We start from the raw sequence: 61,191 nt of genomic DNA on the forward strand, positions 1-61,191 counted from the left end.
GCAATTTCTCCCATTAGGACTCTAGTTGCGCGTTTGTTTTGGTTGCATTTACCCAGAATGCCCTGCGCTATAGTCCACTTCCTGTTTTTGGAGCGGTGTCCAGTCCGCTTGGTGTTCACATATGCAGTCGAACCGCGCCAGAGTTCACTTCAACCGAACAGAGACGGAGGTTTGTAGGTGGACCTGACTTTGATTTTTTGATCACATCTCCCCAAAGCGAACCAGACCTTGTAGGTAAACAAACCAGAGTTTGATTAAAGCAAACCAATCAGGGCACTGAGCATTTAGCATTTTGAACTCGATTAGATGCATTTAATGCCATGAGACTAGCATTCTATTAGCATGAAACGATGCAGCGAATACTAGCTAACAAATATTGCAGTCCAAATCAGCCTTTTGGATTTTAATACAGCACAGAAATACAAACGTAACCATGGAGTTCCGCAGAGTTATACACTTGGCACCATTTCATTTCTGCTTTATTTGCTTTTATTACTTTTCAACCTTAAAGGTTTCAGCTCTGCAACTCTGCAAGATGTGCATCAAATCCAGTTGGTCAGATCATTTCCTCCAGATGAATGTGTCCTCTTGGTTCCTCACACTGTTGGAAATCTGGAATCACTTTCTACATTTCTTAAAGTCGCCACTGAAAAAAAAAAAAAAACTTGGGCAACTGTTTAATAGTAATACATCATTTGACCTGTTTGCCAAATGTTATGTCCATTCTTGTTTTTAATCATTAAGCAAAACCTGGAAAAATTTGTGCAATTATATCCAAAGTTGAGGCAGACATTTTGCTGATGCCGTTGCTGCTATACCTTTGATTACATCCTGTATGGCTCTACAGATCTCTCTGCAGTCCAAAACAGAACATAGTTTGTGGTCATAGAGTTGATTTCTCATTTTGGCAAATTCTACTTTGGATTTATCTCTAAAATCAATATACATTTGTCCTTAAATATAAATTAATTTAATATTCAGAGTTTCACTTGTGTTTTGTATAAGTTTTCTGGTGACTGACTGATTTGCATGCAAAAGACAAATTGAATCATCTGGTCAGACCGCAAGGAAACTCAGTAATTGGTTTCTGCCAATTACTGAATTGTCTGAGTTATGCATCAGACTGCAGTTATCTCTGTGTTGGTCTAGTTAGCTTTACTACTAATAATTTATAAGACTGGTCATTCAAAAACTGAACAACTTACAATCGTATTTACTTAGATCAAACATCGCTGTGCGGCTAGTAGTGCGCCTTTACACACGTAATAAACATTAATATTCTTTTCTCTTTTTTTTTTTACAGTCTGGCATTAAAATCAGACTAAATTATTTCTGCCTTTTTTAGTCCTTTAGGAATTCCAATATCATTTGTTAAATGTAAGAATAATAATTTTGTATTTTTATAAAACAAAGCTTACATACATTTGTTTAAAATAATTGTTATCATTGCCTTTCATTTAGGTCAAACTTCACAAGTTCCTCATAACTCGTGCCTTATTTTTGGCCCATTCCAAACACGACACTGCCACTCACACGCTTCACTGTCCTCTACACAAACTTAAGATTTAAGGACAGTGAGGAAAAAACGTTTGTCTTTTTATATTCAGCATAAAAAAAGGTTTCATTTAAATCCTTTATAAAAAAATGTGTCCAGCATTTTTCATACACACTAATATTTCAGACAGTATGATGCCACATCCTGACATCGTGAATGTTGCTCAAACTGAAGAAGAGCAGAGAAAAGAGAGACAACCAAATCTCAGCCATACGGTGGATATGTTGTCTTCAGATCTTTTGTATTTCCTGGTGTACATTTTATTCAGTGACACTTTCAACAGCAGTTTAAAGCATCACCCATCACTGCAGCGGACATGAGAAACGGATAAACGGATCTTCAATTATACGTGTTAATTATCTCTAATTGATGTTAAAAATGATGTCTGGTGAAGCTCAAAGTGCTCTTTGTGTCCATTGCATGAAAACTCAGCCGGTCTGAACATGCCGCCTTTATGCCCTCTGGTTTCAACTTGTCTACATTTCAAGTGATTCCATTACAGTTGTGCGATAAAAATGTGTTTTGCTCATTTAGATTTGGGGATTTTCATGTGTTTGTTGGTTGTTTCTTAGTTTTCACTTCTAAACAAATTGCCTCTGAATGTTTAAAAAGTCAGAAAACCTAGTTGTTTCGCCTTCTGGTTTATTCTTATTGAACCGTTTCTGCCCCACCGTGTGAACACACTCGTTAAATTGAATGGATCCCCGCGTTTATTAATCCACACGGCTTCGGCTGTGAATGGGGAGCGCCTCTCTGCGCACGCGCTGCTCGTCCGTGTGGAAATGACGCGAGACGTGTGCGCGCGCTTCTAAGTTAAGATACAATATAATAGAAATTAACACTAACTCACAAAAACAGCCGAACTGAAACGAGAGTCGTGTTTCTTGTACATGACTTTTTTCCCCCCAGTTTTATTTATACGACATAAAACATATTAAATAGTACAGTAATAGTAATAGTGAAGACTTTAAATAAAAATACGTGTATTTATGTTAAAAGAATCCGAACTAGGGTCAACATAATGCCGGCATTGTGCTCTAATCAGTCGTGAAACTCAACTTACCAGTCGGCTCTCTACTGATAGAGGTGTTTTTAAAGCGCCTTCAACCCCTCAAGCCAGAAGCCGAGCCGGAGCGCATCGCCGGTGTCTCACATCCACCGTCAGTCGGTCTGACCGGACTCACCGCCGGCGAGGTGGCGACAACAAGCCGAAACACACGCCAACATCACGGGAACGTCAGCGGAAAGGGGAGCCATCGGTACATCCGCCAGGTCCCGTCCGCTGTCTGAGGGAGACAGAGTACGGAGCAGCGCTGCCTCCGGTATGACGGGTGATCAGTGCCAACCCCCCAGGGGGCGGAGCAAAAGGAGGAGCACGCTGCCGCGATGATTCGACGCTTTTCTAATGTGCAGGAAGGAGATGAAAGTTCAGTTAAAAGGGGCATTGATTTTGACAACACATGTTAACTCATTTTTCAAATAAATGCTAGTTTAGGAAAAATCTAACAATCTTTACTTTTATTCATAAATGTTAGTACATTTTAGTGGACAAAATGTTCTACGTAGTAGAATAGGACATGTGGAGCAGCGGGTTTATTCCATGTCAGAATTTTGTTTGAAAGTGCAAAAAAATATTTGTGATATTTTATAGTTTATTGCCATTTTCCACCATTTTTCACATTTATAGGTGACAGTAGTTAATAGTTGTAAATAATGGCTGACTGAACAAATTCTACTGTCAGCCAATCAAACCCTGAAATAGTTTTCTGTTGCTTTTTTACACTTTCCACCTTGTCTTGTCTTTCAGTAAAATTAAATATCATGAGATTTCATCTGGCTTTTAACATTTGGTCTCATTTTTATCTATTGACAGAAGTATTTTCATCATAGTTATTATCATTCATCAAAGTTTCTTGTCAACAAAACTTGCTTAAAAAGGCAGAAGACGAGAAGATAAAGTAAAGGAAAGTTTGTTGATTTTTTCCTTTGCTTTTCATTACCATATTTTTCTCCTTCGTCCTCCTCTGTCTCTTTTCTTCTCCAAGTCCTGCGGCCAATCAGACTCATGAGTAGAGTTACCGCCCCAATTGACAAATACGCCAAATAAACACAGAGAGAGAGAGCCCTATTTTCTTGAGAGTGCATATTAATGGAAGGAGCACGTTTTACCGCTCACTGTGTTCATCAGCCTGTGAATAAATGGAAATACCGGCGATCAGGGCTTTGCACTCTCTCGATTAATATATTCCCTGTTGTGATTGCTTAATACGCTCCTCAGGAATTTTGACATGAATGTGAGTCACCATAGAACTGCACTGATTTGAATTAACATAAAACTGAACCTGCTTGCCTTGAAAGGCAATTCATTTATTTCTTTCAGTTTCAAAATGTAATAATTATTTTTCTTTCTCAAGCTGAAAAATTACTGATTTGCTCCAAAAGTCCTGAAGATTGAATCTTAGTTACTTAGTTACTTTGAAATGACATATGTGTGTGTATATATATACATATTATAGTGGCTTATATTGTGGCTATATTTTTAAAAGGGCAATATTATGTAAAATCAAACTTTTTAGCTGTACAACAGGTTATAATGTTATTCCCTCATCAAAAACATACCTGGAGTGTTGCCTTGATTCTTTCATGCAACGCTCCATGTTGCATGAAATCCTTTACTTTCCCGTGGTAACCATTCAACTGTGAAAAATGCCTGGGTGGACCAAGCTCCGCCTTCAAGACGAAGCCCCTCCCCTGCGACTCCCCACTTCAGAATAGCCAGCAGCAGCTAGCCAACATCTGGTGAAGCTTCTCAGTGCAGCGCTAGTAAAAATGTTGTTAAAGGGTTAAGAGAGGAGCCATGTTGTGATGACTTCCTAAAGGCAGCGTTTCAGGAAGAGCAGGAGTTTTTAAAGAGACATGTGCCCAATTTTAAGGCTTTAAATTATAAAGTAAAAGTTTTTTAAGCCACATTTGTTGATATATATACAGTATATATACTGTATATATGTAATTTTTTAAAAACAACTGAAAGTAACAAATTTACTTGATGTATCTAGAAAATACATAATACTTCTCCTTTAATAGGTTTGCTCCTAAAACACAATAGTTAATTTGGGAAGACTGATTAAAATGAGGCAGAACTTCAGATACAGTTAGTATCATATAGTCTGTAACATGTGGAATAAAATATTCATTCTATAAGAAGAAGGAATCTTTCCTCCTCCTTTGACCTTGTAGTGCACAGTTGTTCAGCAACAACATCTAATATCTTTACACAAATCTGTTTGTTTCAGTATCTCCAGAGATCCGTGAGATCAAGTTGCAGGTCCTGAACTCTGACGCCCTGTGCACTCTGCTGCAACTCAGGCAATGTGTAGATGCAGCAACTCCACACACATTACCAATTTAAATGTTGCCTTGGCGTAGCGGGCCGCAGGCGGCTAGAGAAAACAAATAAACCAACAGTTCTTTCAGGTCCGTTATTTCGAATCTCATTATTGACGCCCTGAGAGAAGCGGCCAGAACTCCGAGACCTTCAGGATCGCAGCTGCATCTGCAGGGCTCTCTGTGCGAGGCCCTTAGTGAATACATCCATGTGCAGAACCATAATTAGACATGCCTTCCAAACTCAATCCCATTTCAAAGAGCTCCTGGGGGAGATATTATGCACCCCGTAAACCTATGGCCCCCTGCCTCAGTCACCGCTAATTACATTCCCAGTTCAATCATGTGGAAACAAACAGCAGTAGTACCAACCAACGCAGTGACAAAAGAAAAACAGTTTGAGGGTGAGATTTTTAAAATGAATTAATTTATCTATTTTGCATTTTAGGGATGATCCAACCTGTCTGAGAGATTTCTGAAACTGTATCTGAGTTTAACTTTGTCACCCAGGGGCAAGATAATGGAAAACGGGGAAACTGCATTAGTATAGTAACAAGGTAAGGGGGGAAAAAAAATGTTTGGAGGTGTGGAGAAGGAGACCCAGCTCAGTGCTGAAATGTCAGATGAGTCAGAGGCATTCTGGGAAGAGCATCTGCCATGGAGGCTGAAAATTTACAATGACACCATTGCCCGTAATAACAAGCACCTGCAGCCGCTCGGTGAAGGAGCTGTCTGCTCTGTATCAGTGGGGGATGTAACACTGATTAACCCTGAGCGCCTGTAACACCAGATAACTGATGGGCTGCCATGGGGATTTAACTGTAAAATTCTGCGTAGATCCCTGGAACAGCAAAACATGGACACTTGGTAACCTGCTCAATTGTGGCGACTCATTTAACTTTCTGGAACCCCAAAACCCCTGAATTATGAGAAAGTACTGACCCTTCGGAAGTAGAAAGGTTTTCAACCAGCATCTTTACAACCAAAACTTTCAGCAGATGTTAAATGCAGAAGTGCATTTGGGGTTCTTGTATGATTATCTCCTCTGAGTCTTAGTGGTCCGGTAGTTTCTACAGGTCATTGGACTTAGATGACTCCACGCTGATTCTGGAACAGTATTTTCTCTAGTTGGTGGCAGGTTTGTTTGTTGTTGGCAGCCAGTGGGAGATAAGGTACCTGCTGTGCTGTTACCCTTTTTAGGAGAAGGGTGTCATTTTCATTTGGGCAGTTCATCAACACAGTTTTCTATTGGACTTTGGTTGTTGAATTGGTTGAACTAAGCACGTATTGGTACGCTTGATTTACTCCCCTAACATGTTGATATAGGCTTCATCTCCATTTCTTTATGACTAGACATTTTTTCATTGCTATGCCCCTCATCTTTTATACAACATAACCACATTACTTCAGAGAATGTAAGTATTTGGGGTCTTGTCCGGGATCAAACAGGTGAGCTTTGTCTTCCCAATTCATACCTGGAAGAAATTACACTTCCCATATCCTACACAGTATCAGGAAATGTAGAATGTTGTGGGTTTAACTGTGCAGCTAGTTGTTGAAAATGCAACACTAGCTCCACCAAGAACCACTGAAGGAAACAACATAACAACTAGTTTGATTAAATGTAATGCTTAAATTATTGACGGTGTGGTCTATGACTTTGTATTTTTGTATTTTTAAAGCACTTTAAACTCCCTTGTTGCTGAATGTGCTATACAAATAAACTTGATTGATTGATAAAAAACGTATGACTCATATTTACAAAATGTCAACAGAATGAGTGAGTGAATTTTAGCAATTGAAACAATTTGGGGGCTCGTCTAGGATCTAATGAAAAAGCTTAGCTTGGGTTTTGTTTGAGGTGGTTTTAGATACATTGTCACAGCTTCTTTCCTTAGCTAAAATGAGCTTTTTGACATGCTAGTATAGATGGCTATAGTCATAGAGAAGGCATAGAGAAGGCAGGATGTATCCTAATTTTTTCATTTTGACTGACCCAACCCTTTTGTTTGTTTTGTTGGGGTTTTTTTGCTTCACATAGCAACGGTAGCCTGACAAAATCGATGGCAGGTTAACAGCCATAGGTTACTTGCAGTGGTAGTGGTCATCACTGTATCAGTGTCTTCAGCTTATCAGAATAATTATCACTGAGAAAGCCAACCAAAGTGTGGATGAGATGATCCCCGCTGGCTTGTAACACTAGATATGTTTTTAAAAAAAATCTGTGCTGATGTGTGTATGTGTGAGAGAGTGATGGTAAGATGAGGGGAATGGAAAGTGTTTTTTGTGGTCAGCGGAGATTGAGATGCAGGAGTGTGTGTGTGTGTGTGTGTGTGTGTGTAGGTCTAAATAAAGTTGTTGCTGATCCCACAGGCGCCCCCCTCATTGCTCCAGCTGTGATGGTGGTGAAGCAGACATGGGGTCTAAATGCTCGCTGTGGCGACATGCAAGAGCGTCAAGGTGGCTGAGCGCAGCAGCTCGATGCCTCTCTGTCACTCTGATCAGAGCTCCGTCATCCAACACCCCCCCCCCCCCCCACACACACACATTTGCTTGCTGCACAGATGAAACAGGAACCGGCTGCTATGGAGGTCTCTCGTCTTATTTCATTAAGGCTATCTCTCCGAGTCCTGCACGGCTTGCTTCTGAATGTGAGTCGGTGAGGAGAAGAAGAAGCACACAGATGGTTTGGGAGGAGGAGGGGGGGAGGGTCTGTGGGGATGGGGGGGGTACGGCAGACTTCGCCGCTCTGGTTAGTCACGACTCCTCTCTGCCCGGCGGATGAGTGTGAGCAACAGGGTGAATGTGAGCTGACCCTCCTCCTGTTGATGGGTTTACCTCTGTGTTAATCAGCACACAGCTATAACAGCCAGAGCAGAAAGGCGATATATGTGTGTGTGTGCGTGTGCGTGTGTGTGTGTCTGTCTTTGTGAGGAGCCAATTTAGTCTTGAGTCAATGGGAGAAAAGATGCGTTTAGCTATGATCGTTCAGGTGAAAGGGGCTGGGCGGTCCTCGCAAAGACAGAGACAGAAGCATGAGGGTGTGTCGGTGTGTGTGCGTGTGGGGGGGGTACGTGTGTGTGTGTGTGTATGCCCTTTAAAGAGTCGTACAACAACACAGAGCAAAGATGTGGGAGACATCTTCCTCCTTCTTCCCTGAATAGAAGCAAAGTTAAAAATCAATAAGACACCAGCAGAGGAGAAGCTCTAAAACCAATGGATCGATGTGCCTTGTGCACTTTGTGGTTTCTTTTAGAAGAAGAAGAAAAAGAGGAAAAACATGTTTCACTGATCTAATAAGAGCAATAAACTACAGGAATAAAAAGGCGCTAATGAGATTATGCTGAATCACTATATTAATTCATGCATCCATCTATTGTCTACACCTGATTTTGCTTGCAGACCTGAAGGCGGTTGTGGCCAATCACAGCTGCATTTCCATCGACTTTATATTTGCACAATTCAACATTTCGAGAATAAATGTGCTTATTGAAAACGAGCCAATTCCGGAAAAAAACTATCTGTTTTTCTAAAATTGGTTTATTCCTCACAACTGCGACGGAAACCCTTTTTTCGCATCACACGAGTCACATGACCAACAACCGGATGTTGCCGCTGGCGCAAAACCATGAAGAAGAAGATGACAGGAAGTAGTGGATCGTGGCGTGGCATGTTTTTTAAATGACTTATGACATGAACAAACGTGTGATTTTATTTGCGTTTCTTATTTATTGAAAACTGTGCAATTATGAAATTGTGTTTTTTTCATCTGCATTAGTGCAACATAGACAAAGTTTTGTGCACATTTGTAATGGAAACGTAGCTACAGAGGCACAAGAAAAACAGTCATGCACACACTCACATCTGAGGGCAAATTGGAGCAACCAGCCTAACAATAATTAAATTATTGTTATATAGTAAATCTAACAGTAAACCTAATAATTAGGGGTGCACAATATATTGGCACATACATCAGCATCAGCCAGTATTAGTCCATTTAAAAAAATATATCGTATCAGTCCGATAAATTAAACTGGGCCGACATTAACAGCCGATATTTATTTCCATCTTGTTGCTGTTTGTGTCTTGGGGAAGGAGGACGGCCAGGCGGCGTTTGTTTGGTCATGTGACAGTAATGGTGGCGCAGCAAAGGATTGTGGGACATTTACCAGAAGCAGAGAAGCAGTAGACGTGGTTTTTTCCAGGTATCAAAAGGTTTTATATATATATCAGTTATCGGCCATAACAGCGATACTAATGTTGGATATCGATATTGGCTGAAATCGTCATATCTGTGCATCCCTAGCAATAAATAATAATAATAATAATTGTGCCTTTTCCATCTCCATTAAAAAAACAAGATGGTCAAATATAACATAGCTGATATACGTAAATATAAATCAATTGCAGATTAATAGGAGTTTGTTATACTTATACTTTTTATACTTTTACAAAGAGCATAACTGAAAAAATTTTTTATATTCTGCAGCACGTTTACTTGAAAAACGTCCAGTAAACAGGTTCTTATGCTTTAAATAATATTTTAAAAAATGTCAAATAATTTATCCATAATAACTGTAACAGTCAGATGTTTTCATATTTCCATAAGAGAACATTTTATTTTTCAGTTTTAAATAAGGGTGTCATGTATATATTTTTATTATTTATCTTTAAGCAAATAAAATGGACAAAAGTAATAAAAAAGTGACATTTATAAATATTTGACAAACAGTCCTGGCATTTCTACTGAAAAGTCAAAGTCAGCTACCTTTTCGCCAAACACATTCATTCAGAAACTTCTACTCCACTTATCTGCATCGTGCCATAACGAGGACTGAACTTGAATGTGTGCAACTGAATTTGTTCGTACGACAGGATTAGTTTAATGATATTTTACTGAAAAATAAATTGGATCTCGCTGTGCGAGATGCCTTCGGGTGACATTTGTTGTGAGCCGATGCTATGCGGTTAAACTGAACTGAACAAGCAGGCAAGATGTAAATAAAGATGCTAGGCTATCCTGAAGAGCAGTTTGAGAAGGTGACCAGAAACCAGAAAGAAGATGTAAGAAATGTGGTGTAGCGTTAAACTTGAGCACACTGATGCATAATCCTACAAATCTGAGGGGAAACAAACACGATCTGGAGCTGATCTTTCCTCTGAGTTCTTGTTTTGAGATATTATTGCTTTATTGTGTTTCTTTTGTCTTTACTTTTTTACATCAGTGCCCGTTTCTCTTCCAGTAGTTACTCCTTAGCTTCATGTTCCCACACAGCTGTTGAACGCCTCTTTATCAACTTGTTTATTTGTGCAGCACATTTCAGCAACAAGGCACTTCAAAGTGCTTCACACCAGAAAAACACAACGCAGTGACCCGTCGTGGAACGAGTAAACATTGTATTTTACCAAATGCCATCATCAAAATCATCAAGCAGATATATAATACATATGTTGATCAATGTTAAAAGTTATTATGAATCAAAGGCGGCTTTAAACAGGAGGGATTTCAGTCTTTTAGGCTCCATGTCATATTTACGCTTTGAGCTTTTCTCTACTCATGATAGAAATATGAAAATGGACAAAAAAAAAACAAACATCCAAGGTCATCTTTCATTGCTCTTAAGAATAAGAACATAATTTACACGCCATAATTCTCTGTCTTAACCGAAGAACAAGAGAAAAAAAACTTAAACACCTAATCTGACACAATAGAGTGTTTATGATGGCGATAACAGTTAGAAACTTGGTAAACGAGGCTTAGCTGAAAAAATATTCACGGACAATCCTTCTAAAAACTGACAGGCTAAAACTAAAACGTAAACAAATATTCTCCATCTTGCAAACCGAACAAGCAAAATAAACAAAATGAGCAACACTGACATGCAAAACAAAAAACAAAACTCGTGAACATAAATAAAGCATAAATCAAAGGTGTGGTTGAAACAGGCGAGGGTGTGAATATGTTTTATTTATGCTCGACGAATTTCTTTTTAGTCTATTTTCAGGCTCCTTCTGTCCTCATAATCCAGTTACAGATTTGTTCCAGTGAGTTCTTTACTTGTGCAAAAAAAAAAGAGAAAACTTTGAGCCGTGATGATGTGAAAGCTTCCTGCCACCAGAACACGAGGTTTCCATGTTGAACACTGATCCACGAGGTCAGCGGCAGTTTATCACCGAGAGTTTAGGACGAGCAACGAGCAGGAAGTAGTCTGCCCGAGAAGAAATCTCTGCGCGCGCGCGCATGTGTGCGTGGGCGGCCTGAGAAAGTCGCTGTGCGCGCGCGCCGGGCGCTGACACCGACATCTCCTCCATCTGCTGCCGCTTCAGCACCGACTCCAGTCACACTGACGGAGGAGGAGGCTGCAGGTGAGGAATCCGCTCCGGTTCAAATCGGATTCTGCTCAGGAAATAAACGCGGCGGCGCATAAAAAGCCTAATTAACTCTCCAATTGATTAGCTGTTGTTCCAGGGGGGTCTAGTTACTGAAAAATGTCTCCGTTTCTCAGACTCTCTTCCATTACATCCCTCCCTTTACGCTGAGAATATCATGAAGGTTTTTTAATGTTATATCTTTCAAAAAGTGAGGCATAATTTGTAACATTTTATTTTATTTTTAAGGTCAAAAATGTAAATTACCATCGTGTGCAACCTTATCTGGGAAAGACTCCTTTCTCAACAAAGTATTAATTTAAAGTGTAGAGGTAGCTGCTGAAAAAACAATTAAGAAAAAATTAAGAAAAAACGGAACTACATGAAGTGCATAGAGGTTGATACATCATACATATTGATTTTACTGTACTATTTCTGCAATACGGTACTTATTAGCACATCTATTCACTGCTAGTTTAATCTGCAGACAGGGCCGGCCCAAGGCAAAAGCAAACTAAGCAGCCGCTTAGGGCCCCAGGGCCACTAAGGGGCCCCCTGGGAGGAGCTGATTTATTTATTTTTTGTAATAATTTCTGTCATTATATCAAAAACGCACAATTTCAATATGAAGTGATTTGTTTTTACAATAATATCTATCTGATAATGTATGCAGAAATCATTATTTTATGGATAAAAAAAAAAAAAAAAAGTTCCCTGGGCAAAATTGCTCCCGCGGTAAGCGAAGGTACCGCACGCTTCGCCGGTAACGAGCTGCCATTCAGAGCATCCAAACGTCCGAAGCTCCGGTCAGAAGTTAAGTTAGCAAAACAATGTCTCAAAAAAGGACTTATCCTTCGGGGAGGGAGAAAAGAAAGAGGAAGAATATAAAAAAGCCAAGATAAAGGTTTGTTTTAATGAGCCTTGGTAATGTTATGTAATGTAAAAGATTTGTAAAGCTGCTAATAGAAAATTAGCTTGATAGCGACCTGGAACGGTCCAGTTCAACAGCCAAACATTTATGCTAGCATCTTTGTGTTTGTGTGAAACTGAGTTCAAACTTTAAATGAGTTGATTCTCATGGTTGGTTCTGTATATTTCTGAGGTATTTTGGCTTCAAAACGCAGCGCTTGATAAAGTTTGATAATAATTAAAACTTCTCAATGGTTGACATTGTCTAGCAAAATGTTTTTACGTCAGGCTAATTAGCTGCTACACTGACAAGCTACTCTAAGCTGTAGTTGGGAATTTGTTGTTTGCTGCTGAGCAAAATCATTTTGTGAAAAAAGAGAGCGAGAAAAAAAATTTTACTCAGGAAATGTCCAAAAGTCAAAAAATGTTTAACTTTTGAAATTCAGAAATTTCCACGCTTAATCTCAACATTTTTACGCTTTTTGGTGGAAATTTACTCATTGTTTTCCTATCTGCACTGGTCCTCATAGAGATATGATGCTGAGCCATTTCAATATATCAAATTTTAGTCTGTAATGTGAGGCTCATATCTGTAGAAAAGTCAGTCTGAGGAATTCTTAATTATTTTTCATTATTAACTTTCTCATCTCACATTTTGAAGAAGGAATTATGTGATCTTGTATATTTAAACAAGATTAATTTACAGTCTATTATCCCCTACTAATTCAGCAAAGTAAGCAAAACATAAAATAAGTGTGAAGGATCAGTTTTTAAAGAAATTAACATAAAAATCTAACTTTCTACAATTTTGAGACTTCTAGGGGAACTTTTAAATTCATTCTAAGATCCCTCTTAAATAAAAATGGGGGTTTGATACAGTGGTTTGATTTAAAATTTCAAAACCTCCTGAAAACATATGCACAGTCTTCACATAACCACAACAGAGGTAACAAAAGATGCTTTCTTTGGTCAAAATCAGGTAATCACCACAATACAGCTTTGCAAAGTCACCCAGGTCTCCACTGGCTTTTAACATTTCTGTGGTTTGTCGCTCTGGATTATCCTGAAACGGAAATTTGGAAAAAAAAAGAAATGTTCCTGTTTCTATTCTATTCCTATTAAGCTGAACCTTTGAAAAGGAAAAGAAAAAAACGACACAAAAACTCTGACGAGCAAACATCGAAATACAAACGCAACAGGAACCTGCAGCATCTGGGGACAGAGACGTCACCGGGTTTAGCTCGCCCAATCAGACGACAGATACCGCCTTAACTACTGAAGGCACACGAAAAATCTGATGACAGGATGTTTGCACATGTATGGCTTCACTTGTGATCATTGCATAAAATAACAAAAACTTTCAGTTTAACAAACTACGTTTTGAAGAGGATGTATTAACTAACCATAAGCTATTAATCTAAGAGCTTTCTCAAATGTTAAAATTATGTAAAAAAAAAAAAAAAAAAAAACTCAATTCATACTTAAAGGATAAAATGACATGAAATTGACAGGCATTTAGAGAAGACAGCCGCACAGCATGACCTTAAAAACATTCATGTTGATGATTCAGGGCTAATAGAAAGAGGACAGCATCATCACTGGGTTATGTCTTCATGCTTATTGTTGCGTTGTGATTACCGGTACATCTGTACCCAGTGTGAATAAATTAGACCTTCTTAAACAGGATTTAGTGCATTATAACAAGTGAAGAGGAGTATATTGAATGAGATAGTGACAGGTTTTTCCTCCAGAGGGGACTGCATTGATTTTGAAAGTGCTCCATATTTAACGCTGGCCAGTTGGGGAAGGAACAAAAGTTCATGTACCGGAGGAGCAAACAAAACAAACACGATTTTAAACTTGTGCAACTTCAGGCGTTAAAAACAGAGAGAGAAAACCTGATTAGTTTGCTCTGACTAGCAGGACAAAAAAGAAGCAATCTCCCTCTGCTGATGCCTGTTTATTCTGGAGAGTTAATTTAATAAGACGCACAGAGGCATAAATGCATTTCTTCTCCTTCACATCTTCTCCTGCTTCTGCATTTCACTACTCCAGGATCAGGCTGCCTCCCTCCTCGGTCGTCTTATCATCAGAGGTTGAATCCGCCATCATAATCAGATTCAGGCTCTCAGCTGTGATAAGCCAGTAGGAGGCCGGCGGTCTCCTCACTGCCTGCGTCACAGTTTGTTCCCCCCCACGTCACACGGCAGATCAAGACGTCTCTGTCAGAGACGAACATTATTCAGCTCCTTTTAGCAGGAATCGGGCAGAAGTTAACAACAGCCCAGCTCCAAATGAAGTGGCTGTTTTTTAACAGAAAATATGAAAAATGTTAGATATTAGGTTATTAAAACTAATGGAGGGACTCGATTGATTTTTTTTAATTGAGTGAATTGCAGTGCCTGTAATTAATCGCAATCAATTGAAAAATTGATTGCGATATGACAAAACTATCAATATTTTCTTAAGAGTTTTCCTGCTGCTAAGTTATTAGGGGAAAAAAAGATGAATTCAAGAACAAAAATAATTATTGCTTTTAAGCCCCTAATCATTCGTAACTTCTTGTAAGAATTGTTTGGTTTTTTTTAGGACTGCGGATGCTGGCTTTAGAGTTGGGGACGTCTTTGTTTGCTGCGCCATGGTTAGCATTAGATGCTATTTTAGCCTTGATTAGCTTCGGTGATACGCCAACTCCTTTTACCACAACAACAGGATAATCCAGCGTCCCAGCAGATGGTTTTTGACACAGAAATGGGCCAAGAGAAGCTACTTTGTCGTCCGTCGTCGTTATTTGTGGATCCTGCTTGTGCGTATTTACGGGTGTACGAGAAACGCGCAACAAAGTGTCCGAAACTTTTTTCTTTTGTAAAGAAAACACGATGAATTGCATCAAAAATCTGAGTGTTTGGGGGCGTGCTGTGGTGGCGCAGGGGGTTAGCACGACCCACGTTTGGAGGCCTTAGTCCTCAACGTGGACGTCGCGGGTTCGACTCCCGGTCCCGGCGACCTTTGCCGCATGTCCTCGCCCTCTTTCCTGTCTGCCTACTGCCGCAAAAAACGCGAGCCACTAGCGGCGCAAAAACTCTTCGGGGAAATTAATTCAAAATTGAATACTTTTCAATTTTGCAAAAGCAAAAAAAAAGTAAACTCTTTTTAAAAAATTTTCATTTAGCCCTAAAATGTCACAGTTGAAATTAGTTATTAAATATGGAGATGAAAGAATTTAAGTAGTTTTTCAATTCACATTCAAATTCAATTCAAAATTTTTTATTTTATTTTCAGTAAAGATTTATGCGGACAGAAGACAAAGTTAAAATCTCATGTTTTTTTCAAAATCTTTTCCTCAATTAAAATAAATAAGACATTTTCTTAATTGAGAAACTTTATGCTCACAAACATGGTAACCTGAGCGTTCTGGCTGCTGCCTCTTACAGAGCGATCCATGGTTCCAGGAGACACATTATTGTCCTCACCTGGTAGCCTATGTTGGTATTACAAAGCCCTGGATCCGACTCTCGTTTTTGTGGCTCAAAATTGACTATTTTTAAATGATTTGCTTTGAAAAACAATGGAAAGGACTATTTTGATTTAATCATCAAAATTATGTTTCACCAAGATCTATTCATCAGCCAATCTGACAAGAACTAAGTCATTAAAACAGGAGCCAGTCAGACACAGAATAACACAAACACGTCATTTTACTATGTGTAAAAACTGACGGCCACGACATGGCAACACTTGAAAATAAAAACACTTTTAAAAACATTGTCAGTCTGAGGAGGATTACAGTAGAATGAACCTCTGACTACGCCTTGGTGATGTATCCCTCTTTGATGAGGAAGTCGTAGATTTTGCGCGTCTTGTTGACGTCGATCTTGATCAGCGCTCGGGCCTGCGCCAGCCGCAGCCCGCCCTGCCGCCTGCACTCGTTGAGTAAAGCCTGCTTGTACTCCAGGTAGGCCCCCGGCACCAGCCGCACCACCTGGCACAGCTACGCAAAACGCACGGGAAGAAAGAAAACGTGTGTTTTTATGGCTGCCGCACGCATCAGGAAGACTTACCTTACAGGAAGTTTATTGAGATCCAGTTTTAGTTGATCAAAACTACAAAAGCAAAGAGCGAAGGGAGTCTTTCTGCCGTAAATTAGGGATTATTTTAGTAATCTATTATTCTGACGATTAATCGATTAATCAGATAAAACACTGGAACATTCTGAACATTTTCATTTAACATCTTAAGATTTATTTTATATAATATTAGTTTTAATGAGAAAACAAACATTTGACTGCCTACAATGCAATGACAGCTTTCGTTTAGTGGATTCGAAACAATGAAGCTAAAACTGTTTTGGGTAAAACATGTTTACAGAAAAGGTGTTTTTATCTTAAATGACAAATGTATTTATGTTTTGTGTATACATACGTTTATATATATATGTGTACATTTGTTGGTACAATTACTGCTCTGAGTGTGTTCTTTCAGCAAATGGCCTTTTTTAGAGTCTGTATGCTCCAGTTAACGACTAATCGATTCTTAAATTAGATGGGGATTATTTTAATCATCGATTAATCTCATTAGTCGTTCCAGCCATACAGTAACTTCCCAGTAAAACTCAGGTATAAAAAACAAAGCGCTTACATCATACCGAGTCTGACAAGATCTTTAAAATCAACATGTGGCTACGTGATAAATCGCAATAAACGGTGGATCAGCTCCCTCCATATCTTGGCAATCTAACTGAACTCCAGAGGATGTTCAGGCCTTTAGAGATTTATTTGTAACCATTCCCTGACTTATACTTTTCAATAATCTTTTCTCTGATTTGCTTGGAGTGTTATGTCTTTATGTTGCGAATACTGATTAACCAGTGAATTTTACCTTCCAGACACAGGTGTCTTTACACACACGCAGTGCACTCAGGTGACCTCTATCCAACCACCACTAATTGACTGGACCTTTGTTGAAGGGGTGAACATTTATGCAGTCACTAATTCCATGTTACATGGTTATGTTAGTCCTTATTTTGCACAAATTTTTAATGAAATTTTATGTTGGAAAAAATTTTTTTTGTTAATATTTTGTCAAAAAAGCCAAAGTTTTATTAAGGCCCATTTTGTAAAAACAGTGACTAGAAACAATAACTGCTGAATTTAAGCACCAGTTGGATAACAAATATATAAAAATTCTCAACTTAAACTTAATTAACTTAATTACTTTCATACCGCAGAATGCTGTAAAAAATGCATCTTTTGGATATAAGATTAAAGAAAACTAGAAAATTTCTGAAGAAAGAGAAAGCTGAATCTTTATCTCCTTCAAGTCTCACATAAAGGGACAATTTCTTTCTTCTGAGTTAAATCTCGTCTTTCTTTAGACGCTAGGAAAAGACCTGGATGTGCTACTTTTATCCGGTGATCCGCGGAGGTCATGGTCACTCCTGGAAAAATGCTGCGCTAATCTCTTATGATTGCCAGATCAAGTTTTATGGAAATGCAGTGGTAAACCTTTGGCTTAGATCATTAGAAAACAGTGAGCAGTCTCCTTTCTGCCTATGCACACAAACTCCGGGTCGGACTTGGCAGCTTTTGTCAAAGTTTCTCCTGTACATATCCACAAAAACACATCGCAAATTTTGGCATAAAACAATGCAAATGCATCTGAAGCAGGTGGGTTTTAAAAATCACGGAAAAGGCCTCACACACTGGCCGCCTGTGTGTGAGGCTGTCATGGCCGTACCTCCTTCTCACGCTCGTCGAGCTTCTCTGTCCCTGGAAGTCCGGTCAGGTTGAGAGGAGGCGCGCTCCGCCTGCCTGTTGCTGAGCAGCAGACATGTAATAACGTTTAAAACACTCAGTTCACACGGCAACGCTGCTTTAAACATCAGACAGCAGACTGTTAACTGTCAGGGGAACAAAACGTTACAAAGCGTGAAATGGCTCAGTAGCACAGCTGACGGTGTTGAAAATAATAATTTCTTAACTTGTGATTTTCTCCACTGACTTAATGTGATGAAATTAAGGCTTACTGTTTTCTAAAATGTTCAGTTTCACAATATGCTACTGTAATAAAATATGACTTATCTTAACAGGAGGCGTGAAGGGCTCTGTAAACCTACCACAGAGCTTAGCTTAGCTTAGCATGGTATAGTGTAGTATATGTCTAGTGTAGTGTAGCACAGCATAGTTTACATTATATACCAAAGTATAATATAGTAGAACATAGCCTGACACAGCACAGTATTGTCTACTGTAGGTTAGCAAAGCATAGCATAATATAGTTAAGTATAATGTAGCACAGCACACTATAGAATAGTACAGTACAGCACAGTATAGTCTAGCACACTACAGTATAATATGGTATAGTATAGTACAGTTTAGTATAGTTTAGCATAGCATAAAACATCATAGTATTGTATAGCATAACATAATGTAGTGAAGAATATTATATAACAACATGGAATACCATAGTATAGTCTAGGAAAGCCAGGTACAGCAGACTATACTAGTCCAGAGTAAACTAAACTACTATATACTGTATATCTGCTATATACATATAACTTATAGTATATCCTATATGTTTAGCATATACTGAACATATACTGTGGAATAACAGTGTAGCAGTGCAGTGCAGCATAGCAAAGCAAAGCATATTATAGCACAATATAGCATTGTATGGCATAGTATATAGCATACTTTAGCAATAGTTTCATATAGTCTAGTAGAGTCTTGAATAGATCTATAATACTGCAGCACCATCTGGGAAATTCTGTATCACTTAAATAAAACTAAAGGTCTGGAAACATGAGAGTTTTGCCAACTCCTGCACATGCAGAGTTGTAGGAGTGTCCATTTTAAGCTCTGGGAGCAAAGAGAACCGATGCCATTTTAAACGAGAGAAAGAGCAGAATAAAAATGCTCGCGAAAGTGTGTTTTTGAGGATTTAAGGAGAAAAGCTCTATTGTTACGGCTGAGCCCTGCAGCCACGCTGAGATGACACAGAGGATGGAGCGCAGAGGAAGACTAGGAGAGAAACTTCCTACCTGACACCGTGATTGTTGTGACAGCTGGAGTGACGCCAGCATCTCTGTAACAAAGAGGAGAAAGAAAAAGCCTCATCATCTCTGCTGCTGTGTTTATGCAGACACACATCCCACTTTTACGCAGCCGCTCTGTTCACTACTCTCACTCCAGAATGTCATCCAAAAAGAAAAAAAAAAGATGAGTCATTCCGTTTGAGAGTTTTTATTTAGAGGTGGAAGTTGGACGACAGCCAGTGGAAAAGACGACGATGAAAGAAAACAAAACAAAACAAAACCAGAGTGGCACGTGTTGAAATGGCAGCACACGCTAATGTAGGAATGGGGTTTATTGTAGCGTAGCGTAACACGCAGATCGCGCGAACCCTTCGGACGCTCACATGGCCGCCTGCTTGCTGAGCCACTGCTGACACGCTCTGCCGTCCTGGATGTACTGCAGAACGTCATTCAGCATGGTCCTCTTCCTCCGCTCGTCCTCGCGCATCCTCTTCACTCGCTCGTACACCTTGGCACCTGATGGACGGAAAACGTACGAGGAAATGTTCAAATGTGGAGCCACAGCAAGCTGGTACCTGCTGTAGACAACAATGGAAAGCAGTGCAACGCATTGTCATACGGGTTAATGCAACAATAACCAGCAAAGGACCTGCCGCCTTAAATGTTTTCGGTTTGTTTTTATTCAATATATATGTTTCAGTCATTTTTAACCTTTCTTAACGCAAGTAAAAAAAAAAACATTGAAAAGAAAAACACACAATGCTGAAAAGAAAAACAAAAGGAGCAAAAGCAAAAAAGGAGCTAGCACAGAAATAAATATTTAAATTCCTGCCAATGCAAGAACACAAAGCGTAGATTGAAAAAAGTGTAAGCTTATTACACCATCGCTTTTTTACATGTACAGCATCAGGTCTGTCACAATAACAATTTGCTGGACAATAAATTGTCTCAATAATTATTGCGATAGACGATAATATTTTTTTCTTTGAGGCCATTTTAAGTAACGTGCCAACAATAGGGTAGCAATGAAAGTTCAAGACTAATAAATTTTCGTTTTGTAAAAGACACTAAACATTTGTACTGGAAGATGTTTTACATATCCTAAGTAAAACATGAGAACCAAAATCAATAAATAAAAATAGAAATGAAAAACATAAAATGGACTGCCATGTGTCTGTCAACAAAACTGCCATTCAAAAAATATCAGTTATCGAAATGGAAATTATTGAGCTCATTTTAATTCTTCGTGTGTTTAATTGATTAATTTCTTTTTGCGACAGGTCAATCATCATCAAAGTCAAAAATCTTTCCTGTACACTTTTCTAAAACAAATCTCCAAAGAATTCCAGCTGAACCTGGAGACAAACTAAATGTTAAAGGAAGATTAAGAAAAGTGACTGAGTTTCATCTAAACTTAAGGTCCCGTCTGTAATATTTCCTCTTGAAGACAAAGTTTGACCTTTGGATTGTAGACGATTATGTTATTGCTTCGGCAGTGAAGGCAGCTTCTTCATAACTGAGGCAATTTCCTAACATTTATCGGTAAAGTCGGGCAAAGATTTAAGAAACTCTTCTCTTCTAGAGAGTAAAATTGTGTTGTTGGAGTACAGAGATTCTTGGATATCCAAATATTCTCAGCTCATCTTTCCTAAATAGCCACAATTATAAAACTACACATAACTTTTGATATTTATGTTGGAAAATTCCTCTGTATTCAGAGAATGTGTCTGCAATTGTTGTAGAAATCACATCTTTCTGTCACGTTTCCCCAGAGTGCAGGGATGTTTACAAAAATGTGTCCAGTGTCCTGAATATGAGAACCATAAACACTCAGGTTTATACTTGACGTTTTTGGTCCCAAAAAGTGAAAATATCAAACTCCACTCACTGCAGAAGGACTTGATTCCTGCCTTCCTGTATTCCTGCAGCCTGCGGATCTCTCTCCTCAGCTCGAACTCAACTGTGAAGAGAAAGAGTTGAAGGTCGCTTAATGCACATCTGCACAGACTGATTCATGAACATAACAGTAGATGCCCATTCAGAGCCGCAGACTGTTTGAAAGGAGCCTCCAGACACTCTGGCGGACGCAAAAATCGAGTTTAGTCCTTCAGATGGCTGAATAAATACAATAAAAGTCGGATTTTTATACATGTTCAAGTCAGGACAGATTTTATTTTCTCTTCAACCATAAAAAAAAAACCAAAAGTATAAAGTAAAACAAAGTGATAATCATCAGGACTACGGTGCTACAGTCAGAAGCCGAGTCTTCATTACAAATGTGCGCAAAACTTTGACGATATTCGGCTGAAGTTAAAATGACACAATTTTGCAATTGTTGTGTTTTCATTAAATAAGAAACATTTATTTTTAAAAATCACACGTGAATAAACTGGTTCACATGATAAGTCAGTAAAAAAAAACATGCCGTGCCATCATCCTCCAATCCTCCTTCCTGTCGTCGTCTTCTTTGCGGTTTGTGCCAGTGGCAACACCTGGTTGTTGATCACATGACTCGCGTGATCCAAAAACAGTGTTTCCATCGGAGTTTTGCGAAATAAACCAATTTTGATATGGCCTCATCTTGACACCAAAACCTTTTATAGGGAAATGATTTTTTTCCAAAATTGCTGTATTTCCATTATGTGAATTTATTTTCTTACTGTTAAATTGAGCCATTATGTGGCTAATGGAAACGCAGCTAGAGGAACAAACAACAAAAATGTTTGCCAAGCGCTCCAATTGTCATCATACCTCTGTACTGTGCATGCCTCCAGAAACCAAGGAAATATTCTAAGCCTTAAGGAAGGCTTAGAATGCTTCCTCGAGTATTCTAAGCCTGGCGGGCTACCAGACTTAACTTGCCCCCACCAGGCTAAGTGCTGTGTGTTTATTTTAAAAAGTTTTTTATACACCTAGCATCCCTACCACCAAACACAGCAGCTTTTCTGGGGAAACCCTGAAATGTAATCTGGGTTTCTAAGTTGGCTTCTGAGAAATGGCTCCTTCCTGTAGCAGCAGCTTTTCAGCCCATGTCGGAACAGGACTCATTTCAATGGTGACAACATTATTTTAAGATTTATAGAAGGTATTTGCCTTTTCCTCTCAGGGTGAAGGGCACATCTTCCATCAAACAAGTTCATCCATCCAGATCCGAAACGGTAAAATGGCTGGGCTAAAAGGGATGTGTGTATTTATGCTTCAAGTGACAACAAACATACAAGAATGGGGATCAGCAGAAAACAGTTTTCTGGTGTTGCTCAATGATGAAAATGAGAACTTTGCGTCTACCAATGCAGGAATGGAAATAAGGCCCTTTTCTTAAAATATATTTTTCTGAAAATTGTTAGAACAAAGAGCCAGTCAGCTCTCAAGTAATTCCAGTCAGTTTCAAGCATGCAACACCTGCTGCAGACAGAGACGCCTTCACACACTCACACACATCCTGTTCTCTACGATCAGCAGAGACACAGGGACGTTTCAGAGCCAACGCTGTGTGTAAAAGCTTGAGCAGGAACGGCAGATCATGCCACACCAGACACCATCGCTGCTGTGTTAGATGTCACGCCTTCCATTACTGAACGCCAACATGCCTCCAGAAAGCAGGTGTGTGTTCAGGCAACACCACGTCATCCCTGGTTGGGTTCACCGTGAACGAATAAGGGCGAGATGACGTCCTAAAGCGCGACATCTTGGGCAACAGGTATAGAAATGTGTGTCTTCTAAATAAATTTGAATCTTGTCAAATCCAATTAAAAACTTCAGAAAGAAGAAACATTTCAAAAGATTAAATGAAATAAGAAAATATCCACACACTTCCTAAAGACAGAAAGCGGTAATGTCACTTCGTCTTCCCACCGGGATTAAAAGTTACATCCTTCCAGAGTGAAAATCAGAAAGCCAGGTTACTCAAACTGGCTCGATCTTGGTGAATAAACTCTGTGCATGTTCTCAGGTGAACGCGCCAGGGGCAGATACTGACGTGCGTGGCTTTCGATGAATTTGTCGTGTTCGGTCGGTCCAACCACTCTGGCGAACCGCCTCATGACCTCATACAGCTCCTGCACCTCTTTCGGGTAACACCGCTCCAACACTAACAGGAGAGAGAGAGAGAAGAGAGGACAGGAATGAGTGGGCAGCAGATCCAGGAGAATATAACTCAGAAACATGAAAGAAGCGATCCGCCTCCTCAGGAGCAGTTTATGACTTCTGCTGCTTCAGCTGGAAAGTCATTTAGTTTGTGAGTTAATGGACAGAGAACAAACCTGTTACATTAATGTCACTCAATGGCTTTTAGTGATGCACTTAACCACTGTTTTTCTAAAGTATGAAAGAAACTTCAAGCTGCAGCACGTAACTTTTATTAAAAAGCGTTGGTTTTTTTACACGTTTGTTTAAACTGTCGTTATATTTTAACACTATGAGACAGATAATCTGTGAAAAGATCGAGGTCCTCCAATTCCTCCCTGAGCTGCTATTGCCATTAGCAGAAATGCATCCCTACTGATCAGAAATAGCCAATCAGAGACGACCCAGATTGGCAGGAGGCCTGGGGTGGCCTGCCAATCAGGGTCCTGCCCTGCTCAATGTGCTAATAGAGAAACCACTGACTGTTCCAGGAAAACCATTTTTCTGCCGTCATTGTGGTCATGCTAACTAGCCTTAGCAATCACGACAGGCTCTGCAGTGGGGGAGGAGCTGTAGCGTAGCAGAGAGCAAAGATGGAAGGTGAGAGCAGCACATACACGAGAGTGATTGACAGCACTAAGACCCTCCTCCTGGCTCTGATTGGTTGTTTCTGAAGTTGTGGTTGTTTTTGAAGCAATCCGATTGGCTGATATAGGTTGTAGCTGTGCGCTACACTGCCCCCCATGGGTCTGGCATGTTTTATACAACGCTCAGGGGCGGATTTGTGCGGATTCATGTGGATGAAAACTTTTCTGAAAGAGATCCTGTGTTTATATTTTTTTAAATAAAGTGGCGGAGATATTTGCCCGGCTTCGTGTGTACAGGGCATTAATCACATGTTATGACAATTTAAGTGTATTTGAACTTCAATATTGGCACATTCCTCCCTGTTTTTTGCCAGTATCACTTTTGGCAAATAGTGACTTAGACCATTATTTTAGGAAGGTGACAATATAGAATTGTGACTGTGGATTGGAGGAAATCCCCAATAAATTCCAACTTTTGCACCAAATTTCTGTTAAAAAAACCTAACAATAATAACAGAAGTGATTTTATCAAATAAATCAATGAAAACTTGAGTTTATAGCCAATAAATATGAAACATGGATAACGTTTGGGCTCCCCATCTAATACCCAATATAGAAAAGATGTTCTCATTTCTAAAATAAGTTTGTTGAAAATAAAGAAGCATTTGAAATAACCAAATAATTTTATTGCAATAATTAAAAACTAAAACATAAGAGCCTGACACACTAGAATAACTGAACTCGGGATCACATTTAGACTGAAAAACGCACATTGTTCACAGTGATTCGTGGTCCGTTTATGCAATTTTCCCATCGCCACTTCCACCTATTCATGCTCGACACGGGAGACGGCAGAACGAAAACACCTTCCCGACCTTTTATCCTGGGCTGGTGAAACGATTCGGCGCCGCAGTGAACGGGGTCGATGGAGGTCCAGCTACTTTTTAAACCACAGGTTTTGTTTAGGAATCAAAGTATGACTTCAAGAGACCCGGCGGGTCGATTTAGAACATTGGCTGGGGGGGGATACACACCCATGATCAGAATAAAACCCTGCCTGTGCGCCGCGGCTGCACCTGTTATCACCACCGCTCTGTGCAGACGGGGCTGATATGATCTCCTGAGGCGGCTGCAGGGAACGAATTCTCTCCCTGCAGCCGAATGGATCCTCACTTCTCATCCAAAAACACTGATTACACAAAAAGCTATTAACACTCAGGGTGTCTTTACACAGCTCAGCTTGCATAATACAGTCAATACAAAGATCTTTAATTGTCAACACTATGTATGAGTTTGCCTCTCAGAGCTCTCAATCTGGATAGGGGAAATATTGAAATCACTAATGTGGTAACATTTCAAGCTGATTATAACTTTAACACACACAAAAAAAACCCAGCATCAGTAACTGCTTGATAAAGCTAGATTTTAAATCCTCCTCTTCTATTCATTTTTTGGGAATGTGAGAGGTGACGTTATTAGAACATATTAATTTCTGAGGTGTACCGTTTCTGGTCCGCTACGGGAAAAAACGGATGAGCTGAGCCAGGCGGCTGGGAGTGACCAGCTGCACTGAAGCTGATTACGAGTCTTCGCCTTAAAACTGCACCTGCACTGCAAAAACACACAATCTTACCAAGCAAATTTGGTCTAATTTCTAAAGCAAATACGCCTAGAATAAGACAAAACTAACTTACAAGTAACTTTTCAGCAAGATAGTGAAACTTTTTTTTATGTCAAAAATTCAATAGTATTTATGAATAAATATTAGGTCCGTTGGAGATCATTTCACTTATAACAACATGGGAAAATGTTTTGTTATAAGTGAAATAATTTATCAGTGGAAGTGGTATAAAGCCCCAGGTCCCCAAAAAACAAGAAATGCTGGTTTTGGGTTATGGGTTAGGTTTAGGACTAAGATGTGAATTCAGTTTAGGTTGGGCATAGGGTTAGGTATGTACTGGTAATGGTTTTGGGAAAGGGTTAGTTTAGAGAAATGTATTGAAAATGAATGGAAGTCAATGCAAAGTCCCTGAGAATATAGAAAGATACTGTGTGTTTGTGTGCGTGGGGGGGGGGGGGGGGGGGGGGGGTGTACTTGTTTATCTAGTCTTAAGACAATTTCTGGCATATTCACTGACCTTCTGAAGACTGATGTCCTTATGGGGACCAAAGCTTGGCCCTAATAGGGTATACTCCTTGTTTAGGGTTACCTTAGAGGTAAATTAGAGGTGAATTAAGTTAGAGGTAGGGTCAGGAATAGACTAGTACTGGTGAGGGTTAGGAAAAATGTCTGGTTTAGGTATAAATGAAGGACATAAAATGAGTGGAAGTCAATGCAAAGTCCTCATATGTGTAGAAATACAAACTTATGTGTTTGTGTGTGTGTTAGCAATGGTAGAAATCCTGTAAGAGGATACAAAAGTTGTCCTAATGCTAGGTTAACTTAATAATACAGCAATAAAAATAATACAGAAACACTCGCCTGTAGTGCTTTAGATTGAAACATGTATGGGTTAGATTTGCTTGGTCAAGAACCAGACCTAAATCTAGCTGAGAGTCTGTGGCAGTAGCTGAGAGATGATAACGTCCACTGATTCTCTCCAACCAATCAGACTGAACTTGAGATTTTATTGCCAAAAAACATGAGCAAAAATCCCCGAAAGGCTGCCACTGGAACCAAAGGTGCTTCTACAAGCTTCTGATCTTAAGGCGATATAAATGTGCGCCACATTTATTAGTTTCCAGCTTAGAATTTTTTTAAACACTTTGTGCTGTTTCTCTTCTACTTTCCAATTTGTGGTGGCCTATCACATAAAACCACGTAAATCAAAACAGAACACATTGAGGTTTATGGTTGTGATAAAGCAAAACGCAACAAAGTTTCAGGGGGATAAATAAGTTTATAAGAAACTGTATAAATTCAAGATTTACAACTCGTTCAATAACCTAAATAAACAAAATTTTCGATTTCTTATCCATTGCAGAGGAAGAATCTCAAACTCATACGCAATAAAACATTCAGCAGCCTTGCTGCATGAAAACAGAAACTCATCTCTTTTCTGCATGATTTGCCAGAGAGACGCGCCGCTGGTGAGTGTTCACACATTTAACTCCCTTGAACACGGAAACACACTCCGAGACTTGTTGTGTTCGCCTGAAAGCTTCGGCCGCGTTGCCGAGTAACAAGACGAGTGTCGGAGCCCGGGAGGAGAGGCTTCTTTTGTGGGTTCAGACTGCGGCGTGTGAGAGCGCTAATTAACAGCTGCCGTCTCCGGGTGAGCCTATGAGTCGTGCACCTAACCAAACACCGGACACACACACACACCTACACACACCAAAGGGAGGAGACCAGAACTCCAAACTGGGCCCAAACAACCAACGACAAGCGGACCGACGGGTCGCCAGAGTCGCCACCACTCCCATGATCGCATGTGACAGACGCATGAACGCGCACGCATACACACACGCGCTCTTTGACAGTCTCCATGGCAACCGGTGTGCAGCTCCAGCTTGAGTTGGCTTTTGTCTTGAAAAGGCTGCAGAGATAAGGCAGCAGGGGCTAACCGGTGGGCTGAAGGGAAACGTCAATAAAAGATGAGGGGGAACTGTTCCGACTCCCGAACCGGGAGCGGGCTCCGCGGAGCAACACGTGGCGAGGAAAGTTACGAGGCACTATAACCAGACAAAATCCTTTCGCGGCGCAAGCTCGCCATAAAAATCTAAACCCATCTGCTCCCTCCCTGCAAGGAATTATATCGCTGAACCCGGTGAAATCCAACCTGTGACAGGTGGAGGACGCGGCCGTCTCTGCAGCAACGCCCTTCAAAACAGGGGAGTGAGGTTACGCCCAACTCCCACAGCCCATACTGACAGGAAGACTCGCACATTTTTCTGTTTCTTTAAAAAACATACATCATATTTTATGTTTGAAGTGTGAACATAGCCGTAATTCTTTGTAGCTAGTGAAGGTTTTGCTCATCCATTATGACAGAACCGATGTGCAAAATGTATTCATGGTACAAAACAGGGAACGAAGAAGTTAAAGCACAAAATGTTCTCCTGTTGATGACATAAAAACAACAGAGCTATCAGGTTTCAGATTCTCCTTTTTGTTTCTGTATTTTGTAGTTTAAGTACGCTCAACTCAAGATGGATGTCAAAATCGTAATAATATACACAGTTTTTGAAAGTGATAATATAATTGAAGATGCAATAGGTAACTTTTGTAAAAAAATATATAATAAATTTAATATGTGTGTTAAAACTGTCACTATGTTGTGATAGCATATTATGATCATAGACAACCAATCAGAGCGGGGAGGGAGGAGGGTCTTAGTGCTGTCAATCAAGCTGATCTATGCAATGCAGGTAGTCTCCCCCTTGCTGAGATTAATCTCAAAAATTTTCTAGAAAAGAAAAGGAAATTCTGAGAGCAAAGAGCTGAAAATTTTCTACATTTGAAACTGAGTGAATTTCCAAGTCGAAAAATTTTGACAAGCTCAAAAAATGACCAAGTTCTTTCTAGGAAATACGTGAAATAAATCCCAAAGTTTCAGAGTTTGTTTTGGGAAAATTACCTCCTTTTTTTTCTTGTGTCTATGAAGCCCTAATATGCTGTCTGGCCATTTCCATCATTTAGACAGAAAAACACTAATCTTAGCTCTTTAAGTTAAAAACGTTCCTCTCTAGTCTTTTTTAAACAAATTGGACGGAAACATTTATTTCCGTATTTATCCAAGCTCAAATACAACTAAAAATAATGTAAACAGTCCAGGACCTTAAAAGACAAATGAAGGTTATTACAGCACAGTTTTGTTTGCACACATCCTCCAGAAAGCAGAGCAGCGATTTGGCTGCCAGGTATGAAATGTCTGGCCAAGCCGTTGTGAATGACTCAGCAGAGCTAATGAGCTTCTGAAGGGAACTCACTCTGGAATTTGCGCAGGTTGATCAAACCATGGTCTCGAATGATCCTGAAAGAGACGAACAGAGCGGTTCAGAAAAACGATCCTTTGATTGCTGAAGCAAACCTACAAGAAATGGAATCCACTTAGGTGTAACGTTATCTCAGTATAAATATCAAATAAACTCCCAATAAAGCTGTCTTTTAATGCCAATCCTAAATCACTCTTTGGTCAGTTTGTCTATCCTGAACCTGTGAGACGAACTCTTCAAACCCAAGATCTGAAAGGCAGCCAAAAACACACCAGGACTACAATTATTAACACTTATTAGTGAACTATGTTCAAAATGAGCAGTTGAACTTCGGGATGAATCGGGCGACACAGGAAACCGTGGAGCCAGCGTCAGCGTCGCCGATTCCTGGAAAGCGAAACAAGGCTACTGCTTTTTAAAGCCGTCTAAGGCCGGTTTCTACCAAACAGAATTCAGTGCTCTTAGGGCCGGAGAAAGCTCACAAATGTGAGCTCTGATGTTCTGAAGCTCAAGGTCTGATCTTACAATCCTCTCTGACAACTTAGCAGAGACAAAATAGGAGCCTGGCTGCTCGAGGAGGCTGCGAAACGCTTTGCGAGCCTTGAATGCCGTTCCACGGAGTTCAGGGAGCAGAAACTCGTTAAAGTTGACTGTGATGGATGCGAGGCGCAGTGTGTAGTGACAAAGAGTGACAGCTGGCAGGATAACAACAGTAAATTTATTTTCCTCCTAAAAGAAAAAATAATGTTAAAGAACACCTATTATGCTTCCTTAAAAACAAGTGAAGAGATGTGCATGGGTTCTACAAAACATGTACATTACATTTCTTACACAAACTCATCCTCAGTTAATGAAATGTCGCCTGGTCAGGTCTGTCTGTCGCTTTTATGCAAATAAGTGGCTTCTGGCCACGCCCCCAAACTCATGTTACACTATGTACACGTAATAATGGGTGTGAACAGATGTGCAATTGTACAACAGTGCATCTTTGACCCCCCGAGTCAGAAACGTTTGCACCAACGTTTGTGCAGCAAAAGTTTCTGCTTGTGCCGCCATCATCTTAACGATGTTAATTACAGTTTCCAGAGGTCAAAGGTCAACCAGCCAGCCCAAATTTACAAAATCAAATGAAATATGGCGTCAATCAAGTGTGCTACATTTGTGCAGCAAAAATGTCCATTTGTGCCGTTGTAATTTTTAAGATATCATAAAAAAAACTTTTCTGTGGGTTATCAGAGATCAATAATACTATTCAATTTTGCTATTTTTGTGCAGCTCATTGCCACCTCTGGAAACTTTTTTTTTTAAATCTAAAAAAATATAATGGCACAACTGAAAATCTTTTATTAGTTTTATTGTCATCTTAAGATGATCATTTAAATGTTCAGTTTTCTTAGTTTGGCCAACGCTACAAAGAGCTTAGTATTGGCAAATACTAAAAAAGACACACCCACACACACACACAAAACACTTAATTAATCAAATATTTATGTGATGATTGGAACAACTAAAGTGGAATGAGTAAATCTGCTAGAATTTCATGTGAATGGTGTCTAAGATAGAGGACAAAATGCAGGGAAACAAAAAGACCAAAAGTGAGGACGCCGCTTTCTGTAAATCGGATTGTTCTTCAGGATTAAAAAACATTTTTTATTTCTTTCCTGCTGGGAGAACGGGCATGTTGTCAAACAGGCTGGCATTCACATGTTAGAGAAAAGAACAAATGCATATCTAAATATATTCATGGAGTGAACAGACACCCTGCGGCTTGTAAATTCAATTCTGAAAGACCAAATGTACGGCAGCAATAAATCGGCTTAAAGTTAGCAACCCGTTCAGTGATAATCCCATCTACTCTGTACTGGCGGCTTTTGACAAAACACCAAACAATGTTATAAATACATCCGTCCGGTGAAATGCTAGATGCTAAGTAAGCAGAGAGCTGCTGGAATTACTGTTTGTAACCCAGTGTAGAAAACAGCAGGGCAATGAATACAGAAGCTTCTGGCGCCATCTGCTGAAAAACTGAGACCACTGCACGCTACTGGCTGCATTTCCACATTGAATTAAATAAAAACAAACACCTACTTCTTTCTTCTTTGTCTCTCTTTTAATCTCGAATGATATATATCGACGACTGCGAGCTTGAGAGCTGTGAAAGAAGCAGAAAGTTAAAGTAGAAGGTGCAAATCAGACATGATTTAAAAAATTAAAAACTAAAGTAGCCGTACCATGCAGTATATCTGAGTCATCGTCCACAAAGTCGATGTCTTTCAGATCCCATTCTGCGTAGTTGTCGAACTCCTAGGAGAGAGATACAAATGGCGTCAGGCTCTGATGAGGTTGCTATGACGACTCGCTGCCGGGTGACAACCCAAGGTGTGAGTCACTATTTTCATTAACATTTACTGCCGAGCCCTCTGGTGGCCGTTTGACTGATTTACTCGTCCGGACAGGTGAAGTCAGCTCAACCTCACCTCCATGAAGTCCGCCCTGGCTGGCATGTACCCTGCCATGTCCCGAGACAGAACCGAGTCAAAGGTCGGCCGGGGGGGGTCGTCGGAGGCTGTGGGGTCAGAGGAATACATGTAAGAACCAAAAATGCTTCAGTGGTTTGTGATTATTTACATTCTGGGCTGGACTTTAGAAAGGGCTCAAATGGGCAGTAGCCCAGGGCATCATTTTTTGGGGGCGGCCGCACCATTTTTAAAGACATTTTTAAAAAATGAATGCAGATATTGTCATATCAAGTGAGATGTAATAATATTTGGGAGGTTTTATGAATATAAACAATACTCAAGTGTCTGAAAATTATGAAGTTATAGTCTCTTTTTTGGGGCCAAAATCTACCATTTTCAGTAGGTATCATCAGGTCATGACCATTTATGTACAGCACTACCTATTAATATACTGTTATTTGCTAATATACGGTATTAGCAAACAAATTTTTCTTTAGTTGATAGGGCACCAATAAACTAAATAATTTCCATCCCAGGGGCCAAAATCCTTCTAAATCTGGCCCTGTTCATGTTACAAAATCTGATCATCTAGTCGCCGTAAGCAGAAAAATGTTTATAGAAAAGGTGTGGCAGTCGGAGATTTTAGGCCTATTCTTATGTTCATATTTTATTATTAATATTACTAATTTCTGTTATTAGTATCATTACAAATTTTCTTTTGGATTTCCTGAATACTCATAATTGACGCTGATATCGTCCAACTTTCCAACGAAGCATGTTTTTTTATTGTAAAAGCATTGCTCAATTTCAATCAAAGTTCAAAGTAAAAATTCAATGGAAAAAACTAAAATGTAATTTAATTCACAAAAATATTTTACAAAATGAAGCCATGGGGATTTTACACAGTTTAGCAAAAAAAAATTAGCTATAGCTTATAGAGATGCATCAATCATTCAGCCAACGCTCAAAATCTGTCAGTTTCAATCAGTAGGTCAAATATTAAACGTTTGTGTTTTACTATTTATATGTTTGACTTTTCAACAAACGACAAAAGCCTGTTGCTTTCTCCTCCACTGCAAAAAAAATTTAAAAGCTTTTTTTTTTGGCATTTGTAGCACATCGCCTCTGGATGGAAATTTGTAAAATGTAGTCTTACAAAATCTAAACTGGAATAACCTACAATAAATACAGATGGTTTAATCAGTAGTGTGTTTGCTAAAATAAAGAAGAGGATATTATGAATAGGAACCACAGGGAGTTTAATGATCAATAATTTGGATTAAAAACTTGAAAATACATGTAGCAAAAGTCAAGTAAAGCTTTTTATTTAAATGTAAATGAAAGTAAAAAGCATGTTTCTCAAAAAAATTGTTTTGAATCTTATATAGGACGGAAGATAAAGTCTAGAATTGAAAAACATTTTCCACACTTCACTTAGAAAATTATCACATTTTATTAATTCCCATAATTTTATAAAGCTACCTTGAAACACCGTGTCAGACTAATCTCATTAACCATCATTTTAAAAGAAAATTAAGAAAATAATCGGCATATTGTGTCTCTTTCGGAGGGTTTTGTGTTCTGTTGTGAGAGAAAATGAAAATAAATCATGGAAACAGCTTACGTTTGAAAGGAATGGCTCCGTCTGCATAGCAAGAGTCCTTTGCTTTCCGCAGGCTGAGCAGGGTGGAGGAGAAGAGCGGGTTATTGATGAAATTCTTCATGTAGTGGCTCTCGCATTCTTCTTTGGTTTTAGTGCGCATCTGATATGCTACGTCCTGCCTGGAGAGGCGAGAAAAACACAAAGATTCATCCTTCGGCTCCGCCGCCGACCGTTCGTCCAGATTTATGAACGGGTCACACCGGGTTGACGGGTTTAAGAAACGGAGCGCAAATACTGTTTTTATTTATTGTGTTTAATTTAAGTTAAGAGTAGGAGACAACAAGATTGCATTCGGCCAACTAAAAACCAGTCAGGGTGTTTGAATTGCTTGTATAGTACAAGGTGGGTCCCTTCGAGTTATAAAGATTCCCGCAGGCTAATATTTCAGGAATTTTTAAAGCGGCAGTATTATGTATTTTTCATCCACACAGAGCCATTTTATAGCTCAATTAAGCAACTGTGTTAGCTTCAGTTGAATATATCAAATATGAATTAAAAGAAATTTGACTTTGTAACTTAATGCCTTGAAATTGGGCCTCTGTCTCTTTAAAAACTTTTTCTAAAACTCCGCCTTCAGGAAGTCATCACAACATGGCTCCTCTATTCACCTTTTAGCAACGTTTTTACCAGCGTTGCACTGAGAAGCAGCTCCTACAATGAACTCAGCAGGCGTTTGCTAATTGCTGCTGGCTAGTCTGAAGGAGCCGAGTGGAGGAGTCATGCGGGGAGGGAGGGCTGCTCTGCGAGGCGAAAGTCCCGAAACTTTGAAACTGCAGCTCGGAGGAGGAGCTGCACCTTGAAGGCGGAGGTAGGGAAACCCAGGTGTTTTGCACAGCTGAATGGTTGCCATGGAGATTAAAGGATTTCTTAAACATCCAGGAAAGACTTAAGGCAACACTCCGGGTATGTTTTTGATGAAGAAATATCATTAAAACATGATGTTCTTCTTTTGTTTCTTGAAGATTTTCACCTCTCATCCAAAAGTCTAAACATTTGAACAAAAATAACCCATCACAAGAGATGTACTGGATGGAAAAATAAGTGGATCAGTAGACAAACAAATGGATGGAAGCTATTGTTTTCTAGCTGGAAACAATAAGTGACACAACAACCTGTGGTGGAAGAAAATTTCCTCACAGACCAAAACATCACAGTCATTAAAGCATCACAAACTGAACTCATTCGGCCGAGAGTGTTCCCGTCTCCCCGGAAGGCCGACTGCTCAGCTTCGTGCTTCGTGTTGCGCTCTGAGCTACGACGCAAACGTTTAATATTTAACCTGAGAGCAAACGGCAGCGGTGTGATGAAGAGCTTCAACCCTGAGGCCGTGAAACCCAGAAACAAACCTTGAAACCTTAAATAAATGACACCAGAGAGTGTGGCACAGGGAAAACAATCAGGCCTTATCAAATCACAGTGAGGAAGTGCCCACCAGTTCCCAAAGCCGCAGTCCATGACCGCCTCCAGCAGCGCCATCTCCTCCTGCGCCGTCCAGCCCGGCTCCAGAACCGGGAAGTCCGATGTCTGCAAAGTGGGGAAGTAGAGTAAAACATCTCAGAGGACCGTGTGTGTGTAGGAGGGATCTGGGGGGGGGTTTGCAACATGGTGAAATAAAAGAAAAATACTCACCATGATTTCATATTTGTGATCACTCTGATGTTTTTTGTACTCAAATCCCCTGGTGAAACACTGAAAGAGATCCACACGATTAGACTGACTGAAGTCACTCTGACTTCCTACTAAAAAGACTTTTAAAACCAGGAAGAGATTCTCCTGTTCTGAAGCTTTTAACCGTCCAAAGCAACCAGGGGGAAGTCGACAGGTTGTCCCGTTCAGACCGTCAGTTCCAGCAACAACAACAACAACAAAACTCATAATAGCGTACGCAGGGTCAGTGTGACTCTGCACAAAACTTGCGGGGCCCAAATGACCCCATCTCTTAAGACCGTCGGACAGTTAAAATGGCGGTGGACTTCCAGGTCGCTGCGATTGTAAACAGTAATGCAAATTCACTCGTCATTCACGTATTAAAGTTTTTACCAGTCATCTCTGACGATCACCTCGACGTTTTTGTATTCCCTTCTTTTCTGACCAATCACTGCAACTCGGCTGAATTTTGACCAATACTTGTAGCCTGTTTCTAATATCACTTCCCGTCTCTTGAACGGGATTTTTGTCTTGCCAAACCTGCGAGACAAAATCAAGGGTGACGCACTGATGATATTATTTACCTTTTTTCTGTTCGGATGTCTTGTAGGATTTGCTCGTAATGTAAACATCTCACGTTAAAGTGAAGGATTAATACGGAATTCTTCTTTTAAATTTTGACAACTCCTCGGGGCATGATTGGATTTGTATTAAGGATGCTATTTCAAGAAAGTTCTTGAAAAGGTTACTTGCACCGTAAATATGTTAAGATCTTGTCTTTTGTAGGGGAGGGTATGTGCAGCAATCTAAACTTTTTTGTAAGACCATGTTATGACTAAAACCTGTCAAAGAAGGCGCCACAAAAATCCTTAACGTTAGCCTGCAACAATCTCAAGAAAACACTGTAAAATCCTGGAGGGACTGACTAATACCTGGAACCATTCAACACCTAAACTAGACAGATATTTGCAGAGGACTGTATCGATTATAATCTAATATAATAACTGAAAGAATCAAGATTATACACAAATATAAATATGCGGTACATAAATTGCTCTTAGCAAGATGCTAGTCTTGCTATATATAGAGGATTTTGTTCTTGTGTCACCAGTTGCATATTTTTACACAGGTGTAATTATAAAACAAAGAATAATTAATCTAGGATTAAAGAAAACTCAATCATCTTTAAAAAAAATAAAAACATGGGCTCCTATATACAAACAAAATGTTACATAATGCTTCTCTAGAAATGTATACTGTATTAATGAAAAGAATAGCGTCACAAAATTTCGCATGTCAAAGGAAATTTATTTGAGTGTTAACAGAAAGAGGAGAGACTGTTTCAAGTTTAGAAGCAGACCAAAGCCACAACTTTTAATCTGCTCCTTGCTACATTAGCAACCGTTAGAGTCCAAAGCTAGATTATTACCTTCATTTATATGAGGTCGTCCACCTAGAAACTACACACTCCTGTTACGTCTCTATAATCACGCCCAGTCATGGTCAACAAAGGATCACTGGTCAGGGTCACGTGCAGCAAAAACTGAGATATTTTAATCTTTTCTTTTACAGAATAATGTCAAATATTGACTTGAAGAATAAAGTTGAAATGTTAAGAAAATAAAGTCTAAATTTTGTTTTGTGATGAAAGTCAAAGTATTGAGAATAAAGTAGGAATAATATCTTTAAAAACGGGCAAGATGAAAATGCTCTGATCTTGCCAAGATGTGTTTGTCCACAAGATGTGCGTGTGCTAAGAGATGAAAACTGACACAATGACGCAAAAGAAAAGGAAAGAAAAGAAACATTCTCCTCATTCCCCCCCCAAGCTGTTGACCATTTCTACATTATGCGATTGAAAGTTATTAAAGAGCCACTTCTGGTGCCACAGGCTGCAGACCCCCATTCCCGAAGCTTCATCTCAGTCCAGAGATATTTTAGGAGTGCTGAGGAGCCAACGACGTGCTTATCTCTTTCATGCATAACACACAGGTTAATTTTAGCAACCAACACCAAACTCGACCAAAATCAAGTGCAGAAAAGTGCAAAAACAACAAGCATAAGAGAAAATAAATAGAACCATTCCCTATAACTGCGTTCAGTCAGAGGTCTGCTGATGAGCCACATGTTTGTTATTAACTCACCTGGAGGCAGAGCAGAAACGGAGCTGGTCCACATTCTGCACACTTGATGTAAGGCTCAGTTAGATACGAAGAGCATCCTCTGCAGGGCGGCTTGTCAAAGGGATCATCTGCAATATTACAGGCGCTATGATTCAAATATCATGGTTACGGTTTACTTACTAATTATAGACTGTAGAACACGGATACATATAAAATATAATCATTAAATAAATATTCTCCAGTCAGTCAGAATTACAAAGGGGTTTAATTTAGGCTATAAAATAACATTTGGCTGCAAATTGTAAAGCTAGCTAATGTTTGTATTTACTTCCTTATAATTAGCTTCAGGTTTGCGTCTGTATCGCTGCTTAACTGGTGTCGAATATCTTCAGCAATACCAAAACGTGTGCTGACATATTTTAGGGTTTTGAATGAAACATTTCTTGCGCTTTCTTCATCTACGAATGCTACAGTTAGCTTGGCTAGCAACATAAGAGCAACGGCTTGGAAAAAAATACCAAAAACACGCAAACAGCGGAGGAGCAGCTGCTGGATTTAATTCGCTGTCTATGTGTTTTCACAGACACTTACTTGTAAACGATGCTAGACAGTCCATTTTAGTATGAGTTTTGGAGAGAGACAAATAAATAAAAACAAAACCCCGAATTGAGGTCAGGATTTGATCTATTTCTCGGAGCTCAAGTCAAAGCTAATCGAGTGCAAATGATTCGATGCGCAGAATGTGGGAAACAGGAGTCCCAAGATTTTTAAGAATATTTTTAACATGTAGGTCGAATGGACATCGTTGAGTGCATAAAACATTATGTTTATGCATGCGCAGTACATTTAGATCCATATATAAAAGGAAACAATTCCTAAACTTGTAACTAACAAAATTGTTTTAAATTTTCATTTTTTGCTTACAGCTCACGACACATATAAATTGCGGGATAAGCACTGGGTTTATTAGTTTATGTTGATATATATATATATATATATATATATATATATATATATATATATATATATATATATATATATATATATATATATATATATGAGTGGGTGTGTGTAAAATTGTTTCTTGTTATTTTGTGATTGTATTTTTATTTATTTATTTACTTATTTTCATTTTAGATTTTAAGATACTGGAATGTGAAAATAGCTTATTTTGTTTCGCTGGTGACATAATCTTTACATATTGAATCAAATGTTATGATGAGTACATACTCATTACATACATAAACATATGTATACAAATAGGCATTCGCCGCATTTAAGCACTTTTTACATTCAGGACACAAGGAAAAGGTAAATTTCCCCTCTTTGGCACCAGGCGTCGCTCTTGCTCCAGTGTCTTACATATAAAAAATGCCAATGCCTTGCAAGCCTTTGTTTTCACCCTCAGCACAGCCTACCTCTTGAGCCGTGTGTGTGTGTTTGTGTCGGTGTGTGTTAGCATTTCTCACCCTGTACGGTCCATTTGTCCAACAAATACTACGTTGTGAGGACCCACTGCTCCTCATGGAGCAACGTTAAGTCCTTGTGGGGAGAGACAGACATACTGTGTGTGCATGTGTGTGTGTGTGTGTGTGTGTGTGTTGGTTGGTTGGTTAGGCTGAGAAGTGGAAAGACATGAGATGGATATTACAGTTCACCCCAAAACGCCCCCATACTGTTTTCCATCCTCAGTAGTGCTCTTCCAGGCCTGAGAATGGTTTGAACCGTTTAATAGAATAAAGTAATAAATATCCTGTTCTAGATATTTTCCACAGGATCTCTCCAGTTCTGGCCCCCGAATCAAACCAGAAGTCCAGCAGCAGCTCAAGCACTCCCTCTGTCTGCGCAAAAGGGGATCCAGCAAAAATGAATACCTCTAAAAGCTGACGCCTAGAACTGCAGCTTTGCTTCTGGTTCCACCACTTATGGTCTATAAGTGAGTTTATCTGACAACTGAATGTTAGTTTTCTAATTTTTTTTTCTTTGCTTTGTTAGCTAAGTAAGAGCAAATACACACAGTATTAGCCATAAGCCTCGAGAAATGAAAAGTTCTGCATGAACTTGGAAGTGCTTGTTAGGCTAAATGAACGTCCTCCTGCTCGCTGTGAGGACAATCCGCAGTGACAAGCGTGTTCAGCCCCGGTAAAGAGTGCGTCCCGTCTCCCGACGCTCTGGGTCGACAGCGGACCTCGAGAGAGAGACTCACTGAGAGCGGCGGGGCCCGAAGCGCCGCAGATACATGAGTAATAACAAAGTGGCTGTCCGACGCAACAGAACCGAGCATGATAAAGGGACGGTTGTACTTCCCCTCTCTGTGTTATTTCCAGCTCGCTGCTGAAACGGTTTGTTTGACAATCCTGTGGGAGCGTTACAATTTGTGTGTCTTTGAAAGGGAACTTCTCCTTTCTATGTGGCAGTTTGTAGTTTAACCAAATGAAGCCAGCCTATCCCTGTGTACTCTCTCACAAAGTCTTTTGTTCTTCAAGGATGAACCAAACCAACCATTCGTTCTGTCATTTGGACTATACCATTGGTTTAAGGTTGAGGGCCAACAACAGGCTGAACTGCCTTGAATAGAAAAACATTCTCGTCCCCTCAGACCATACAGGCTTTTCAACTCTATAAGGTCCCTGTATTTTGGGTTGAAGGAGATCAAGGCCACCCATTGTTGGTTTTCAGTCTTGTCTCTTGTTTTAAGAGAATTCCCTAAAGTGCTAAATGCTGAAAATGAAGATGTCTGAACTAAACCTGAGCACATCTCTGTGAAAACCCCTCTGTGCTCAGTGACGTTACTGACCTGTTGACGAGAAAAAATCTAAAACACAACAATAAAAAATAGCATGTGTTTTCACGGGAGGCACAGGGACGCAATTTTTTCACAGATCATCTGTCTCAGTGAGAAACATATTATTATAAAAGTTACCTACTGCAGCTTTAACCATTATGAGGACACTGGTGTCTTCATGGACCCATTGTCTGAGCTAAATATATATATATGGATGGATGGATGGATGGATGGATGGATGTATGACGTTTATTTGCAGAGCACATTTCAGCAGCAAGGTGGTTGAAGGTGCTTTACATAATAAAAACACAAAAATTACAAAGTTTTAAAGAAAACACCATCAACAATTGAACAAACGTTAGATTTTGATGAGCGTCATCACCAAAATCATACACATCAAACATGTTGGTCAATGTTTCATTTATTATGGTTCATGGGCAACTCTAACCAGGTGGTTATTTAGTCTTGATTTAAAGGAACTCAGTGTTTCAGCTGTTTTGAAGTTTTCTGGATGCAGTTTTGAAACTGAATTTTATAAACTTCTCAACCCAGCGTGTTTATCACAGTATTTGGTGTAGACCAGTTATTTCCCAGACATTCAGTCAGATTGTGACTCCATTGCATGATTCATAAATGTTGCTGATCATCGTAGCACTCAGTCCAGTTTGTAAGTATTGGTGCAAAAGCGATAATATTTTGGGGGGGGTTGGGGAGATTTTAACTCCTTCTATTCATTCGATAAATTTGACAGAGCAACACTCTCGGCTGCAGCCAGTCTAAAATGCCCAAGTCAGCACATGTGGAAGCAAACCGTATCAAATCACATCTTGGCTGGCAATGCAAGGAAGACTCCATTATCCACATTAACAAAGAAAATGTTCACGTTCTCTCCACTGCAGCATCATCATCGTCGTCGTCTGAGCAAACAACCTGCTGTCTCTCCAACCCCCCTCCCCCTTCTTCCTCTGTCCCTCACACCTACAGAAAGGCCCTCACGCTGCTAATTCGCTTCAAGGGCTGAAAGGCGAGGGCTTTCTCTGTTACAGGCGTGTGCCAGACTAGGTGGAGGCTAATCAAGAAAAGACCGCCTCCCCCCCCGCCCCGTTACATCTTTAAAAACTCCCCTGGTGTCTGGCCACTCCTCTGACTCAAAGCACTCCCCAGCTGCCGGGGTTTGAATCGGAGGGGCTCCCTGGAGAAAGAAAGGGGCATCTGGCACACGCCTTGGAGGCGAGGAGTAAAGAGGACAAAAAAAAAAACGTGTCAAACTGTAGCTTTCAATAAAATATACCGCTTCATACTACTGATGATTCACGAACTCCATCTCGGAAAATCCGCAGTGTTTGCTTTTATCGCCATGACTTAAAAGTGTGTATTTTTTATTTTATTTTATGTGGACTCTGTACTTTTTTAAATTAAATTTTCAGACTCAGATTTCTTTTTTAAAGAAAACTATCTGTAACTGATTAGCAGGGGTGCTTAAAAGAAATTGCCCCCTTTTTTTTCTGGGCGACTCGTTAAGATCGTTATGCATCTCCTGGGGGTTTTATTTGTGCTTTACTGCACATTTGAACACATCCAAAACATAAATGCATCCAATGAGTATGATGGGTTTTTTTTTCTTCTTTTTTTAATTTTATGTTCTATGAAGAAATGTATTGTTTATATTTGGGAATGTTTCAGTTTCCACTGTTGGTTTTTATTGCGGCTCTGAGTGCTTTTAAGAGTCAGAAGTAATTAACAAGGCTCCAGGTCGAATCAGCCGTTTCGCCAATTTGAACCCTGTTTCACGTCTTGCTTGTCGCAGCTTACTTTTGATTTTGTACTCACAAACAAACCATGTAGTCAGTAAGGATATTTCTGTTGAACCTTTACTGTGCTGGATGAACTGCGGGGAATATTTAGTCATAAAAACATTTAAATCTCACATATTGTTTATTTTCATTAGATATACTTTTTTTTGTTGATCGTCACCCTTCTGTCTGCATAGGAGGAGAGAAAGAAAGACATAGAAAGAAGGAAACAAAGAAAAGAAGAAAGACGTTTTTTAAAGATCCGTCACACTTTGTTTTACACCTTCAAACAATTTTGTAATCCATAATGATGATAATATGGTTTTGCGAGCTTCTGATTATTCTAGCAAACATGGACAGCGTGGGTGAGCATCACGCGACAGAGTTTGAAATGGGATCGATGTGACATCAGCACTAAAACAAAATCCAAAGACCTTTCAGAAGATGTTGACTGAAACGAAGAAGAAGTCATATAAACATTTTTTAAAAAGCCACTTCACAGTGTTATAGTCATAAAGCTCTAATTTCAGTCGCCAACCAAAATCTGGGTCGATCTGAAAACGGGTGGCAGGAAAAGCAAGCCTACAAACCTGACTCGGTTTCAGCAGTTCTGTCAGCAAAACCGTACCAAGCTTCCTGCTAGCTCCTGCTACTCTGAGAAAGTTGTGAAAGGATTCCTAAAATGTTTCACCAGAGTCAAAGTGCTTTAAAGGTAAATCTATTTAATGCTAAGAAAATGTACATAAACTGACTTAACTTTTCTATTTTCCTTCCTTCTTTTAGAGCCTGATAAATAAAAATAAAAAAAACAAATGCGCGTAGAACACCAAAACAACGTCAGCTTGAATTGGGAAAGGGTCGACTGAATCAATATTTTTTGTGCACATTACCAAAACTTTGGATTTTTCTTCCCTTCCCTGACGTTGAAACTCAACAAACATTTAGTGTAATCCAGTTTAGTCTGAGATTCATTTGACATGCAGTGCTTTGGCGTGGAGTGGTGTAATTATGTAGACAAGAAGAAGACTTATCACTGTAAGAAGGTCGGCTTTGACCTCAAGCGGTAAAATATTTCTACAAATAATCGTGTTCGGGTAATGAGCCAAATATCCAGCAAGCAGTAAATCTGGTCATCTTTACACTTAGACTCTTCATACACATTGTTTTTGAAGTATTTTCTGCCAGTCCTTGCTCTACGAATGTTGTTCTTCAGGTCTCATGCTGCCAACCACAAGTTTGTGTGGAAACAAGCAGACAATAAAAGTACAAAAATAAATAGATAGATCACATTTGGTTTTAAAAGAATACCTCCTATAAAACCTGTTTGTTTGGGTTATTATGTGTGTGGAGTTTCGAGCTCCGATTGAAGTGGGTTAAATATTACAACCCACAACTGAGATTATTGCAGCTGGATTTACAGAGGGCAATCATAAACCGTTTTTTTTTTTTTTGTTTTTTTTTGCTGTTCAAGGCGAACTTCAGAGAACCATTACACATCCAGGGATTCTAATCTTGAAATAAACACCTTGAAGAACCCTCCACTATCCACAGTAAGGAACAGTAAGTTATTAAAAAGACAACAATCCATCAACACCGCAACGTTTTTAACATGTTTTGAAGTCCTTTGTTATATATGTGCATATATAACAAAGCCAGAACCAGAACCAAACGAGGAGAAGCAGCTTTCAGCATCTATGCACCACAAATTTGGAACAAACTTCCAGAAAACTGTAAAACAGCTGAAACACTGACTTCCTTTAAATCTTGACTAAAAACCCACCTGTTTAGGATTGTATTTGAAACGTAATCAATTGCACATTTAATGATGGAACTTGACTTGATGCTGTGTTTTGATTGTTGATTCTATGCTGCATTGTGTTTCTGTGTTTGATATGATGTAAAGCACTTTGAAATGCCTTGCTGCTGAAATGTGCTATACAAATAAAATTTGATTTGATTGATATATATATATTGAAACCAGAGCAAACCCTGGGGAGCTACCATTGCTCTTCTGGCTGAGTGAAAGGTTCCCCCTGTAGGGTTCTCCTCCCTGTGAGCTCGTGTGAACATCCTCTTCCCCACGGCTGAGGTAACTCTGAAGAATCAGCGCAGTTCGAGTTCATGAAGGTCAACAAGTGGGTGTGGAATGTAAGGTTTTTCCCATGTAGAGCAACGCAGCAGCACAGAGGCTCAGTGGGAAAGCATGTGTTGGCCTTCAGGACAGCCCACATGAATTTAAAAATCACAGCCGGCTCACGTTAAAAGAAGCGGTTCAAAAACCATTTTCAGACCTGCAACAATGATAAGCCATCGCCGCAGCAGAACCTGAGATTGTTGCTTAACTATTTTAACACTACATTGTAAGTAATGTAGTTACTGCCTACATTGCCCACAATGCACTCGGAGCTGGGTTTGACCCGAAGGAAGTTAACGAAGGAAGTGAAGAAGTCGGGATTTCAACGAGGCGACGGCCATAAACTTTGTTAGCAGTGCCTGTTACAGACAACATGTTTAAACCTTTACTTTCCATAAACAAACACCGCTTTTAGTTTGTTCAGGTTATAGGTGCAGCCGCTATGTCACAGTGGTTTTAGACTCGTGTCGTGTGTCTTGTAAAATAAACATGTTGCGCCACAGTAAGATGTGAGGAGCCGCCATATTGAAACGCGAACTTGACCTTACGAGTCCTAAGTGGGGTGGAGGGGGGTTGCAAATGTTTTAGTATTCAATAAAACAAAAAAAGTCATAACTGACATACTAGAAGTTTCTATTTGGTGGCAAAGTTGTTTGCCAACCGCCAATACATATCACAAGAAGAAGAAGAAGTCGGAGTTTCTCCCAGTTTCCAATTCAATTTGAGTTTGGAAACTTGAATTGAAGCGCAGTAAACAATGTTATCTACAAAAACAAAGTAACCATCGTTTGTATGGAGGTTTTCTAGCCACAGGCTAATTTTCACTTCTTAGTTGGACCAGGGGGAAATTCGACTTCAGTTCCAGTTAACTTTTTTCGACTGTGAGCTGGAGCGCAGCATAACATTCTGTTATTTCTGACTGATTTAGCAACATGCCAGCTGGTAACACTTTTATTTAATTTCAGAGCCAATTATTAAAATTTAGACGATTCATCTTTGTCTCCTTATGTGAAGTTGGCTATTACATGGAAATCTGAAGCTCTAGTATGAAGAAAATCCTAAGATTGTGGAGTAAATGGGATAAAACCCAAAAATAAACACAGCAGAAAGTACTTAGTGTACCATCTCTGCTGTCTTTTGTGGAAGTCATCTTATTAGAGCTGGACTGGGTGGGTATAGTGCTAGATTTTACTATCAAAAAAGCTCAGATTTCTTGTTTGCTTATAAAAACAAGTGCTCTTTGTCCAAGGTAAAGCCATAACGCTCCCACAGGATTGTCAAACAAACCTTAGAGAGCCGTAAGGAAGAAAATGCACTTTCTTATCAAATCCCAGAGTTTTGTTATGTCTCCATCCTCTTTCTTACAGAAACCATTCAGACACACAGTGGTTCTCTCTCTGCAGTATAACCACAACATTTATTAAGTGTTAAAGCTAAATTCAAAGCATTTTCAATTCAGTTTACTAGATTTTTTTCAGGCATACTTGAGAAATTCTTTAATCTCCCATGGCAACTGTTCAAACAGAGCTAAACGCCAGGGTGGACCTAGCTCCGCCTTCAAGGCACAGCTCCTCCTAAGAGGCGCAACTTACAAGCTACCGCCTCACAGAGCGGCCCTTCTCCACTCGGCTCCTCCAGACTAGCCAGCAGCAATTAGCAAACTCCTGATGAAACTGCACATCTGCTGAGCTCATTATACGAGGCAGAGTTTCAAAAAGTGCTTCTTAAAGAGACAGAGGCACAATTTCAAGGCATTAAATTAAGCAACATTTCTTTTAAGTCATATTTGATATGTACAGCATTTTTCTAATAACTGAAGGAAACTTGATTGTGCTATAAATGATTCTATGGGCCTGGAAAACACAAAACACCGGCCCTTTAACACAGTTCTAACAGGCATCGCTTTTTATTTTCTTTTTTTAATCTCTGCTCAGAAATAGAAACCTGCAGGAATGGGAAACCAGGTGAGTGGAGGAAATACGTGGCCACGCACACGTCCGAAGGAGAATCCCCACTGAGGCCGAGCCGTGGATGTTAAGAGATTTCCCCCCCTGCGAAGCTCCGTGTTTCCTCTCACGGCAGAGCGGATCCACCACAACACTGCCACAACGCATCAGCCGCGGAGGCCTTGACGGCTCTCACAGCACGGCCCTGTTGCTTTAGCAGCTGCCTGCTAAAGCAACCTGGGTCTCGGTAATGTGAACGCAACACAAAACACTCAGTGGGATAATATACAGGAAGAATGAGGACCTGCATCGATGTTATTGTTGGGAGACTGGGCAGAAACAACAGCGAGAGGTCAGGGAGAACGATTTCACAAAAGGCCTATCTGCCGCAGCTGGAGCAGAAACGGCCCAGAGGTCCGGAGCCGTCGGCCCCAGCGAGAACATTATCCTCCTGACCTCATTGCCAGGTGGCTGGGAATGTGTGGCGTCGCCTTCCAGCGGTATGCCATGCGGCCTGTCAACGAGGCGAAAGTATTCTTGGATGTCACCTGCTGCTCTTTAGGAGTGAGAGTAACGCCGAGGAGGAGCGTTGAGTGGCCGTCAGGGAGGAGGAGGAATGGAAAGGCGAGATAAAGAGACACACACACACACACACACTCCGTCCGCCACACACCGGCCTCAATCAGGGTGTAGCCACGGGGTGGAGGGAACGAGGAATCCCCCACAGCTGGAAACCAATGACAGGATTGTAGACTTTATTTTCTCCCTTTTTCTCTATTTTTTTAAATCTCTACTATTGACCAGGATACTGTCTTTAATAAAGTTTGAATTAAATTAGTTAACCGACTCAGTTGTACATTCCACAAGACTGGAGTACAATGTATTTTTTAAAAACTACACAGTATTTATGTTGAAATGTTGTCCTTTCTGTGCAGTATGTTATTTATTTTTTTATTCTGTTGTTTATGTATTTATTTATATTCTGTGTTTGTGTGAGTCACTGCGCTGCTGTTTGCTCAGAAATTTCCCCATGTTGGGACAATTGAAGGATGCTTCTCTTCTCTTCAACTTCAATCCAGCTGAGCCAGGAGTTTCTTTTTAACTTTTAAAGTGCAAAGACAAAATCCTACTCAGAAACTGACAGCAGTTATTTCAATCGAGGAGAAATCTACAAAGAACTGGACGGTCAGTGAGAAGGACAAACAGACGGACAGACGGATAGGAACGCGGTGTGAAGTCACTTTAGCTGCTTTCCAAACCTCAATTGTGTTGTAAATCCATTTTTTAATGCAACTGTTGCTGCGCACCGGAACCTTCAACCTGGTTTGCGAGAACTGCCGTGAAATGGATCATGTCAGAGAAGCGGGATTTTTAACTACTTCCATCCACTTCTCCTTTGAGCTACAAAACTGCTGCAGAGCTGCTGACATCAATGATTCAGTCTAGTTTTCAATTACAGAAGGACCCATCATATGTGGAAAAAGTGAGATTTTTTACTGACTCTGAGTGACTTTGAATGTGCAACTGTCTGCTTCAGATGAATAGATCATTTTCTTTTCTTTTTCTTTTTTTCTATCTGTGCGAATTGATTCGGCGCAACAGTGGACCCTCGCCTGTTGGCGGTCAAGTGATCACAGATTATGTTACAGAACCAGGCTCCAAATTATTTATGTAAAATATACAGATTTTTCATAGAGCATATCTAAAATTTTCAAATGAAAATGAAACTTTGAAAGCTGAAATACTTACTGACATGCTATTGGTTGGCACTTGACAAGCAGCCAATCCAGAAGTGCCATTTCTTGTCCTTAGCAATGGCTGGCTACAACCTAAAGAGTGATGATTAGGAATACTATAGATATTAGCTTCTGCCAAGACGGCTTCCACTGTGCGTATTAATGCACATTAAGGTTTATCTGGTGCTTAAACTATTAGAATAAGCAGGGTTTTTTTAAATGGGATCGAAAATATCTGCAGACTTTAGCAGCCATGAAGAACTTTCTAAACTGTTGACAGAATGGATGGATTGATGGATTAAAGATCAATAAATCAAATTCAGACTCCTCCAGGCTGCAAGAATCCTGCACTGAGCGCACAAAGTCTGCCATGAGCAGCACACAAGCGCTGCATTGATGACAGCAGACAGCTGAGTGACGCAGATGACACACAGTTCAGACTTCACAGGCCGGCCGTGGGCAACAGGAGCGCGCTTACAAGTACATCCCAGTGGGGAGGTCAGTGGGAAGGTGTGCCGTGTCAGGCGGCAGCAGGAGCAGGAGGCTTCCGGAAAACCGGAAACATGAAAGTCTCGGTTTCCACAAGCCGAGTTACGGCAGAGAAGCCAAGAGAAAAGAGATAATAATAAAATATAAAGCAAGGATAATTAACCAATTTTACTTAAATCCTTCATGGCTCTTCAGAAAAAAAGAAAAACGTTTTCTCTTAGCTACAGCACACACGCACTTGTGTTCAAAAATAACAATGCCATGTTCAAAACCACACAAAGGCTTTAAATTGCAAAACGCGTTGAAGAAAAATTCATCAAATTTGTATCCACATAAAGTGAGGAAACTAATATTTAAGGTTTTCCAAAACTCGCCCGTCTGCATTTTACTTTCCACATAAAGGAAAATATCAAAAAGATGGAAAAATGCTTAAAGAGGAAGTATTATGGGAAATCAACTCTTTTTTTGAGTTTTGCATCATGTCCTATTATTATTCAAAAACAAATCTGGGGCGTCGCTTTGATTCTTTTATGCATGTTTGAGAAATCCTTGAATCTCCCGTGGCAACCGCTCAGCTGAGCAAAACGCCTGGGTGGACCTAGCTCCGCCTTCGAGACTCAGCTGAATGGCTAGAATAGCATTTTACATAAATCTGACGGTTGAATAACCTGAATAACAGAATACAAAAACAATAAACACCGTTGTTGTTGAATTCATGTCTATCTACTTAATAATTTAACAGCAAAAAACTTCTTCTTTTTTAACTAAACACAGTTTATTTTGTTCATATATAGAGATTAATTGCTGTTTTTAAAGACATCGCAGTAATTGGGGGATCTAAGTTTGTAAGAAAGAGAAAATAAAGTTAAAAATCAAGGCAAAATACTACAATTAGTCAGCAGCTAACCAACCATGGTAGATCAGCTCCCAGCTATACTAGCTGATCCAGCACAACTACTAGTACACAAATGATTAGAAACAGTTTCCACCAATAATAGAAACAGTTGGTGGCGCAGGGGGTTAGCACGCCCCACGTTTGGAGGCCTTAGTCCTCGACGCGGGTTCGACTCCCGGTCCCGACGACCTTTGCCGCACGTCTTGCCCTCTCTCCTCCCTACTGTCGCAAAAATACGAGCCACTAGCGTCGCAAAAAAGTCTTTGGACAAAAAAAATGAAAACAAAAAACAGTCGGGTTTCTAATATTGTAAACACAATCATATCAAACAAGTTTTTTTGTCCTCTCCACACGCTTATGTTTCATTCTAATGATCATTTCTGCTGGTTATCTGGGCCTGTTTCAGACAGCTCTGGAGTTCCTTTGGTTCACATCACATTTCCTTTTGTGCTGTGTGAAAACGTTTATTCGGGAGAAGCTCCGTGTTTCGGGAAGGTTTAATAAATACCGAGCCATTGTTTGCTCGCTTGGGAGGAGGACGCGGCCGGGCCCAGGGATCCCGGCTTCCTGGGCTTGAAAACTGCCATGTGGTTCTCATTGCTGCAGTTCAGTGAGTAATGGCTGCGCGCTGGAGCCTCGACGGGCCTCGGCCTCGCACGTGAGCCCATCAAAACCACATGTTCCAGTACGATCGTGTCTGTGGGATCGTAAAAATCGGAGCCTGCCCAGACCCCTCTTTGGATGTTTTAAACTTTTTTTTTTCTTCTTCTTCTTCTTCCTCTTCTTCACCCTTTTGGCTGATGCAACGTAGCACAACTTCCACATGGAGAGTATTTTCCCTGACTAAGTAGTTTGGGGTCAGATTTACGGTGGAGAACTGATGCTGAGATGATGATTTTTTTTTTTTTTTTTTAAGGAGTGGAGTTTTATTTTTCTATGAACGATCCACGAGTTGATCCGTCGGCAGGGGAGAAGGGAAGTTATAAGAAATTATTTACGATCAAAACCAGATGACAGGGGTTTGGATTTTTTTTTAACTTCTAAAAAAAAAAGAGAAAGAAAAATAAAACTTTCACAGAGTTGGTTTTGGCTTTAATGGATGTAGAAAGTTTGTGTTGCAGCTCTGCATTGTTTCTGCTGCTACAGATGATTCCGTCGACGTTTGGATCACATTTCTAACGTTCCTTTGACCTATGAATCTATAAAAGAACCGTCTTCAGACCACAGACAGAAAAATGCAAATCTGCTGCTTCCCTCAAGGACTTCAAAGAAAGAAATCAAGTCGACCAGTAGGACCTTTTTTATTTTTTGGTGCTCTGAGAAAAGTTTCCTTCTCTTTATGTCTTTTATCTTTGTATAAAATTTTATTTATCTAGAAGATGACAAAATGTATGTTAATAAGTTTATGGTCAACAAACGGTCAAATTTAAATTAAAATAGTTTTTTTCCCCCCCTTTGATTGTGTGGGATCAGAATGACTCACACTGCCACACAAGCCACTGCTGGCATGTCTTAGTTTTTTTTTCTCCTTTCTCCACTGATTACTGCATTACTGCAACGTACAATTGCAAACGTTCAAAATGAGACGGGGGGTAACGCAGCATCCAACAGTCAGCATTATTTAATACTTTCTGCATTAAATAATAAATGAATCCTAAAAGCCCAGAATTATTCACACCCTTAACAGATTTAAATTAGAAAATTATTTTTCACAAATCGGCAAATAAGTTTGTTTTCTGAATTTTAAAACACAATATACATATATATATATATATATTTTTTACCATTCATGTAAAAATGTCTTTTGGTATCATTGCCATTAGCACGTGTTTCTGTTTTACTTTGGCCTTCCACATATTCTCTACATAGTTTATTAGTACTCCAAAGGGGGTGTGAATACTTTTGGACTTAACTGAAAGCGTCCGTCTGTTCACCGGGCGTCTTAGAGTCCGTCCTGAGGGTCTCCAGAACCGGCGGCAGCAGCGTGGCTGAGCAGCCGAGCCTTATCTCCTGCAGCCAGGATGCTGATTGCAGGCAGACTGTAGAGGCGTCCTCATACATCATGCTCTGTGCCAGAGGCGTCACGGCGGTACATGTGCTCACGGTCAGTATGAAATGCTGCCCGCTGTGGCAGGATGCGTAGGGGCCACATTCGCACCACAGTGTTGTTTGATGTAAACTGCTTCCTTGGTCACAACAGGTTATGATAGCAAAACTAAACATTGCATAAGAATCTGCTTTGTTCACTTCACAGTCAGCGGGGTTGTTGTTGCTTCAAATGAGGCTTTTAAAGGAGAAGTATTATGTGTTGACCAGGCACATAGTGACACTTTATAGCACAATCAAGTAAAAATGTTACCTTCAGTTGTTGTAAAAATGCTATATATATATATCAAATGTGACTTAAAAGAAATCAGACTTTGTAATTTAACGCTTTGAAATTGTGTCTTTGTCTCTTTAAGAAGCTCCTGCTCTTTCTGAAACTCCGCCTTCAGGAAGTCATCACAACATCGTTCTTGAATTAACCCTTAAACACCTGCTGAGCTGACTTAATGAGCTCGGCATGTACAATTCCAAAAGTGGTTTGCTAATTGCTGCTGGCTAGTCTGAAGGAGCTGAGAATGGGAGTCGTGGGGAAAGGCTGCTCTGTGAGGGAGAAGCTCGGAAACTGCAACTCAGAGGAGGAGCTTCGTCCTCAGTCCAACCAGACGTTTTCACAGCTGAATGGTTGCCACGGGAGATGAAAGGATTTCTCAGACATGCATGAAAGAATCAAAGCGACACTCCAGGTTACATGATATGTTACATAATACCGCCGGTCGTCTAACAGGCCAGTTTTGTGACTTATTTTGTACCGGTGGAATTAATACTGACTTCGTTCTGGATATCATCTTCATCCCTCAGACATTAGACTAGGAAAACCTCTAAACAAAACAGAGCAAAACAGAAATCTGGAATGGGAAAAAAATATCCGTTTTTGTGATGTGATCACGGGAGATGATCTCAGCAATTACTGATGGAGCTAAAAGGTCGGAGTAACAACACGTTGTGGCGCTGACACTTTTATTGAGCAGAAAAGACTCAAAGCTAGCCGATACCAGTGAGCCGCTTATCAGAGGATGGCGAGCAATTTAAAAGGAAAATGTCACTTTTTATGAGGTACATTGAAGCTGCAGGCGATTGAGAGAGAGCAGGACTTTCTGAAGATAACATGAAGTCTTATGCACAGAGTTCAGACATTCATCATGAACTGTATTTACTTGTCTCCTGGAAACAAACACAAATAATGAAGTTGAATGGAAAGCAACATTTCATTCCTGACAATAAAGTAACCACTGCTATTTTTTATTTAAATTTACAAAATCTTTCATAAAATAAACTTTACAGCAAAACGTTTTGGGTCAGTGCTGTTCCACCTGACTGTCTCTTGCAAACAGGTGATATTTGTGTAAAATAGATCAGAAAATGCGTCTCCACCTGTTGGTGCTGGAGCACAGGTGGGACCACCCAGAGGATTACTGTAAGATATTTTAGAAATGCAAGCCTCTTTTATAGTTTGTAAAGTGAATCTTCCTCTTCCACGCCTCACTGAAGGCGTTTTAATGACACGTCACGTCGTTACAGCACGCTTTGCAGGTTATATCCAATCTAATCTGATGTACGGCGAAGACATGAAACTCCATACTTATTATCCCATAATCCTCACCATATGGTGCGCTGTATTAAAGGTTTAGACAAACTGTACATGCAATAGCCTTTATGATGTATTGCGAGCCGTGTTCTCGTCTGCTGAAGTGTTCGTTGCTCTGGTAACTTTGCAGCTTGTTTAAAATAAGTTGCACAAACAAATCATTTTGCGCAAGAAAATGAAATAATTACAAATTTCTTCTGTTTTAAACTGTAGAAGTAAGAGCGACTCAGGAATAAATGATCGTGTCGTTGTATTACATCTGAGTTGTAAAACGCAATTCGAGCTGGAATGATTCATCGGATTCATTGATTTAGTAATTGATTAATAACTAAAAGTAAATCAATTCTTCAAGAGACGAAGTACTGTTTGATACCATCTAGTTTCCTCAGACTTTACTTTTTCAAAAGTGTTTTAAAGTTTCCACAATATAAAAGTGCCTACGATTTATACATTTTTGTAAAAATAAATAAATAAATAAATCCAAAATATCAAACAAAACCAAACTGCTTAATTTGATTTGCAATATAAAAATAGTAGAAAATTCACATTAACTAAGTAAATAACAGAGTGATTGCATTATTGCTTCATACACCTACATTTTATTTGATGCGAAGATATCCTTAGAGTAATAAAAATGCAATTAAGGAAGAAAAACACTCAAAAGCCAGTTAAGAAAACAAACCTCCAGTCACCACATGCCCCTACAATCGGCCTTAAAAGTCTCTTTTCCTGCTTGAGAGTTTTCTAACAACCAGGCCATGTGCTGAAGCAATTGAGCGACTCTCGAGCAATTCCCTCCTTCCTCTGCTACAAAAGCTGCAATCCATCATCCACTTCCTGTTTGTGCAGCGGCTCGTTTTACACCCTTTCCTGTATGATCTGGAGGACTTCCTTCTGGCCCCTCTGAGCTCACCGACTCCTTCAGCGCTCTGCTTATCTCCGCAGCACACCGTGACTCCAGAGTCACCGGTTCACACAGTCATTTAGTGAACAATCAGGGAACGGCTGCTGCCTGGACCAGAGAGGGAAGAGCTGGAAACTCAGAGTTTAAATTGACTGACTGTCATAATGGCTGATTGAGAGTTTTCTGGTTGAACTGGGATTTCCAGATGGTTTTGGTGTTTGTAGACCCCCTACAGTGCAGGAAGAAACAGAGGAACAAGACAATTAAGGTAACAAGCTGAATTTCCATCGACCATATAATTGCGCAAATTGGAATTACATAAATTTGCCAATTTCAAACAAATTCACGTTTTTCTATAAAATGTTTTCGGCTGTGTCAACATTATGCTGCGTTCAGACCGAACGTAAATCAAGACCGTGTCCAGTGTCTCAAGTTGGACGCTTGTGCAGTCTGAAGTCAGAGGCTTAACATCGAGCTTCAAAATCGCTCTAGACCTGCTACATCTGAGCAAAGAGTGGAACGAAGAGTGTCGGGAGGAGCCTCTAAATTTTATTTTTCCTATTTCAGTCTCTTTGGACAATGGCGGATGAAATATTGAGAAAGTGTCTGGGCTTTATTTTACTGAGCGGAGAGAATGTCACCACTGGTCGACTCAGCACCGTGTTTGAATTCACCAAATAATTCAGGGGTGTTGCTAGTTTGGTGAGTTCCAAAATCTAACCGCACGCCGACGAGGGTTCCTTTCAGCGCTACGCTGGTCTCATTTTGATGACCTCGGTTTGACGATCTGCTGACCCACTTTGGCATCAACAATCTCCAACTCTGGCATCTGCTGCTTTGGACATGCTTGACGATCGTCGAATGCTTGAAACATTTCAACCGCGCAGCGCATCTATCACTGCGAGATTCCGCTCAAATCGCATACGGTCTGAACACAGCATTAGTGTATTTCGCACATGAGCCACATGGTCAACAACCGAATGTTACTACTGGTGGAAAAGACAAAGAAGATGACAGGAAGTAGTTGGAGGATAACAGCACGGCATGTTTTTTAATCACTTACTGTGTGAGCAAACTTATTGACATGTGTTTTTAATTGTGTTCCCTATTTAAAGGAATTTTTAATGGCAAATTTGCGTTTTTTTCAACGTTAGCAGAACATTGACAAAGTTTTGTGCACATTTGTATTGGAATCGCAGCTAATGTTGGTCTTTTTGTCCCTCCTGTCCTCACCACAGACTCAGAGGCAGCCTTTGTGTCTGTTGACACCGACACACGATCCCGGTGCTGACAGCGGTTCATTCTCATGTTCAGTTACTGGAACCACCAGCAGAGCCAGCCAGGACCACCAGCAGCCGACACAGCCGATTCACCGCGCACCAAAATCTAAAGTTATGTGGGAAGTTTAAAGACCAAAATGAAAATGATTCACATAAGCCTGGGTAGACCATTCGGACATTTTATTCAAGCAAGCGTAGCAGTACGAATTACTCAAGTAAAAATTACAGAATAGTAAAAACACTTCTAAGAGGAAATTTTTTCCAAAAAGCTGCTCAAGTAAATGTGACAAATTTGTGTTTGTCACAAGAAGTGACATCTTTAAGGCCCCCAATGTGACATCATTAGCTCCACCCGATAGTCCTATAGAACTACAACTGAAGGGGGTCCAGCCATGGTGCGGTTCAGCTATATGGGCCGCTTTTAAAATGGAAGCAGACCAATCACCGACAAAGTCTGTGTTACTCAGTGGAAATGAGGCCTTAGAGCACAGGTGTCAAACTCCAGTCCTCGAGGGCCTGCAGTTTTTAGATGTGCCACAGGTACAAAACACTGGAATGAAATGGCTTAATTGCCTCCTCCTTGTGTAGATCAGTTCTCCCAGCCTTGCTAATGACCTAATTATTCTATTCAGGTGTGGTGCAGCAGAGGCACATCTAAAAGTTGCAGGACTGCGGCCCTCGAGGACTGGAGTTTGAGACCACTGCCTTAGAGGACATTAGAGAACCAACAGCATTTCATAAAGTCCAAGGAAAACATAAGACATGTTAGGAAGAAACGTCTTCAGAAGTTTAAAGCAGCGACACATAACTTTTATAAACATGTTTTTAAAAAATATTTATAAAAAATTTCACTATGTTCTGATTGTATACCATGAGACAGATAACCTGGGAAAAAAAATAATTCCTCTGGCTCCTCTCTGTGGTCCTTCTGCCATCTGCAAAAAGGAGAAACAACGTTGATTTTCTCCACCATTAGCATGTAGATAAACTGTTTATCCCATCCTTGGTTGCCAAGCTAACTAGCCTTAGCATCTGTTGAACAGAAAGCTTTTATTTTCCATGTACTCCACAAATCTGGCACTAAGCAACAGTGGCTAAAACAAAGTCATAATTGAAAGAAAAACAAAAGAAGAAACGTTTACCTGTTTAAGATCTAATATTTAGAAGTTACTGCACATCATCCTGAACATGCCAGTCAATCTCCAGTTGGACGACAACCGAGCTACAGTGGAATAAGAGTAAACTCAAGATTTAGATCAAATTAAGAACTTGACGTTATTATAGCTTAACACTAAGATGATCTTTAACAACGACTTTAGAAAGATGAACGTTTGTACAGAAATCAACGACAAATCTGAATCTACACCGCATTGCCTCCCTTTTCAGATTTTCATCTGAAAAACATATAAAAGGCATCTATCATTTACCTCCACTTCACAATTATGAACCCTCCAGCCCCCGTGTCTTTCTGTCAAATAAAATCGCAATAACTTACCGCAATTGAAGACCCAGTTGGCCTGCAAACTGCTGCAACGTAAGGCCTCTCCTGGCTGAGACGCAGAGATGTTTTATTCATGACGAGCTTACGACTCTCACCAACGCTACGGCGTTGGAGCCGGAGAGCAATGACTCCCTCACCGCACGCCACACTGTGCCCGCCCTAAATTATTCACCGCTGGACTGTGATGACAGGAGCGTAAAAACAAAACAAAACATGAAGTTAACGGGGTGGTTTTATTTTTGCTGCGTGAAAGGCCCTACTTGGCGGCTTCAGGTTCCCGTTAAAAGCGTATTCAGACATTTGTAAAGTACTCATTAAATGTGATATATCCAAAACTCTGACATTAACGGATTGGATCGACTGTAACTTTCATTACATTTCATCACTTCTGTTGTTTTTTTAAAATAACGGCCCAATTTAAGCACTAACTTGTTACGGTCGGCGTCAAAAGGAGCAGAAACAGAAAACCTGCTTTTATGTCCGAGTCTCTGAGCAGAACTGCAGCCCATATTTTAAGTCATTATTTAAAGTGAGGAGATATTTATTTATGTTGTCAGTAGATATATTTCACAAATCTCTATCATAACAGTCTTAAATCATATGGGATTCACATCAGAATCATAGAAAAACATTTTCTGCCTTTATACTATTCTGTATAACGAAGATGTATTTATACTACACTGATTTATACTATTTCACATTTTTTTCTGCAAAAAATACTACCTGTAAAATCATAACATGTACACATTTTGTTTGTTTTCTATTTTATAATATTAAAAAATGAGGATCATTAAATGCTAGCTTTGGACAAAACCTTTGGATCCTTCCTCTTTTCCTTTTGCCCGGGATCGAGCGGCGTTCTCCATGAGCGACCCGCAACCGCGTGCTGTTAAAACGAAACAACAACAAAACGTGTTGACGTCACAGATCACGGAGTTTAATCTCATACAAAGCAATCGACAACAAAGCTGCAGAGGTACAGAGATATACATTTTATACAGACAAGAGAACAGACAACACGAAACACAAAAGACAGACAAAGGCGCCCAAAATGTGGAGGAAAAGATGGAAAAAAACCTCTCTCTCTGGCTTGCTGACCTGTACTTTTTAATGAAAGAGGTGTTTCCCTATTTAATATATGCAGTCAAGGCGTTCCGTTCTTTGACCAATTAGAAACTTAGAAACTCCCGGAAACTCCCCTTCTTTACAGCTCCGATGTCTGGTTTTTATCTAACCACTTCGTGCCCATCTCCGTCCGACCTGGCCGAGAGGCGCCAAGAAGTCTGTTCTGCTCTCTCGGAATTGTAAATTTTATTGCTGTGTCTGTCAAAAGGGGGAGGAAAAAAGGCCCTGCTTTGGCCTGCTTCTTCAGCTGAATTCCCAAATGTTCAACAGAAAACTATTCCAAATTAAAGTGTTGGCTATACCTTTACACATGTCGTGGATTAGCTATATTAAGCACCAAACAATAATTATTTTCTTTACAGTTCCCCCTTTTGAGGTCTTCAAAAAGACCTCAATAAAAATTGATTAAGCCTTCTAATACAGAGCCAAAAACTATGTATTAAAAAAATAAAACAAAACAAAAAATAGAAAACAAAAGGTTGACGTAGCCTAATTATATACAGTTCCCCCTTTTCAAACAAAACCCAAGGGTAAAAACGACTCATCCTTACAAAAATATAAAATCATAAAACAAAAACACAGGACAAACAAAACCCAAAGTATAAAATGAAAAAACAAAACAGAAACATACATAGAAAAATTAGTAAGAAATGTCTGCAACTTAAAGGACAACATTCACCACAAAATTACAATCTGGCAAAATGAGAAACACACAAAGTTACAATCTGCTGCTCGTCTTTTTCTTTTTTTTTTTTTTTTTTTTTTTAAATGTCCATCGACAGTCTCTTAAAAAATATGAAGTCTTCGTCAGGAAATGTTCAAAAAATGCGCGCAAAAAACAAAACGACAGTCCTTTCCAGAGTTCACAACGAACGAAAAACACGCAATAAAAGTTTATGATGATCCTCTTGCAGCTTGATCTTCTTCGACTGGAAACCTCAAGAAACGACCTGTCACAGGTCATTACACAGACACTTTGTGTTCAACATGAATTTCATTAGCATCAGAAACACAATTACCACATTCTTTAATATCATCTTCATTACAGTCAGCATAATCAAACGATGGTTTCACCTAAAAATAAATTTGTTTTGTTATTTTCCATCCAGGGAAATTATTTTAATCCTTTTTATCAAAGAACGCAGACTTTGAAGGAGACCACATCCGCAGGGCACCAGGAAACCAGCTGCAAAACTATAATGACAAGACAGAGATCAGATTTATCCAAAGGCATCATTCATTTGTGTAATTCAACACAAACATCTTCAATTCACTTTGTGTTCAAGTGAATCCTCCAACGCTCGTGGCTCTGTGGCTGTTATCTTCGAAATAAGTGTGAAGCCGCTTCTCCAAGGAGCCCCACCCCCGCCTCGCATGACACAGCTTGTATGACAGAGTCCAGAGTCCTGGAGCTCCGAGCTCCAGGGCAGTCTGTGTGTAAAACCATGAGCAACACATCACGTGAAACCTTATCTCCTACTCTGTCCAGTTCTGTTCATCAAATGGTGGATGTGATCCCTTCAATTTACGTTTCTATTATAATATACTATAGCTCCTAACCGATGGAAAACACCAAAACCCTGTAATCATTTGCTTCAAAAGACATGTTTCCAAAGTAACGTGTTCCCAGAATGTTAAACATATGCAGATCTTTTCTTAAACCAATCTTGTAAAAATAGGATTAAACAAACGAAACAAAACAATAACAAAAACTTAAAAATGTAGTTGTAAAGCTTACATGTACCACCAAAAAATGAATAACAATGTGAGTTAAACAGTCCAGTTTAAATTACCTTCATAGAAGAAACTAGATCTTACTGGTTATTTGTCTAAATCATTTTACATACGTTCCTGAAACAAAATTCAAAAGAGTTAGACCTGGAGAAATTATAATGCAACAAATCCAGACATTTTCAAAATATACCAATTTTCTAGGTCTTGTACTTGTCGTTGAATTTAAAGTTTTATTCAAAATCGTTTTAAATGGATGTAAATCAAAACAAAAATCAAGTTTAGAAAAATCATTATAATCCCGCCTGTGTACTTTTACTGATTAATGATAACTTTAATCAATGACAGATTCTTCAAAACATTTCTTAAAACATTCATGCTCCATTAAATTAATGCTCTGAAAATGGCTGACACAATAATATTTTAATTTCTATAATTATTTTCCCAAGTTAATTAACCAAAATATGCTCCATTATCACTATAAATTTATCTATTGTATCAACATACCTTAGCCCATTGTCAGAAAATCTTTTAATGGAGAACAACTCAAACCTATCTAAAATAAGCACATATATTACCAGAAAATATTTTCCTTTCACTTTTATGTGTAGCACAGATCAGACATGTTCTTCAAAAATTTGTTTAAGTATTATAAAAGATGAACCCATGCATCTTCTCCCCCTTTGATACATTACTGGCTAATGTATCACTATTTCTAGTATGTGAAATAACGATGTTGATGAAACAGGGTTATTATTCAAGCTAAGAAAAATCCCACCGATATGCAACGTTGCCCTCGTCTAAAAAGTAAACCTTTCAAAAACAAACAGAACAATTTATTGTAGCATGCTTTAAACCTTCAAGATTATTATGTTCAAAAAACATTTCACATTACAGTTTCAAAACTCAGTATTCAATTTAACTCTCATGATTATCAAATAATTCGTTGTAGAAACTTCTCAAAAATTTTCAGCAGTGTTTGACAAAACGTGTTTACCAATTAAAAACTCAGTGAAGGTTATGCATAAACCAGGCAGAGAGACGTTGAAAGAGAAAAAAATATAGTCTTAGTCAAGAAAATCTAAAAATGATAAATTTCGAAAAATACTGGTCAGAATATAACCAAATCTACAAATGAAAGAAATTAAACTAAAGACCAAAGTTCCCTATCCCCTGGTGAAGGGTCCAGAGGAAACTGATAACTCAAAAAAAATAATTCGTTATATTTAACAAAATAAACAAAGAACTGACACAAATAGCCAAATAAAAAATCAGACTAATGTAAAGAAATGTAAAGATTAAAATCCTAAATTACTCACTACTTAATATATAAAGTAATATGAAAGGAAAACAGAAAATCATTACCAAGAGTGTCTGTGTGTGACAGGCGACTCAGTGTTTCGATGCTACAAACTTATATTTTACATTTTCCAGGAGGTAGTTTAAACGATGGGAGAGAAAATTATTTGCCTTACAGTTGTTTGTTCTTTTCTGCTGAGCTGCTGTGAGCAGAGGTTGCTTTGTACTTAAAATTAGTGATATGCAAAAAGGTTTCACATGTTAATTAGTTGAATCTAGTGGGGGTAGAAATTACAGCACAGCTGTAGCTTGTTCTCCCGTGCTGAACTTCTGTGAATGGGGGTTGAAACTCCTCCCTGAGCTCCATTATTCTCATATCTTAAATAAACATACTTGTCGCTTCTTCTTGTTTTGTTCTATGTATTTATTTTACTTAATTTTCTTATTTTATTTTATTCGAAGCCCTCTCGTCTGTCTATAGGCAGTATTGAATCATCTCGTATTACAGTTTAATATTGATTCTCTACAATAGTTCCATATAATCTTTTTTATTTATTAACCAATAAGTTATTTCAAACTTAATGTTATCCTTCAACAACAAATCTTGTAAATTTTAGCAAACTTTTCTATATTTAACCAATTTCTATTTAACAAGAGAGTGACTTCTAATTTATCCTGTCTAATTATCCGTAAGTCCTGTAGATTTAACAATATTTTATCTATCTTAAAGTTTTGGTCTGTTTGAAAAAGACTGATTGTGAAAATATCTAGAGTCAGTTGTATATTGCAGTTTGTTGTTATCTGAACAATTACCTCTTACAGTTAGAGCCTGTTTCTCTAAAAATCTTCGTTTTTTTTTTTTTTTCTTATCCTCAACTCATGAAAAAAATCCTATTTTACTCATTGTATGTTATTCCATTTTCCTACTACCTTCACAGCCTTAGAAGGAATAATTAACATTATATCCACTATTCAGTTCTCAAGTCTATATAAATTTTTATTTAATTTATTTCATAGCTGTACCTAATCAGTTATGTATTTATCTATTTATGCATTCAGCATATTTATGTATTTAACTATTAATTTGCCAAGA

General features: G+C 39.5%; 2 protein-coding genes across 3 annotated transcripts in view; both read right to left on the bottom strand.

Annotated features, from left to right (window-relative positions):
• Positions 1-2,922, bottom strand: part of dusp14 (dual specificity phosphatase 14) — a 10,252-nt gene extending 7,330 nt beyond the window's left edge. Inside the window, exon 1 of one of the 2 annotated variants that reach the window (XM_032545919.1) lies at positions 2,619-2,922. The gene's annotated coding sequence lies outside the window, so the exon portion shown is untranslated. The remainder of the gene's footprint in view (positions 1-2,618) is intronic. The other variant, XM_032545918.1, reaches the window with a different exon arrangement.
• Positions 2,923-15,468: 12,546 nt separating this feature from the next.
• tada2a (transcriptional adaptor 2A) lies at positions 15,469-37,522 on the bottom strand. The gene is made up of 15 exons (XM_032545767.1): positions 37,381-37,522; positions 36,811-36,917; positions 34,649-34,708; positions 34,452-34,543; positions 32,981-33,138; positions 31,375-31,463; positions 31,129-31,201; positions 30,986-31,049; positions 28,892-28,935; positions 23,230-23,340; positions 21,139-21,210; positions 19,634-19,766; positions 19,257-19,300; positions 17,954-18,033; positions 15,469-16,208 (listed from the first exon to the last, which is right to left on the bottom strand). Exons 1-15 carry the CDS (start codon positions 37,403-37,405, stop codon positions 16,023-16,025), a joined length of 1,338 nt encoding a protein of 445 aa, XP_032401658.1. The 5' UTR covers positions 37,406-37,522; the 3' UTR covers positions 15,469-16,022.
• Positions 37,523-61,191: the final 23,669 nt, after the last annotated feature.

This window comes from Xiphophorus hellerii, chromosome 18 (genome assembly GCF_003331165.1).
Source record: "Xiphophorus hellerii strain 12219 chromosome 18, Xiphophorus_hellerii-4.1, whole genome shotgun sequence".
NCBI classification, from domain to species: Eukaryota; Metazoa; Chordata; class Actinopteri; order Cyprinodontiformes; family Poeciliidae; genus Xiphophorus; species Xiphophorus hellerii.

What these genes read in the sequence shown, in the direction of transcription:
- tada2a (XM_032545767.1), bottom strand. Translation starts at nt 37,405, where the DNA reads ATGGACTGTCTAGCATCGTTTACAA. An exon ending in CTCAGCAAGCAGGCGGCCAT is followed by an intron (nt 19,301 to 19,633) that starts GTGAGCGTCCGA and finishes TCTTTGTTACAG; the next exon opens with AGATGCTGGCGTCACTCCAG. An exon ending in CACAACAATCACGGTGTCAG is followed by an intron (nt 18,034 to 19,256) that starts GTAGGAAGTTTC and finishes TCTGCTGCTCAG; the next exon opens with CAACAGGCAGGCGGAGCGCG.